The sequence below is a fragment of the Argopecten irradians genome, unplaced genomic scaffold (assembly GCF_041381155.1).
Source record: "Argopecten irradians isolate NY unplaced genomic scaffold, Ai_NY scaffold_0464, whole genome shotgun sequence".
Classification (NCBI taxonomy): Eukaryota; Metazoa; Mollusca; class Bivalvia; order Pectinida; family Pectinidae; genus Argopecten; species Argopecten irradians.
This window is the reverse complement of record NW_027187931.1, coordinates 1-55,835: the sequence shown is the minus strand read 5'-3', so window position 1 is coordinate 55,835 and position 55,835 is coordinate 1. Positions and strand designations below refer to the sequence as shown.

Below are 55,835 nucleotides of genomic sequence, written 5' to 3'. Positions count from 1 at the left end.
CCTGAGGAACCAGATCCGTGCCCTGTCAGACATTGAACTGAACATCAGTAACTGTCGCTCACCTAGTAAGAAGCGTCGTTTAGATGCCAGTCAGATTTCCACTCCAGTCGCTGTTTCCATGACGAGGAATGGAAAACCTTACCGACCACATTCATTGGACCTATCCGATGTAAATCATGAGGTACTCTTATATTTTCTGTTATTAATTTTAATGTGATCTCAATTTGGTGGCTTTGAGACCCAAAAACAATGTGGTAAAGTGTGATTTACCGTCAATTAGTCCCAAGTTCTAGTGGTTACAAAACACACTTCAACTATGGTGTCAAGATCACGGGAAGATTGGAATGATTGATGGTAAATTGTATTTTACCCATGTTGTTTTGGGATCTCTTAACTCCCGTATCAGACAACATGTGTTACGTTGCAGGGCCATAGATAATAAAAAAACAGGGTATTGGTGTTGAAAATTCAGATTTCATTTGGGGATGTAACTCAAATTACAAAGACCAGTATTCATACCCCCTGCAACGAAGTTAAATTACTGGAATCAGGTTGTCTGTTTGTCCGTCGTCTGTAGACAAATTTGGGCGACGATCTCCTCTAAAACTACGCGACAGAAGTTGATAAAATTGGGTACACAGAACCCTGACATAAAGTGGAGTTGAGTTAACTATATAGGGTTTTGCAATGTCTTCTATTAATGGAGTTATTACTAAATTTGTGAAGCGAGGGGTATTAGTCGTCCACTCTGGCGACAGTCCTAGTTCTTTTTGAAATATCATCTACATAGTATTTAAACCAAAATTTACAACCATTTCTATATCCTGGCTTTGCGTAATCATTCTGTCTTTATAACACAGGACGGTGGATCTCCTTACTCTGACCTGTTTCCATCCTCAACTGATTTAGACGATTGTGACGATGATAGGACTGATGATATCATGGAGGAAGATGTTGATAGAGATCACACAGCCGATCATATAGAGGAGAACACGTTTATGCAGATGACAATGGACGACCTTGGAGAAGTCGACGCTACTATTGACTCGTTTTGTAAGGCCCCTAGTAGAAAGGACAGCGCATCTACTGTATCTCAGGACGTCTACTACCCTAGTAGTTATCATACAGACCCTAAACCATCACATTCCCGTCATTCACTACAAAGGTAAGTTTACCTCTATGTATACGATAAACATTCTTGATTAAGAAGTCATTGAACGTCAATTTTCTACAGAGGTAAGCTTCATTCTTTGTATAACGCTCTATGTTAAACATTCTTGATTTAGAAGTCATTGAACGTCAATTTTCTAGAGGTAAGCTTCATTCTTTGTATAACGCTCTATGTTAAACATTCTTGATTAAGAAGTCATTGAACGTCAATTTTCTAGAGGTAAGCTTCATTCTTTGTATAACGCTCTATGTTAAACATTCTTGATTTAGAAGTCATTGAACGTCAATTTTCTAGAGGTAAGCTTCATTCTTTGTATAACGCTCTATGTTAAACATTCTTGATTAAGAAGTCATTGAACGTCAATTTTCTAGAGGTAAGCTTCATTCTTTGTATAACGCTCTATGTCAAACATTCTTGATTAAGAAGTCATTGAACGTCAATTTTCTACAGAGGTAAGCTTCATTCTTTGTATAACGCTCTATGTTAAACATTCTTGATTAAGAAGTCATTGAACGTCAATTTTCTAGAGGTAAGCTTCATTCTTTGTATAAAGCTCTATGTTAAACATTCTTGATTAAGAAGTCATTGAACGTCAATTTTCTACAGAGGTAAGCTTCATTCTTTGTATAAAGCTCTATGTTAAACATTCTTGATTTAGAAGTCATTGAACGTCAATTTTCTAGAGGTAAGCTTCATTCTTTGTATAAAGCTCTATGTTAAACATTCTTGATTAAGAAGTCATTGAACGTCAATTTTCTAGAGACAAGCTTCATTCTTTGTATAAAGCTCTATGTTAAACATTTTAATATACAATTTTATAAGTCAATGAAGGCCAATTCTCCATAATATATAATATTCAATGGTTGCCGCCATCACTCTGACTGCTTCTTGTTGAAACTGGAAAAGGTACTTTGACTTAATTTATAGTCAAATCCGTCTCCTTGATGCCCCACCATGAAATTGGGTGGACATATCTATATATATCTATAGACGATATTGTATTGTCAATGTCTATCCCATCCCATCCTGCTTTGATATATGGACACAGGGGCATCGAACAGTTTTAATTTGTTCCTTCATTATTACACCCATGTGGAACAGGTGCCAGACTCTGACCAAGGTTGCTGGTTTTTCTCCTGGTACTCTGGTTTTCATCCACATCCTAAACTTGCCACTGTCTGTTTGCTATTTGTATTATTATAGCATATATATATATTAGTTTATTTGTTCCTTTTATGTAACTTAAATATTTCTTTATTTAGGTTGGCATCTGGAAGTCGGAAAATCAAGAAGAGGTGCGGAGAGGCTTTGAGTTCTGCATACAACAGGATACAGGAGACAAAATCCAATTGTTCTATACAGTAATGTGATTATAGTTACACAGGAGACAATGTGATAATGTGTTATCATATATACAGGATACAGGAGACATAATCCAATTGTTCTATACAGTGATGTGTTCATAGTACACAAGAAACATTGTAATAATGTGTTATATATACAGGATACAGGAGACAAAATCCAATGAATTCGGTAGATTACAGGATACATATTCTGAGTGTTGATGCAAGAGACAACAGGAGTTTGATTAAAATGTTCTATAACCATGGCAACTCTACAGATGGATCTATAATGGAATATTTTATAACAAAATAGAACTTAACTAGACAATTTGGATAAAAACATTTTCAAACAATAGATAGCTAAATTCTTATACACTGTATTCCGATATTATTGAGATTCAGTTTTTACATATATTTCCCTGAGAACAAGTTTAGAATGTTAACAATCTGATTCAGTCCTAACTCTTATCATATCTTGATGAGGCCGGGTATTCTAATTGTGCGACATACATTCCAGCCAATATTGGGTGTAACATACTTTTATCACGAGTCAAACTGTTACATGTGTTAATATATCATTATACTCATCCACGATTCTCGTTCTATCCATCCCTTGACTATTTCGTAGTAATACTGGAGACCGTTCAGGAGAAAACAACTGACCAATCACAGGCCTGCAGAGACTTCCTTTGAAGATTACAGAGAGAGTGACGCCTAACTTCAAAGCCACACAATCAAGCACAGTGTATTGTTATTCGATTCTTTTGATGTACATCAAAGAACCACATTTCCTGTGTGTTCTCTAGCCTTCAGTTTTACTATGAGATAGTCCAGGGGTTGATATAATGACGGTGACAGAAACCTCTGGAGTATCAAGGATATATTATGCACTGATAATTACTGGATATATTTAATCATAAAGGGTATTAGTTCATAGACACAAATTGCAATCATAGAGGTATACAAAGAATATCATCTCTCAACACTCAATATTAAATACTATATGTATTTGCATGTAGCAGAGTTATCTGCTCTTGTGGGTAAGTATCTTTTTTGACGTCATTAGTTTGTGAGTGAATGTCATATTGTTTTCTCAGAAGCTGATGAGGTTACGCTTACAAACACATGACGTCACAATCAATACCTACCCACAGGGACAGATAACTCTGTAATATCCAAATACAGGATATTGGGAATTAATTATGATAAGTTGTGCTGTTTTCATCAAGAAAAGTATATTATTTTTTTTTGCTCAATAGAAATGTTTTATTCCTGTGTTTCACCACAAGGATTTTTTTAGACAGATACGGTTTAAGTTTTATGTTTGAAATACTTAAATCATAGGTTTAATAGTCCTGAGAACTTATATCTATTCAGGATATCTTTTATAAATCTATAATAAATTCACAGAAATATGTTTCATAATAACTAGAAAATATGTGCAGGAATATAATCCCTACCTTGTAAAATTTATACTTGATTACATTATCCCATCTATATTGTTTACCAACATATTTTTACATGATTATAATTGAATTTCGTGTACCAAGAATCGTAAGGAACTGCGAAAAATTATCGCTGTGAAATTGTAATATCCCCTTAATGACTGCTTAGCTTTGACTTTCTTCAGTCTGAAAATCACTATAAATTTTTTGCTAGGCAATAAAATGGGAAATTAATTATAAGTAGTTACCAGAAAATAAGATGTTTTACAGTATCAACTGGCACATTTACTTAAATAACTAGTTTGTGTACAATGAGAAATTTTTTATGATGTTGTAGTACATGTTATTTTAATTTGACTTCATAAGCAAAGGTTGTGTGTATTATAGACCGGTGTGTATGAACAATCGCATTCATAGTTCGCCAACTGGGCAGAAAAAAATAATAATTGTAAAATATTTTATATGTATAGATTGTATTACATGCCATTCCTTTCCTAAACCGGTTGATAGCATAAACAACCATTTAATATTTGGTTGTTTACATCGTTGTCTTTTATTTTTATACTTAACATTTTCTAAGATATTATCAGTTGTATTTCATCCCATAGGTAGTTTTACCCTCTGTCTTTCATATAACATTGTATGTGGAAATATTTAGTTTTATTTATACTGACCATTGTATTGTATTTACCGATCGTGTTGTAAGATATGTGTACAGTGTATTATATGTAGATTTGTAAATACTTTATTCACTGACTGATTTGGGGCCAAATAAAGACCCTTCTTCCCTGGGAAATTTTGCTCTATTTTCCCATTTTCATTTTAATATTTAAAAAAAAATGAAGAAGATAAAATGTTCTATTTTATCAATTCAAAAGTGTATCATACAGCTTATTCTTACAGTTGATATTTAGCAGGTCGGGGTTGGGGGTGTTCAATTAGAATAGCAAATCACACAAGTACTGGACAAAACTTTTGATTCGAACACCAAAGATGATGACATTTAATAAGCTATGTATTGTTGTTTTTCATCAAGGCAAAGTAGCTGAAAATTTGAAAGAAGCATTCTTCACATGATTTTATTGTTATAAATATGAAATTAACTTATGAGAATATTCCAGTTTTGATGCCTAAAAAATCTCTGAAAGACGCATTGAAATGTAATCATGTGTATTAGACTTACCTACTTATCTTACTGTATGTTTATGTGACCACCATACTATAATATGTTAAACAATCTATTTGCTCAAGTTTGTTTTACTGTATTTAAGTGATAATTATAAAAAAACCTAATTATGTATGTAATGATAATCAAATCTGTCGCACAATCACATAATTTTCATCTAACGTAAAAAAAACATTATCTTTTATTTCTTGTCATATCTTATCAAAAATTACATCACTGATAATTAACATCATTCATTAATATTTCCTTTTTAAAAGAATTCATATTACCATTAATCTACTTTTATCATTTCTCAGTTTTCCGATATTTTTTTGCTTTTAATCAACAATTAAAACAAGCAGATCTAGAAAAACTTTTAAACCAGAATTAAATAAAGTAACTCTTTTATTAATATTCTTGTTTTAATGCATTTCATTTTGTTCTTTAAAATGTTTTAAAAGATATTTTGCTGACTGGAATTTTCCTGAAGTTTTACTTCCAAATCCAAATTTTTGTTTTACCAAATTCATAAATGGACCACAAACAAAATGGTTTATTAAAAAAGGGTAGTGATACCTCACATTACAAATAACTGCATTTGAGAGAAAAATTTCTATTTGTGTACTTGTATGTATTTTGTTTAATGTCAGATGATGTCAACCCTTTGGGATGTACATTTGTATATAAATTACGCAATACAGACATAATTTAGTTTAAATATATGACTTAAATTGTAGGAAATTCTGAACTTGAAATCATGTGTACTTAGATGAAGACAGATTGAGGATATAAGTACAAATTATGATATTAATTATTGTTTGTGTATGTATAAAGGACAATGTCAAATTCTTGATTGTATGTCCGACAGACACCTGTTTTGTAATTTTGTATAAACATAGTTGTATACAAATGAATGTATAATTATGAAATTTACCCGAGAATACATTAAATGTATGTGAAATAACTGAGTTTTTTGTATTCATCTTTCAACTAAGTGGTGCTGATATATCAGGGATTGTATATATTCTACCAGGTTAATTTAACACTTTATTAACCTCAACAAAGGTCAATACATATACATCATATTATCAATATAGTTTGGGTTTATGAAATCATAGGCAAGAAATGGAAGGTCATTCTTCATAGACACGAAGACACCAATGACAGTGAGTAATATAAAAATTATCTAAAAAATACACTGGTAGAAAAGGTTCTGGAGGAGATTTGTCAAACTAAATATAGATTGGTTTCAGTCAAGGATTGATTGGTCAATTTTGTTTCTTGCACTGGCTGATGAAGAAAGTTTATCTTCTGCAAATGTCTTTCCCAATTTAGTTGTCTGTATTTCTAAAAAAATATGGATGATTGTCTAGACAATGTAAATAACCAGACTGTAAACTGATGGTAGTTGTTTATTTTACGGAAACTCCGGAAGGTATACAAATCGCTCTATATAACCTTAAATATTCTTCTCATTTTCTAATAGAAATGGCAAAAGATATGTGATGTGCACGTAAATTACAAGAACGATATGGCTATAGAACGCCACCCTGGAGAACACAACTTATATTTGAATAAAGAGTGGTTATTGTTTTTTTATATTTTTACCTACATGATAACATCAGCTATACCTTAACATCACGATACGAACTTACTGCAGTCCCCCAAAATACATGTACGTACGCACTTCACACTCGTAGCACGTGCTGCACACGGGATTGTCTGTCCTTCAATGACCCTGGCTATTAAAATCAACCAAATTTCAGTTAGTTTGCGTGAATCCCCGATATCACTTTTACTTGATGTAAAACTACCGTTTCCTACAGGGATATGTGTTTTATGTCAATTTGGATCTAGACGTTTTCGGGGTCTAGGAAACAAATAGGTAATCGTATTCTACATAGTACCATACACGAATAGTAAAATGGGCACTCTGGTTGGTACATTTAGCAATAAACTATAACTAATTCTCAGATCCATGTGGCATTCTTTGCCACGTAATATTATATAATCTATAAAGTACTGGTTTACGGTAAATGAACAGTACGGGTCTCCGGAAACTCTGGTTTTCCTCGAGGACAAAGTCATGATACATCATTATATTAGGTGATCATAGCTGTACATTCAAGCGCCGAACAGGATGTAAATTCAAAACACAACTCAATTCTCAATAGCAATATATTTTAATGAATTCTCCTAAATGCATATCAATGATCAATATATTGATCATGTCATAATAGAAAATATCATCGAAATAACGCTATCGTAACTTATCTTGAAAACAACACAGAAAATAACACAGTCCAGTACCAAGACATTCTTCTCTACATGGCGATCACTCGGTAGCGACGTCAAATAGTTCAGAAGGAAGTACGGAAAGTCGAAGGTGAGAGACGAAAGCAGAGCAGAACAAACAGGTTGCATAGATAGAATCGCCACCTCTGTCCCATCCTCTTGCATTCTTCTCCTCGGCAAGTGCAATGAATCTGAAATGAATATTTCAATCTTAGAACAACGTATATCAAGTAATGTAATGACGTTCATTTTTTCCGCCATCTGCTTCAGCATGAAAATGAAATGTTTAAACAACCTTTACATTAGTCTAATAAGCACGGGTGCCCTGGGGGTAGGGTACTAATATAAGAGTTCCAAAGAAGGAGATTCACTTTAATAATGGGGAAAATACGTGTATCTCTATTTGTAATAACTGTAAATCTACAAACCTAGTAAGGCAGTGGGTACCAGGCGTTGATTTGACGCTGAACACAAAGCGGGAACAGAGCCAAATGTTCCTCCTCGAAATAGTCGCGGAACTTTCTTGTCCAATATAATTCATCGCGGGGGAGCTCCTTTGTCAAGTCTACTGACAGCTCAAGCCCTTGGCTGAACATCTTCATAGCATGGGCACGCTTTTCGAAATCCACCACATTCCACACACGTGGTTCGAAGCGCTTCCATGAAGCTCGCTTTGCCTGGCATGGATCAGTGCCACAGAAGCGGCAGAGTGAGCGACCTGTGAAAATGATAACGTATGATTGAAACATGTCATGGGATTTGTTAACTGGTATCTGCAGTTAAAATATAATAGAGAAAGCGAATCTTTCCTTTTTTGTACGATGACCGAACGTTGTAGAGAAAAATGATGAGGAATAGGAATACTACTTACGAGCTCTCCATTCCCTGAACATGGAACGGACTGTTCTCCATCTTTGCTTGGTGCGCTTTCCAATCAGTGGTGCATAGACATATGCGTAAACAATCATCAGAGAAACAATTCCACGTAGCATGGTATAAAACACCTCATTTCCGATCGTCTGAAATAAATAAAACAATTTTGAACATATCTCCAGGGTTGCATACTATGCTAATATTTCGACTGTTGCACGATCGAAGCATATGTGCGCGTGTGACTACAGATCATATCTTCATTGAACAATACGTCGAGGTTAAACTTCATTTTGATTAAATACTGTACTCACCAACAGCAGATAGCCATGCGTTGGACAGGCTTTCGGAAAGTCTCTGGCGGTGAGATAATTTAAGATTATTTTTGTATATCCTGGTTCGGGCTCCACGCTGCACAAAAAAAGCAAAAATATTTAAGTAAATAGAATGGCACAATAAAGAATACAATGAATAATTCGAAGTACACATTCGAGATGAACATGGCTTAGTAATGTGACAAAACAAAACCATAGAAAATGCACAAACTTACCATGTAATGCCTCGATAAGCGACAGGGCCTTGCTGCACGACGCAAATGATTACCAAGAAAATCAAGAAAACTTTGATATCCATTTTGGTAATCCAAGTATTACAATAACAAGGAGCTACTCGCAGAGAGACTCATCATCTCCGCCATGGCCTAATTGCTAAGCAGCTAAGCAACACACATTTGACGTCACAACTAGTCTTTCGTCATCACCACTATGACGTCATACTATTGTAGAGAAGCAACCATGTGCATTCGCTGGTCAATATGGGGCAAATTCTGTATCACGACCGCGAAATAAAGTTGTGTAAATTTATTAAGGACGATGTCAGCATTGTATCGATACCTGTAGTCTATGTACATATATATCCTTTAGTGGCGTAAATAATCAAGCGAAAAATATCCGTTGTATAGTGCATGTACACGTCTAGAATTGGGAGATTCTTCTGTAAAGTAGCAACGTTTACACCTGTTACTGTTATTTGAGGTTGTATTGAATATTTTTGTATAGAAATAAACACCGTTGTTGATGTTGACGGTGGCAGATTATGTCTTATTCTAACATAATGAAGTGAAATAATTATCAATTATGGACATTTATTGAGGTTCCACCTGGGCGGTATAAATCCATATAGGCCGAATAAAACTTCTTTCGTTTTTATATTAGATATGGGGTTTCTTTAACAAATGTCAAAATGATTATCTGATGTACATGTTAATTACAAGAAATCGGTGTGGCTATAGGACGTCACCCTGGAGAACACTCAGTTATATATAATATTTGCATATTTCTGCATTAAGTACTAAGGTCACCACAGATATAAATTTGAATCTACTATCTATCATCACCGTCAACCAATTAGGAAAAAAACTGACAAAATTAACCTTTTAATTAATAAGGGTCGTTCTGGCAGACTTTTTCCATTAGTTAATAAAAAAGTTAGTTACTGTACTGTTCCTGCTAAGCGCTCAGAATAAAGGGAGAGTGACGACCCAGTGGGGTGTAATTGTTCAGTGTCTCTGGTGGTTTGTTTCAGTTAGACAACAGTATAAAACCGGCAAACGTTCCATTATTACAAAGATCCGCAATGCGAACATACTGCAGTCTTCCATATAGTATTTTATTTTGCTGAATTTCATAAATTTATTGTACTCGGCAATCTAAGTGAGGCTACTATGGCCTCAGACCACAATTACATTCACTATATGCACCAAAGAGAGAAAAAAATGAGGCAAATTGAATATATTTGAAATTTAGGGGGAAAAAAAAGTGATTTAAATAAAATTGAATTTAGGTATTAATTCTGAAGCTTAGTTGAGTAAGAAAGTGTCCAACAACATGCTTGTTTTCGAGATATTCTCACCTACATGTCACAAATACACAAACCTATAATATGATAGGGAAATCCGGAACCCGAAGAAAATCACTACTCAAGCCTCATAACACAATGTGTCCTACCGCACAATAAAGCTCCAAAAAATGGGTTAAAACTAAATTATCCCGGTAGTACAGATATTAAAATAAAAACATATGTATAAAGTATACACATAACTGCAATAGCTAAAGCCAGAACAAAAGTTTTGTAATATCCCTAAAAATTAATAATGCACTACATTCGTCTACAACGACCGGGAAGTATTCTTGTTATCTGGGGGTCATTTCACACAGGGATATGAGAATCGGTTACAATTCATATCAATTCGCGCCTAGACGTTTTCGGGGTCTAGATAAAAAAAAATCGGTAAAATCGTATAAATAATGGTACTATACACGAATAGTAAAATGGTCACTCTGATGAGTAATTGATATAAACTGTAACTAATTCTCAAATGCCAATGATATTAGTGTCCACATATATAATATATGAAGTACTAGCTAACGGTAACTGACCAGCACCGATCTCTGTAAACTCTGTATTTCCTGAACGACAAAGTCATGATACATCATTATATTAGGTGTCATAGCTGTAAACACACATTGTAAAACGTGCAACACAAATTATTTCATGCAAGCGCCGAATAGGACGTGAATTCAAAACACAACTCGATTCTCAATAGCAACATATTTTAATGAATTCTCTTAAATGCATATCAAATGATCAATATTGACCATGTCATAAAATGGAAAATATCATCGAAATAACGCTATCGGAACTTATCTTGTAAACAACACAGAAAACAACACAGTCCAGTACCAAGACATTCTTCTCTACATGGCGATCACTCGGTAGCGACGTCAAATAGTTCAGAATGAAGTACGGAAAGTTGAAGGTGAGAGACGAAAGCAGAGCGGAACGAACAGGTTGCAAGGATGGAATCGCCACCTCTGTCCCATCCTCTTGCATTCTTCTCCTCGGCAAGTGCAATGAATCTGAAATGAATATTTCAATCTTAGAACAACGTATATCAAGTAATGTAATGACGTTCATTTATTCCGCCATCTGCTTCAGCATGAAAATGAAATGTTTAAACAACCTTTACATTAGTCTAATAAGCACGGGTGCCCTGGGGGTAGGGTACTAATATAAGAGTTCCAAAGAAGGAGATTCACTTTAATAATGGGGAAAATACGTGTATCTCTATTTGTAATAACTGTAAATTTACAAACCTAGTAAGGCAGTGGGTACCAGGCGTTGATTTGACGCTGAACACAAAGCGGGAACAGAGCCAAATGTTCCTCCTCGAAATAGTCGCGGTACTTCCTTGCCCAATATAATTCATCGCGGGGGAGCTCCTTTGTCAAGTCTACTGACAGCTCAAGCCCTTGGCTGAACATCTTCATAGCATGGGCACGCTTTTCGAAATCCACTACATTCCACACACGTGGTTCGAAGCGCTTCCATGAAGCTCGCTTTGCTTGGCATGGATCAGTGCCACAGAAGCGGCAGAGTGAGCGACCTGTGAAAATGATAACGTATGATTGAAAAATGTCATGGGATTTGTTAACTGGTATCTGCAGTTAAAATATAATAGAGAAAGCGAATCTTTCCTTTTTTGTACGATGACCGAACGCTGTAGAGAAAAATGATGAGGAATATGAATACTACTTACGAGCTCTCCATTCCCTGAACATGGAACGGACTGTTCTCCATCTTTGCTTGGTGCGCTTTCCAATCAGTGGTGCATAGACATATGCGTAAACAATCATCAGAGAAACAATTCCACGTAGCATGGTATAAAACACCTCATTTCCGATCGTCTGAAATAAATAAAACGATTATTGAATATGGCTCCAGGGTTGCATACTATGCTAATATTTCGACTGTTGCACGATCGAAGCATATATGCGCGTGTGACTACAGATCATATTTTCATTGAACAATACGTCGAGGTTAAACTTCATTTTGATTAAATACTGTACTCACCAACAGCAGATAGCCATGCGTTGGACAGGCTTTCGGAAAGTCTCTGGCGGTGAGATAATTTAAGATTATTTTTGTATATCCTGGTTCGGGCTCCACGCTGCACAAAAAAAAGCAAAAGTATTTAAGTAAATAGAATGGCACAATAAAGAATACAATGAATAATTCGAAGTACACATTCGAGATGAACATGGCTTAGTAATGTGACAAAACAAAACCATAGAAAATGCACAAACTTACCATGTAATGCCTCGATAAGCGACAGGGCCTTGCTGCACGACGCAAATGATTACCAAGAAAATCAAGAAAACTTTGATATCCATTTTGGTAATCCAAGTATTACAATAACAAGGAGCTACTCGCAGAGAGACTCATCATCTCCGCCATGGCCTAATTGCTAAGCAGCTAAGCAACACACATTTGACGTAACAACTAGTCTTTCGTCATCACCACTATGACGTCATACTATTGTAGAGAAGCAACCATGTGCATTCGCTGGTCAATATGGGGCAAATTCTGTATCACGACCGCGAAATAAAGTTGTGTAAATTTATTAAGGACGATGTCAGCATTGTATCGATACCTGTAGTCTATGTACATATATATCCTTTAGTGGCGTAAATAATCAAGCGAAAAATATCCGTTGTATAGTGCATGTACACGTCTAGAATTGGGAGATTCTTCTGTAAAGTAGCAACGTTTACACCTGTTACTGTTATTTGAGGTTGTATTGAATATTTTTGTATAGAAATAAACACCGTTGTTGATGTTGACGGTGGCAGATTATGTCTTATTCTAACATAATGAAGTGAAATAATTATCAATTATGGACATTTATTGAGGTTCCACCTGGGCGGTATAAATCCATATAGGCCGAATCAAACTTCTTTCGTTTTTATATTAGATATGGGGTTTCTTTAACAAATGTCAAAAATGATTATCTGATGTACATGTTAATTACAAGAAATCGGTGTGGCTATAGGACGTCACCCTGGAGAACACTCAGTTATATATAATATTTGCATATTTCTGCATTAAGTACTAAGGTCACCACAGATATAAATTTGAATCTACTATCTATCATCACCGTCAACCAATTAGGAAAAAAACTGACAAAATTAACCTTTTAATTAATAAGGGTCGTTCTGGCAGACTTTTTCCATTAGTTAATAAAAAAGTTAGTTACTGTTCCTGCTAAGCGCTCAGAATAAAGGGAGAGTGACGACCCAGTGGGGTGTAATTGTTCAGTGTCTCTGGTGGTTTGTTTCAGTTAGACAACAGTATAAAACCGGCAAACGTTCCATTATTACAAAGATCCGCAATGCGAACATACTGCAGTCTTCCATATAGTATTTTATTTTGCTGAATTTCATAAATTTATTGTACTCGGCAATCTAAGTGAGGCTACTATGGCCTCAGACCACAATTACATTCACTATATGTACATTCACAGCTATAAGATGGGACGGTCTCCCATGTACGGTGTGTGCGTGTATGGTGTGCGAGGTGGAGTGTACTGGGAGACTGCGGTATGTCCGTGTTGTGTCTTCTTGTATATTGGAACTGTTGCCCTTTTTATAGTGCTATAACACTGAAGCATGCCGCCGAAGACACCAAGCAACACACTCCACCCGGTCACATTATACTGACAACGGGCGAACCAGTCGTCCCACTCCCTGTATGCTGAACGCAAAGCAGGAGCAGAAACTACCACTTTTATAGAATATGTACCAAAGAGAGAAAAAAAAATGAAAATTGAATATATTTGAAATTTAGGGGAAAAAAAGTGATTTAAATAAAATTGAATTTAGGTATTAATTCTGAAGCTTAGTTGAGTAAGAAAGTGTCCAACAACATGCTTGTTTTCGAGATATTCTCACCTACATGTCACAAATACACAAACCTATAATATGATAGGGAAATCCGGAACCCGAAGAAAATCACTACTCAAATCTCATAACACAATGTGTCCTACCGCACAATAAAGCTCCAAAAATGGGTTAAAACTAAATTATCCCGGTAGTACAGATATTAAAATAAAAACATATGTATAAAGTATACACATAACTGCAATAGCTAAAGCCAGAACAAAAGTTTTGTAATATCCCTAAAAATTAATAATGCACTACATTCGTCTACAACGACCGGGAAGTATTCTTGTTATCTGGGGGTCATTTCACACAGGGATATGAGAATCGGTTACAATTCATATCAATTCGCGCCTAGACGTTTTCGGGGTCTAGATAAAAAAAAATCGGTAAAATCGTATAAATAATGGTACTATACACGAATAGTAAAATGGTCACTCTGATGAGTAATTGATATAAACTGTAACTAATTCTCAAATGCCAATGATATTAGTGTCCACATATATAATATATGAAGTACTAGCTAACGGTAACTGACCAACACCGATCTCTGTAAACTCGGTATTTCCTGAACGACAAAGTCATGATACATCATTATATTAGGTGTCATAGCTGTAAACACACATTGTAAAACGTGCAACACAAATTATTTCATGCAAGCGCCGAATAGGACGTAAATTCAAAACACAACTCGATTCTCAATAGCAACATATTTTAATGAATTCTCTTAAATGCATATCAATGATCAATATTGACCATGTCATAAAATGGAAAATATCATCGAAATAACGCTATCGGAACTTATCTTGTAAACAACACAGAAAACAACACAGTCCAGTACCAAGACATTCTTCTCTACATGGCGATCACTCGGTAGCGACGTCAAATAGTTCAGAATGAAGTACGGAAAGTTGAAGGTGAGAGACGAAAGCAGAGCGGAACGAACAGGTTGCAAGGATGGAATCGCCACCTCTGTCCCATCCTCTTGCATTCTTCTCCTCGGCAAGTGCAATGAATCTGAAATGAATATTTCAATCTTAGAACAACGTATATCAAGTAATGTAATGACGTTCATTTATTCCGCCATCTGCTTCAGCATGAAAATGAAATGTTTAAACAACCTTTACATTAGTCTAATAAGCACGGGTGCCCTGGGGGTAGGGTACTAATATAAGAGTTCCAAAGAAGGAGATTCACTTTAATAATGGGGAAAATACGTGTATCTCTATTTGTAATAACTGTAAATTTACAAACCTAGTAAGGCAGTGGGTACCAGGCGTTGATTTGACGCTGAACACAAAGCGGGAACAGAGCCAAATGTTCCTCCTCGAAATAGTCGCGGTACTTCCTTGCCCAATATAATTCATCGCGGGGGAGCTCCTTTGTCAAGTCTACTGACAGCTCAAGCCCTTGGCTGAACATCTTCATAGCATGGGCACGCTTTTCGAAATCCACTACATTCCACACACGTGGTTCGAAGCGCTTCCATGAAGCTCGCTTTGCTTGGCATGGATCAGTGCCACAGAAGCGGCAGAGTGAGCGACCTGTGAAAATGATAACGTATGATTGAAAAATGTCATGGGATTTGTTAACTGGTATCTGCAGTTAAAATATAATAGAGAAAGCGAATCTTTCCTTTTTTGTACGATGACCGAACGCTGTAGAGAAAAATGATGAGGAATATGAATACTACTTACGAGCTCTCCATTCCCTGAACATGGAACGGACTGTTCTCCATCTTTGCTTGGTGCGCTTTCCAATCAGTGGTGCATAGACATATGCGTAAACAATCATCAGAGAAACAATTCCACGTAGCATGGTATAAAACACCTCATTTCCGATCGTCTGAAATAAATAAAACGATTATTGAATATGGCTCCAGGGTTGCATACTATGCTAATATTTCGACTGTTGCACGATCGAAGCATATATGCGCGTGTGACTACAGATCATATTTTCATTGAACAATACGTCGAGGTTAAACTTCATTTTGATTAAATACTGTACTCACCAACAGCAGATAGCCATGCGTTGGACAGGCTTTCGGAAAGTCTCTGGCGGTGAGATAATTTAAGATTATTTTTGTATATCCTGGTTCGGGCTCCACGCTGCACAAAAAAAAGCAAAAGTATTTAAGTAAATAGAATGGCACAATAAAGAATACAATGAATAATTCGAAGTACACATTCGAGATGAACATGGCTTAGTAATGTGACAAAACAAAACCATAGAAAATGCACAAACTTACCATGTAATGCCTCGATAAGCGACAGGGCCTTGCTGCACGACGCAAATGATTACCAAGAAAATCAAGAAAACTTTGATATCCATTTTGGTAATCCAAGTATTACAATAACAAGGAGCTACTCGCAGAGAGACTCATCATCTCCGCCATGGCCTAATTGCTAAGCAGCTAAGCAACACACATTTGACGTAACAACTAGTCTTTCGTCATCACCACTATGACGTCATACTATTGTAGAGAAGCAACCATGTGCATTCGCTGGTCAATATGGGGCAAATTCTGTATCACGACCGCGAAATAAAGTTGTGTAAATTTATTAAGGACGATGTCAGCATTGTATCGTTACCTGTAGTCTATGTACATATATATCCTTTAGTGGCGTAAATAATCAAGCGAAAAATATCCGTTGTATAGTGCATGTACACGTCTAGAATTGGGAGATTCTTCTGTAAAGTAGCAACGTTTACACCTGTTACTGTTATTTGAGGTTGTATTGAATATTTTTGTATAGAAATAAACACCGTTGTTGATGTTGACGGTGGCAGATTATGTCTTATTCTAACATAATGAAGTGAAATAATTATCAATTATGGACATTTTATTGAGGTTCCACCTGGGCGGTATATAATCCATATAGGCCGAATCAAACTTCTTTCGTTTTTATATTAGATATGGGGTTTCTTTAACAAATGTCAAAATGATTATCTGATGTACATGTTAATTACAAGAAATCGGTGTGGCTATAGGACGTCACCCTGGAGAACACTCAGTTATATATAATATTTGCATATTTCTGCATTAAGTACTAAGGTCACCACAGATATAAATTTGAATCTACTATCTATCATCACCGTCAACCAATTAGGAAAAAAACTGACAAAATTAACCTTTTAATTAATAAGGGTCGTTCTGGCAGACTTTTTCCATTAGTTAATAAAAAAGTTAGTTACTGTTCCTGCTAAGCGCTCAGATTAAAGGGAGAGTGACGACCCCAGTGGGGTGTAATTGTTCAGTGTCTCTGGTGGTTTGTTTCAGTTAGACAACAGTAAAACCGGCAAACGTTCCATTATTACAAAGATCCGCAATGCGAAACATACTGCAGTCTTCCATATAGTATTTTATTTTGCTGAATTTCATAAAATTTAATGGTTACTCGGCAATATAAGTGAGGCTACTATGGCCTCAGACCACAATTTACATTCACTATATGTACCAAAGTTTGTGTTTGTTTGTTTGTTTGATTAATTAACTCGTCCTATTAACACACTATGGTCATGTAAGGACGGTCTCCCATGTATGCGGTGTGTTGCGTGTATGTTGTGCGAGGTGAGTGTACTGGGAGACTGCGGTATGTCCGTGTTGTGTCCCTTCTTGTATATTGGAACTGTTGCCCTTTTTATAGTGCTATAACACTGAAGCATGCCGCCGAAGACACCAAGCAACACACTCCACCCGGTCACATCTATACTGACAACGGGCGAACCAGTCGTCCCACTCCCTGTATGCTGAACGCAAAGCAGGAGCAGAAACTACCACTTTTATAGAATATGTACCAAAGAGAGAAAAAAAAATGAAAATTGAATATATTTGAAATTTAGGGAAAAAAAGTGATTTAAATAAAATTGAATTTAGGTATTAATTCTGAAGCTTAGTTGAGTAAGAAAGTGTCCAACAACATGCTTGTTTTCGAGATATTCTCACCTACATGTCACAAATACACAAACCTATAATATGATAGGGAAATCCGGAACCCGAAGAAAATCACTACTCAAATCTCATAACACAATGTGTCCTACCGCACAATAAAGCTCCAAAAATGGGTTAAAACTAAATTATCCCGGTAGTACAGATATTAAAATAAAAACATATGTATAAAGTATACACATAAACTGCAATAGCTAAAGCCAGAACAAAAGTTTTGTAATATCCCTAAAATTAATAATGCACTACATTCGTCTACAACGACCGGGAAGTATTCTTGTTATCTGGGGGTCATTTCACACAGGGATATGAGAATCGGTTACAATTCATATCAATTCGCGCCTAGACGTTTTCGGGGTCTAGATAAAAAAAAATCGGTAAAAATCGTATAAATAATGGTACTATACACGAATAGTAAAATGGTCACTCTGATGAGTAATTGATATAAACTGTAACTAATTCTCAAATGCCAATGATATTAGTGTCCACATATATAATATATGAAGTACTAGCTAACGGTAACTGACCAACACCGATCTCTGTAAACTCGGTATTTCCTGAACGACAAAGTCATGATACATCATTATATTAGGTGTCATAGCTGTAAACACACATTGTAAAACGTGCAACACAAATTATTTCATGCAAGCGCCGAATAGGACGTAAATTCAAAACACAACTCGATTCTCAATAGCAACATATTTTAATGAATTCTCTTAAATGCATATCAATGATCAATATTGACCATATCATAAAATGGAAAATATCATCGAAATAACGCTATCGGAACTTATCTTGTAAACAACACAGAAAACAACACAGTCCAGTACCAAGACATTCTTCTCTAAATGGCGATCACTCGGTAGCGACGTCAAATAGTTCAGAATGAAGTACGGAAAGTTGAAGATGAGAGACGAAAGCAGAGCGGAACGAACAGGTTGCAAGGATGGAATCGCCACCTCTGTCCCATCCTCTTGCATTCTTCTCCTCGGCAAGTGCAATGAATCTGAAATGATTATCTTCATTACTCTAGGATCACGTTTATCATTGTAATTTAATGACGTTCATTTATTCCGCCATACATGCTTCAGCAATGAAAAATGAATGTTTTAGACAATCCCTTACATCTAGTTCGTATAAGCACGGAGATGCCCTGTGGGGTAGGGGTGACTAATAAAAGTGTTTCCAAAGAATGGAGATTCACATTAATAATGGGGAAAATACGTGTATCACTTAGTTTTGTTAATAACATGTAATTTAACAAACCTAGTAAAGGCAGATTGGTACAAGGCGTTGATTTAGACGCTGAAACACCAAAGCGGAACCAGAGCCACATGTTCCTCACTCGAAATTGTCGCCTGGAACTTTCCTTTGCCCAATATAATTCCATCGCGGGGGAGCTCCGTAGTCAAGTCTACTGACAGCATCATGCCCTTGGAATTTGAACATCTTCATAGCATGGGCACGCTTTTCGAAATCCACTACATTCCACACACGTGGTTCGAAGCGCTTCCATGAAGCTCGCTTTGCTTGGCATGGATCAGTGCCACAGAAGCGGCAGAGTGAGCGACCTGTGAAAATGATAACGTATGATTGAAACATGTCATGGGATTTGTTAAATGGTATCTGCAGTTAAAAATATAATAGAGAAAGCGAATCTTTCCTTTTTTGTACGATGACCGAACGCTGTAGAGAAAAATGATGAGGAATATTAATACTACTTACGAGCTCTCCATTCCCTGAACATGGAACGGACTGTTCTCCATCTTTGCTTGGTGCGCTTTCCAATCAGTGGTGCATAGACATATGCGTAAACAATCATCAGAGAAACAATTCCACGTAGCATGGTATAAAAACACCTCATTTCCGATCGTCTGAAATAAATAAAACGATTATTGAATATGGCTCCAGGGTTGCATACTATGCTAATATTTCGACTGTTGCCACGATCGAAGCATATATGCGCGTGTGACTACAGATCATATTTTCATTGAACAATACGTCGAGGTTAAACTTCATTTTGATTAAATACTGTACTCACCAACAGCAGATAGCCATGCGTTGGACAGGCTTTCGGAAAGTCTCTGGCGGTGAGATAATTTAAGATTATTTTTGTATATCCTGGTTCGGGCTCCACGCTGCACAAAAAAAAGCAAAAGTATTTAAGTAAATAGAATGGCACAATAAAGAATACAATGAATAATTCGAAGTACACATTCGAGATGAACATGGCTTAGTAATGTGACAAAACAAAACCATAGAAAATGCACAAACTTACCATGTAATGCCTCGATAAGCGACAGGGCCTTGCTGCACGACGCAAATGATTACCAAGAAAATCAAGAAAACTTTGATATCCATTTTGGTTAATCCAATGTATTACAATAACAAGGTGCAACTCGCATGAGAGAACTCATCATCTCGCATGGCTCTAATTGCTAACCAGCTAAGCAAACAAACATTTTGGACGTAACAACTAGTCTTTCGTCATCACCACTATGACGACATACTATGAGGTAGAGGAAGCAACCATGTGCATTCGCTGTTCATTATGGGGGCAAAATCTGTAGCACGACACGCGAATTAAAGTGTGTTACATTCTATTGATGGACGTTGTCAGATTGTATCGATACCTGTAGTCTTTGTACAATTTATATCCTTTAGTGCTCCGTAAATTAATCAAGCGAAAATAAATATTCCGGTTGTATAGGTGCATGTACACGTCTTGAATTGAGGTGAATTTTCTATCTGTACTGGTAGTCAACGTTTTCACCTTGATACTGTTATTTGAGGTTGTATTGAATATTTTTGTATAGAAATAAACACCGTTGTTGATGTTGACGGTGGCAGATTATGTCTTATTCTAACATAATGAAGTGAAATAATTATCAATTATGGACATTTATTGAGGTTCCACCTGGGCGGTATAAATCCATATAGGCCGAATCAAACTTCTTTCGTTTTTTATATTAGATATGGGGTTTCTTTAACAAATGTCAAAATGATTATCTGATGTACATGTTAATTACAAGAAATCGGTGTGGGTTGGCTATAGGACGTCACCCTGGAGAACACTCAGTTATATATAATATTTGCATATTTCTGCATTAAGTACTAAGGTCACCACAGATATAAATTTGAATCTACTATCTATCATCACCGTCAACCAATTAGGAAAAAAACTGACAAAATTAACCTTTTAATTAATAAGGGTCGTTCTGGCAGACTTTTTCCATTAGTTAATAAAAAAGTTAGTTACTGTTCCTGCTAAGCGCTCAGAATAAAGGGAGAGTGACGACCCAGTGGGGTGTAATTGTTCAGTGTCTCTGGTGGTTTGTTTCATCAGTTAGACAACAGTATAAAAAGATCCGCATGCGAAATACTGCAGTTCCATATTATTACAAAGATCCGCAATGCGAACATGGCCTGCACATCTTCCATATAGTATTTTATTTTGCTGAATTTCATTAAATTTATTGTACGGTGTGTTGCGGTATGTTGTGCAATCTAGAGCGGTATGAGTGTTGTGTCTTTGTATATTGGAACTGTTGCCCTACTATGGCCTCAGACCTGACAAGGCGATTACATTCACTATATATATGTACCAAAGAGAGAAAAAAAAATGAAAATTAAATATATTTGAAATTTAGGGGAAAAAAAGTGATTTAAATAAAATTGAATTTAGGTATTAATTCTGAAGCGTAGTTGAGTAAGAAAGTGTCCAACAACATGCTTGTTTTCGAGATATTCTCACCTACATGTCACAAATACACAAACCTATAATATGATAGGGAAATCCGGAACCCGAAGAAAATCACTACTCAAGCCTCATAACACAATGTGTCCTACCGCACAATAAAGCTCCAAAAATGGGTTAAAACTAAATTATCCCGGTAGTACAGATATTAAAATAAAAACATATGTATAAAGTATACACATAACTGCAATAGCTAAAGCCAGAACAAAAGTTTTGTAATATCCCTAAAAATTAATAATGCACTACATTCGTCTACAACGACCGGGAAGTATTCTTGTTATCTGGGGGTCATTTCACACAGGGATATGAGAATCGGTTACAATTCATATCAATTCGCGCCTAGACGTTTTCGGGGTCTAGATAAAAAAAATCGGTAAAATCGTATAAATAATGGTACTATACACGAATAGTAAAATGGTCACTCTGATGAGTAATTGATATAAACTGTAACTAATTCTCAAATGCCAATGATATTAGTGTCCACATATATAATATATGAAGTACTAGCTAACGGTAACTGACCAGCACCGATCTCTGTAAACTCGTATTTCCTGAACGACAAAGTCATGATACATCATTATATTAGGTGTCATAGCTGTAAACACACATTGTAAAACGTGCAACACAAATTATTTCATGCAAGCGCCGAATAGGACGTAAATTCAAAACACAACTCGATTCTCAATAGCAACATATTTTAATGAATTCTCTTAAATGCATATCAATGATCAATATTGACCATGTCATAAAATGGAAAATATCATCGAAATAACGCTATCGGAACTTATCTTGTAAACAACACAGAAAACAACACAGTCCAGTACCAAGACATTCTTCTCTACATGGCGATCACTCGGTAGCGACGTCAAATAGTTCAGAATGAAGTACGGAAAGTTGAAGATGAGAGACGAAAGCAGAGCGGAAACGAACAGGTTGCAAGGATGGAATCGCCACCTCTGTCCCATCCTCTTGCATTCTTCTCCTCGGCAAGTGCAATGAATCTGAAATGAATATTTCAATCTTAGAACAACGTATATCAAGTAATGTAATGACGTTCATTTATTCCGCCATCTGCTTCAGCATGAAAATGAAATGTTTAAACAACCTTTACATTAGTCTAATAAGCACGGGTGCCCTGGGGGTAGGGTACTAATATAAGAGTTCCAAAGAAGGAGATTCACTTTAATAATGGGGAAAATACGTGTATCTCTATTTGTAATAACTGTAAATTTACAAACCTAGTAAGGCAGTGGGTACCAGGCGTTGATTTGACGCTGAACACAAAGCGGGAACAGAGCCAAATGTTCCTCCTCGAAATAGTCGCGGTACTTCCTTGCCCAATATAATTCATCGCGGGGGAGCTCCTTTGTCAAGTCTACTGACAGCTCAAGCCCTTGGCTGAACATCTTCATAGCATGGGCACGCTTTTCGAAATCCACTACATTCCACACACGTGGTTCGAAGCGCTTCCATGAAGCTCGCTTTGCTTGGCATGGATCAGTGCCACAGAAGCGGCAGAGTGTGAGCGACCTGTGAAAATGATAACGTATGATTGAAAACATGTCATGGGATTTGTTAACTGGTATCTGCAGTTAAAATATAATAGAGAAAGCGAATCTTTCCTTTTTTGTACGATGACCGAACGCTGTAGAGAAAAATTGATGAGGAATTTGAATACTACTTACGAGCTCTCCATTCCCTGAACATGGGAACGGACTGTTCTCCATCTTTGCTTGGTGCGCTTTCCAATCAGTGGTGCATAGACATATGCGTAAACAATCATCAGAGAAACAATTCCACGTAGCATGGTATAAAACACCTCATTTCCGATCGTCTGAAATAAATAAAACGATTATTGAATATGGCTCCAGGGTTGCATACTATGCTAATATTTCGACTGTTGCACGATCGAAGCATATATGCGCGCGTGTGACTACAGATCATATTTTCATTGAACAATACGTCGAGGTTAAACTTCATTTTGATTAAATACTGTACTCACCAACAGCAGATAGCCATGCGTTGGACAGGCTTTCGGAAAGTCTCTGGCGGTGAGATAATTTAAGATTATTTTTGTATATCCTGGTTCGGGCTCCACGCTGCACAAAAAAAAAGCAAAAGTATTTAAGTAAATAGAATGGCACAATAAAGAATACAATGAATAATTCGAAGTACACATTCGAGATGAACATGGCTTAGTAATGTGACAAAACAAAACCATAGAAAATGCACAAACTTACCATGTAATGCCTCGATAAGCGACAGGGCCTTGCTGCACGACGCAAATGATTACCAAGAAAATCAAGAAAACTTTGATATCCATTTTGGTAATCCAAGTATTACAATTAAACAAGGAGCTACTCGCAGAGAGACTCATCATCTCCGCGGCATGGCCTAATTGCTAAGCAGCTAAGCAAACACACATTTGACGTAACAACTAGTCTTTCGTCATCACCCACTATGACGTTCATACTATTGTAGAGAAGCAACCATGTGCATTCGCTGGTCAATATGGGGCAAATTCTGTATAACGACCGCGAAATAAAGTTGTGTAAATTTATTAAGGACGATGTCAGCATTGTATCGATACCTGTAGTCTATGTACATATATATCCTTTAGTGGCGTAAATAATCAAGCGAAAAACTATCCGTGTGTATAGTGCATGTACAAAACGTCTAGAATTGGGAGATTCTTCTGTAAAGTAGCAACGCTTTACACCTGTTACTGTTATTTGAGGTTGTATTGAATATTTTTTGTATAGAAATCAAACACCGTTGTTGATGTTGCGACGGTGGCAGATTATGTCTTATTCTAACATAATGAAGTGAAATAATTATCAATTCATGGACAATTATTGCGAGGGTTCCACCCTGGGCGAGTATAAAATACTCCATAGAGACCGAATCAAACTTCTTTCGTTTTTTTTATATTATGCATATGAGGTAGTATTCTCTTCTTCAACAAATGAGCTAACAAAAACAGTTATATATCCTAGTTTGTACAAATGTTAATTACCAAGAAATATCGGTTACAGTAGGCTATGAGACGTTCACACCCTCGAGTCAGGAACAATCAGTTTATTATATACTATAATCAGTTAATGCTATATACTCTCTGCCATCTAGATAATAACGTCACCACCAGATAATAAATTATGAATACTACTATCTATACATCACCGACACATATCCAATTAGGGAAAAAAAACTGACAAAAATTATACACTTTTGTACAATTTAAATAAGGGGTACGACTCAACTGGCAGACTTTTTTCCATCTCAGTTCTAAATCATCAAAAGTTTAAAGCAAACTAGGAGTTCACTGCTAAGGTAAGCGCTCAGAATAAAGGGAGAGTGACGACCCACGTGGTGGTAGTAATTGTTTCAGAGTGTTCTGTACTGGTGGTGATTGGTTTCTTCAGTTTGACTAACTAGTATAAAAAACGTAGACTTGCTCAACGTTTCTCAATTATTAATTAATTACCAAAGCTACCGGCATATGCGACAACATAACTGACTCAGTCTCCAATATATAGTAATATAACTTCATAGGCTGAAATTTTACAAAAATTTATTGTAACCTCTCGAGCACACTAAAGTATGGGTTACTTAAAGTAAGGCCGGTACTAGACAGCACAATTCATCAACTTCACTCAACAATGTAACCAACTTAGAAAGAACATATCAATGAATGAAACTTTTTAGATATATTTGAAAATTTAGGGGGGGAAAATGCTGATCACTTAAATCTTAAATTGAAATTTAGAGTATTCTGATTCTGCAATCGTTGTCTATGAGTACAGAAAAAGCTGTTCACAAACATGCTTCAATGTTTTCGAGATATTCTCACCTACATGTCACCAAAATACACAAACCTATAATATGATAGGGAAATCCGGAACGAAGGAAAATCACTAATAAAGCCTTCAGAACCAATGTGTCCACCGCACACAATAAAGCTCTCCAATACATGGCAGTTAAAATAAATTATCCCGGTAGTTACAGATACTTAAAATAAAAACATATGTATAAAGTATTACACATAACTGCATTTGCTAATCAACCAGAACAAAAGTTTTGTAATTATCCCAGTAAAAATTAATTATGCACTACATTCGTCTACAACCGACAGGGATGTATTCTTGATATCGGGGGGGCATTTCAACCCATTTTTTTGTACGTATGACCGATCGCTGATAGAGAATCAATGATGGAGGAATATGAATACTAACTTACGAAGCATGCCATTTCCTCTGAAACATGGAACGGACTGTTCTCCATCTTTGCATGGTGGCGCTGCTTTCCAATCCAGTGGTGCATTGACATATGCGTAAACAATCATTCAGAGGAAACAATTACAAGTAGCATGGGTATAAAACACCTCATTTCGATCGGTATGAAATAAATAAAACGATATTGATATGGCTTACAAGGGTTGCATACTTGCTAATATTTCGACTGTTGCACGATCGAAGAGATATGCGCGTGTGACTACAGATCATATTTTCATTGAACAATACGTTGAGGTTAAACCTTCATTTTGATTAAATACTGTACTCACCAACAGCAGATAAGCCATGGTTGGACAGGCTTTCGGAAAGTCTCTGGCGGTGAGATAATTTAAGATTATTTTTGTATATCCTGGTTCGGGCTCCACGCTGCACAGAAAAAAAGCAAAAGTATTTAAGTAAATAGAATGGCACAAATAAAGAATACAATGAATAATTTCGAAGTACATCATTCGAGATGAACATGGCTTAGTAATGTGACAAACAAAAACCATAGAAAATGCACAAAATTACCATGTAATGCCTCGATAAGCGACAGGGCCTTGCTGCACGAACGCAAATGATTACAAGAGAAAATCAAGAAAAGTTTGATATCCATTTTGGTAATACAAGTATCTACAATAACAAGGAGCTACTCGCAGGAGAGACTCATCATCTCCGCCATGGCCTAATTGCTAAGCAGCTAAGCAACACACATTTGACGTCACAACTAGTCTTTCGTCATCACCACTATGACGTCTTACTATTGTAGAGAAGCAACCATGTGCATTCGCTGGTCAATATGGGGCAAATCTGTATCACGACCGCGAAATAAAGTTGTGTAAATTTATTAAGGACGATGTCAGCATTGTATCGATACCTGTAGTCTTTGTACATATATATCCTTTAGTGGCGTAAACTAATCAAGCGAAAATATCCGTTGTTATAGGTGCCATGTACACGTCTAGAATTGGGAGATTCTTTGTAAGTAGCAACGTTTACACATGTTACTGTTATTTGAGGTTGTATTGAATATTTTTGTATAGAAATAAACAACCCGTTTGTTGATGTTGACGGTGGCAGATTATGTCTCATATTTCTAACATAATGAAGTGAAATAATTATCAATTATGGACATTTATTGAGGTTCCACCTGGGCGGTATAAATCCATATAGGCCGAATCAAACTTCTTTCGTTTTTATATTAGATATGGGGTTTCTTTAACAAATGTCAAAATGATTATCTGATGTACATGTTAATTACAAGAAATCGGTGTGGCTATAGGACGTCACCCTGGAGAACACTCAGTTATATATAATATTTGCATATTTCTGCATTAAGTACTAAGGTCACCACAGATATAAATTTGAATCTACTATCTATCATCACCGTCAACCAATTAGGAAAAAAAACTGACAAAATTAACCTTTTAATTAATAAGGGTCGTTCTGGCAGACTTTTTCCATTAGTTAATAAAAAAGTTAGTTACTGTTCCTGCTAAGCGCTCAGAATAAAGGGAGAGTGACGACCCAGTGGGGTGTAATTGTTCAGTGTCTCTGGTGGTTTGTTTCAGTTAGACAACAGTATAAAACCGGCAAACGTTCCATTATTACAAAGATCCGCAATGCGAACATACTGCAGTCTTCCATATAGTATTTTATTTTGCTGAATTTCATAAATTTATTGTACTCGGCAATCTAAGTGAGGCTACTATGGCCTCAGACCACAATTACATTCACTATATGTACCAAAGAGAGAAAAAAATGAAAATTAAATATATTTGAAATTTAGGGGGGAAAAAGTGATTTAAATAAAATTGAATTTAGGTATTAATTCTGAAGCGTAGTTGAGTAAGAAAGTGTCCAACAACATGCTTGTTTTCGAGATATTCTCACCTACATGTCACAAATACACAAACCTATAATATGATAGGGAAATCCGGAACCCGAAGAAAATCACTACTCAAGCCTCATAACACAATGTGTCCTACCGCACAATAAAGCTCCAAAAATGGGTTAAAACTAAATTATCCCGGTAGTACAGATATTAAAATAAAAACATATGTATAAAGTATACACATAACTGCAATAGCTAAAGCCAGAACAAAAGTTTTGTAATATCCCTAAAAATTAATAATGCACTACATTCGTCTACAACGACCGGGAAGTATTCTTGTTATCTGGGGGTCATTTCACACAGGGATATGAGAATCGGTTACAATTCATATCAATTCGCGCCTAGACGTTTTCGGGGTCTAGATAAAAAAAATCGGTAAAATCGTATAAATAATGGTACTATACACGAATAGTAAAATGGTCACTCTGATGAGTAATTGATATAAACTGTAACTAATTCTCAAATGCCAATGATATTAGTGTCCACATATATAATATATGAAGTACTAGCTAACGGTAACTGACCAGCACCGATCTCTGTAAACTCTGTATTTCCTGAACGACAAAGTCATGATACATCATTATATTAGGTGTCATAGCTGTAAACACACATTGTAAAACGTGCAACACAAATTATTTCATGCAAGCGCCGAATAGGACGTAAATTCAAAACACAACTCGATTCTCAATAGCAACATATTTTAATGAATTCTCTTAAATGCATATCAATGATCAATATTGACCATGTCATAAAATGGAAAATATCATCGAAATAACGCTATCGGAACTTATCTTGTAAACAACACAGAAAACAACACAGTCCAGTACCAAGACATTCTTCTCTACATGGCGATCACTCGGTAGCGACGTCAAATAGTTCAGAATGAAGTACGGAAAGTTGAAGATGAGAGACGAAAGCAGAGCGGAACGAACAGGTTGCAAGGATGGAATCGCCACCTCTGTCCCATCCTCTTGCATTCTTCTCCTCGGCAAGTGCAATGAATCTGAAATGAATATTTCAATCTTAGAACAACGTATATCAAGTAATGTAATGACGTTCATTTATTCCGCCATCTGCTTCAGCATGAAAATGAAATGTTTAAACAACCTTTACATTAGTCTAATAAGCACGGGTGCCCTGGGGGTAGGGTACTAATATAAGAGTTCCAAAGAAGGAGATTCACTTTAATAATGGGGAAAATACGTGTATCTCTATTTGTAATAACTGTAAATTTACAAACCTAGTAAGGCAGTGGGTACCAGGCGTTGATTTGACGCTGAACACAAAGCGGGAACAGAGCCAAATGTTCCTCCTCGAAATAGTCGCGGTACTTCCTTGCCCAATATAATTCATCGCGGGGGAGCTCCTTTGTCAAGTCTACTGACAGCTCAAGCCCTTGGCTGAACATCTTCATAGCATGGGCACGCTTTTCGAAATCCACTACATTCCACACACGTGGTTCGAAGCGCTTCCATGAAGCTCGCTTTGCTTGGCATGGATCAGTGCCACAGAAGCGGCAGAGTGAGCGACCTGTGAAAATGATAACGTATGATTGAAACATGTCATGGGATTTGTTAACTGGTATCTGCAGTTAAAATATAATAGAGAAAGCGAATCTTTCCTTTTTTGTACGATGACCGAACGCTGTAGAGAAAAATGATGAGGAATATGAATACTACTTACGAGCTCTCCATTCCCTGAACATGGAACGGACTGTTCTCCATCTTTGCTTGGTGCGCTTTCCAATCAGTGGTGCATAGACATATGCGTAAACAATCATCAGAGAAACAATTCCACGTAGCATGGTATAAAACACCTCATTTCCGATCGTCTGAAATAAATAAAACGATTATTGAATATGGCTCCAGGGTTGCATACTATGCTAATATTTCGACTGTTGCACGATCGAAGCATATATGCGCGTGTGACTACAGATCATATTTTCATTGAACAATACGTCGAGGTTAAACTTCATTTTGATTAAATACTGTACTCACCAACAGCAGATAGCCATGCGTTGGACAGGCTTTCGGAAAGTCTCTGGCGGTGAGATAATTTAAGATTATTTTTGTATATCCTGGTTCGGGCTCCACGCTGCACAAAAAAAAGCAAAAGTATTTAAGTAAATAGAATGGCACAATAAAGAATACAATGAATAATTCGAAGTACACATTCGAGATGAACATGGCTTAGTAATGTGACAAAACAAAACCATAGAAAATGCACAAACTTACCATGTAATGCCTCGATAAGCGACAGGGCCTTGCTGCACGACGCAAATGATTACCAAGAAAATCAAGAAAATTTGATATCCATTTTGGTAATCCAAGTATTACAATAACAAGGAGCTACTCGCAGAGAGACTCATCATCTCCGCCATGGCCTAATTGCTAAGCAGCTAAGCAACACACATTTGACGTCACAACTAGTCTTTCGTCATCACCACTATGACGTCATACTATTGTAGAGAAGCAACCATGTGCATTCGCTGGTCAATATGGGGCAAATTCTGTATCACGACCGCGAAATAAAGTTGTGTAAATTTATTAAGGACGATGTCAGCATTGTATCGATACCTGTAGTCTATGTACATATATATCCTTTAGTGGCGTAAATAATCAAGCGAAAAATATCCGTTGTATAGTGCATGTACACGTCTAGAATTGGGAGATTCTTCTGTAAAGTAGCAACGTTTACACCTGTTACTGTTATTTGAGGTTGTATTGAATATTTTTGTATAGAAATAAACACCGTTGTTGATGTTGACGGTGGCAGATTATGTCTTATTCTAACATAATGAAGTGAAATAATTATCAATTATGGACATTTATTGAGGTTCCACCTGGGCGGTATAAATCCATATAGGCCGAATCAAACTTCTTTCGTTTTTATATTAGATATGGAGTTTCTTTAACAAATGTCAAAATGATTATCTGATGTACATGTTAATTACAAGAAATCGGTGTGGCTATAGGACGTCACCCTGGAGAACACTCAGTTATATATAATATTTGCATATTTCTGCATTAAGTACTAAGGTCACCACAGATATAAATTTGAATCTACTATCTATCATCACCGTCAACCAATTAGGAAAAAAACTGACAAAATTAACCTTTTAATAATAAGGGTCGTTCTGGCAGACTTTTTCCATTAGTTAATAAAAAAGTTAGTTACTGTTCCTGCTAAGCGCTCAGAATAAAGGGAGAGTGACGACCCAGTGGGGTGTAATTGTTCAGTGTCTCTGGTGGTTTGTTTCAGTTAGACAACAGTATAAAACCGGCAAACGTTCCATTATTACAAAGATCCGCAATGCGAACATACTGCAGTCTTCCATATAGTTTTTTTTTTTTGCTGAATTTCATAAATTTATTGTACTCGGCAATCTAAGTGAGGCTACTATGGCCTCAGACCACAATTACATTCACTATATGTACCAAAGAGAGAAAAAAATGAAAATTAAATATATTTGAAATTTAGGGGGGAAAAAGTGATTTAAATAAAATTGAATTTAGGTATTAATTCTGAAGCGTAGTTGAGTAAGAAAGTGTCCAACAACATGCTTGTTTTCGAGATATTCTCACCTACATGTCACAAATACACAAACCTATAATATGATAGGGAAATCCGGAACCCGAAGAAAATCACTACTCAAGCCTCATAACACAATGTGTCCTACCGCACAATAAAGCTCCAAAAATGGGTTAAAACTAAATTATCCCGGTAGTACAGATATTAAAATAAAAACATATGTATAAAGTATACACATAACTGCAATAGCTAAAGCCAGAACAAAAGTTTTGTAATATCCCTAAAAATTAATAATGCACTACATTCGTCTACAACGACCGGGAAGTATTCTTGTTATCTGGGGGTCATTTCACACAGGGATATGAGAATCGGTTACAATTCATATCAATTCGCGCCTAGACGTTTTCGGGGTCTAGATAAAAAAAAATCGGTAAAATCGTATAAATAATGGTACTATACACGAATAGTAAAATGGTCACTCTGATGAGTAATTGATATAAACTGTAACTAATTCTCAAATGCCAATGATATTAGTGTCCACATATATAATATATGAAGTACTAGCTAACGGTAACTGACCAGCACCGATCTCTGTAAACTCTGTATTTCCTGAACGACAAAGTCATGATACATCATTATATTAGGTGTCATAGCTGTAAACACACATTGTAAAACGTGCAACACAAATTATTTCATGCAAGCGCCGAATAGGACGTAAATTCAAAACACAACTCGATTCTCAATAGCAACATATTTTAATGAATTCTCTTAAATGCATATCAATGATCAATATTGACCATGTCATAAAATGGAAAATATCATCGAAATAACGCTATCGGAACTTATCTTGTAAACAACACAGAAAACAACACAGTCCAGTACCAAGACATTCTTCTCTACATGGCGATCACTCGGTAGCGACGTCAAATAGTTCAGAATGAAGTACGGAAAGTTGAAGATGAGAGACGAAAGCAGAGCGGAACGAACAGGTTGCAAGGATGGAATCGCCACCTCTGTCCCATCCTCTTGCATTCTTCTCCTCGGCAAGTGCAATGAATCTGAAATGAATATTTCAATCTTAGAACAACGTATATCAAGTAATGTAATGACGTTCATTTATTCCGCCATCTGCTTCAGCATGAAAATGAAATGTTCAAACAACCTTTACATTAGTCTAATAAGCACGGGTGCCCTGGGGTAGGGTACTAATATAAGAGTTCCAAAGAAGGAGATTCACTTTAATAATGGGGAAAATACGTGTATCTCTATTTGTAATAACTGTAAATTTACAAACCTAGTAAGGCAGTGGGTACCAGGCGTTGATTTGACGCTGAACACAAAGCGGGAACAGAGCCCAAATGTTCCTCCTCGAAATAGTCGCGGTACTTCCTTGCCCAATATAATTCATCGCGGGGGAGCTCCTTTGTCAAGTCTACTGACAGCTCAAGCCCTTGGCTGAACATCTTCATAGCATGGGCACGCTTTTCGAAATCCACTACATTCCACACACGTGGTTCGAAGCGCTTCCATGAAGCTCGCTTTGCTTGGCATGGATCAGTGCCACAGAAGCGGCAGAGTGAGCGACCTGTGAAAATGATAACGTATGATTGAAACATGTCATGGGATTTGTTAACTGGTATCTGCAGTTAAAATATAATAGAGAAAGCGAATCTTTCCTTTTTGTACGATGACCGAACGCTGTAGAGAAAAATGATGAGGAATATGAATACTACTTACGAGCTCTCCATTCCCTGAACATGGAACGGACTGTTCTCCATCTTTGCTTGGTGCGCTTTCCAATCAGTGGTGCATAGACATATGCGTAAACAATCATCAGAGAAACAATTCCACGTAGCATGGTATAAAACACCTCATTTCCGATCGTCTGAAATAAATAAAACGATTATTGAATATGGCTCCAGGGTTGCATACTATGCTAATATTTCGACTGTTGCACGATCGAAGCATATATGCGCATGTGACTACAGATCATATTTTCATTGAACAATACGTCGAGGTTAAACTTCATTTTGATTAAATACTGTACTCACCAACAGCAGATAGCCATGCGTTGGACAGGCTTTCGGAAAGTCTCTGGCGGTGAGATAATTTAAGATTATTTTTGTATATCCTGGTTCGGGCTCCACGCTGCACAAAAAAAAGCAAAAGTATTTAAGTAAATAGAATGGCACAATAAAGAATACAATGAATAATTCGAAGTACACATTCGAGATGAACATGGCTTAGTAATGTGACAAAACAAAACCATAGAAAATGCACAAACTTACCATGTAATGCCTCGATAAGCGACAGGGCCTTGCTGCACGACGCAAATGATTACCAAGAAAATCAAGAAAAGTTTGATATCCATTTTGGTAATCCAAGTATTACAATAACAAGGAGCTACTCGCAGAGAGACTCATCATCTCCGCCATGGCCTAATTGCTAAGCAGCTAAGCAACACACATTTGACGTCACAACTAGTCTTTCGTCATCACCACTATGACGTCATACTATTGTAGAGAAGCAACCATGTGCATTCGCTGGTCAATATGGGGCAAATTCTGTATCACGACCGCGAAATAAAATTGTGTAAATTTATTAAGGACGATGTCAGCATTGTATCGATACCTGTAGTCTATGTACATATATATCCTTTAGTGGCGTAAATAATCAAGCGAAAAATATCCGTTGTATAGTGCATGTACACGTCTAGAATAGGGAGATTCTTCTGTAAAGTAGCAACGTTTACACCTGTTACTGTTATTTGAGGTTGTATTGAATATTTTTGTATAGAAATAAACACCGTTGTTGATGTTGACGGTGGCAGATTATGTCTTATTCTAACATAATGAAGTGAAATAATTATCAATTATGGACATTTATTGAGGTTCCACCTGGGCGGTATAAATCCATATAGGCCGAATCAAACTTCTTTCGTTTTTATATTAGATATGGGGTTTCTTTAACAAATGTCAAAATGATTATCTGATGTACATGTTAATTACAAGAAATCGGTGTGGCTATAGGACGTCACCCTGGAGAACACTCAGTTATATATAATATTTGCATATTTCTGCATTAAGTACTAAGGTCACCACAGATATAAATTTGAATCTACTATCTATCATCACCGTCAACCAATTAGGAAAAAAACTGACAAAATTAACCTTTTAATTAATAAGGGTCGTTCTGGCAGACTTTTTCCATTAGTTTAATAAAAAAGTTAGTTACTGTTCCTGCTAAGCGCTCAGAATAAAGGGAGAGTGACGACCCAGTGGGGTGTAATTGTTCAGTGTCTCTGGTGGTTTGTTTCAGTTAGACAACAGTATAAAACCGGCAAACGTTCCATTATTACAAAGATCCGCAATGCGAACATACTGCAGTCTTCCATATAGTATTTTATTTTGCTGAATTTCATAAATTTATTGTACTCGGCAATCTAAGTGAGGCTACTATGGCCTCAGACCACAATTACATTCACTATATGTACCAAAGAGAGAAAAAAAATGAAAATTAAATATATTTGAAATTTAGGGGGAAAAAAAAGTGATTTAAATAAAATTGAATTTAGGTATTAATTCTGAAGCGTAGTTGAGTAAGAAAGTGTCCAACAACATGCTTGTTTTCGAGATATTCTCACCTACATGTCACAAATACACAAACCTATAATATGATAGGGAAATCCGGAACCCGAAGAAAATCACTACTCAAGCCTCATAACACAATGTGTCCTACCGCACAATAAAGCTCCAAAAATGGGTTAAAACTAAATTATCCCGGTAGTACAGATATTAAAATAAAAACATATGTATAAAGTATACACATAACTGCAATAGCTAAAGCCAGAACAAAAGTTTTGTAATATCCCTAAAAATTAATAATGCACTACATTCGTCTACAACGACCGGGAAGTATTCTTGTTATCTGGGGTCATTTCACACAGGGATATGAGAATCGGTTACAATTCATATCAATTCGCGCCTAGACGTTTTCGGGGTCTAGATAAAAAAAAATCGGTAAAATCGTATAAATAATGGTACTATACACGAATAGTAAAATGGTCACTCTGATGAGTAATTGATATAAACTGTAACTAATTCTCAAATGCCAATGATATTAGTGTCCACATATATAATATATGAAGTACTAGCTAACGGTAACTGACCAGCACCGATCTCTGTAAACTCTGTATTTCCTGAACGACAAAGTCATGATACATCATTATATTAGGTGTCATAGCTGTAAACACACATTGTAAAACGTGCAACACAAATTATTTCATGCAAGCGCCGAATAGGACGTAAATTCAAAACACAACTCGATTCTCAATAGCAACATATTTTAATGAATTCTCTTAAATGCATATCAATGATCAATATTGACCATGTCATAAAATGGAAAATATCATCGAAATAACGCTATCGGAACTTATCTTGTAAACAACACAGAAAACAACACAGTCCAGTACCAAGACATTCTTCTCTACATGGCGATCACTCGGTAGCGACGTCAAATAGTTCAGAATGAAGTACGGAAAGTTGAAGATGAGAGACGAAAGCAGAGCGGAACGAACAGGTTGCAAGGATGGAATCGCCACCTCTGTCCCATCCTCTTGCATTCTTCTCCTCGGCAAGTGCAATGAATCTGAAATGAATATTTCAATCTTAGAACAACGTATATCAAGTAATGTAATGACGTTCATTTATTCCGCCATCTGCTTCAGCATGAAAATGAAATGTTTAAACAACCTTTACATTAGTCTAATAAGCACGGGTGCCCTGGGGTAGGGTACTAATATAAGAGTTCCAAAGAAGGAGATTCACTTTAATAATGGGGAAAATACGTGTATCTCTATTTGTAATAACTGTAAATTTACAAACCTAGTAAGGCAGTGGGTACCAGGCGTTGATTTGACGCTGAACACAAAGCGGGAACAGAGCCAAATGTTCCTCCTCGAAATAGTCGCGGTACTTCCTTGCCCAATATAATTCATCGCGGGGGAGCTCCTTTGTCAAGTCTACTGACAGCTCAAGCCCTTGGCTGAACATCTTCATAGCATGGGCACGCTTTTCGAAATCCACTACATTCCACACACGTGGTTCGAAGCGCTTCCATGAAGCTCGCTTTGCTTGGCATGGATCAGTGCCACAGAAGCGGCAGAGTGAGCGACCTGTGAAAATGATAACGTATGATTGAAACATGTCATGGGATTTGTTAACTGGTATCTGCAGTTAAAATATAATAGAGAAAGCGAATCTTTCCTTTTTTGTACGATGACCGAACGCTGTAGAGAAAAAATGATGAGGAATATGAATACTACTTACGAGCTCTCCATTCCCTGAACATGGAACGGACTGTTCTCCATCTTTGCTTGGTGCGCTTTCCAATCAGTGGTGCATAGACATATGCGTAAACAATCATCAGAGAAACAATTCCACGTAGCATGGTATAAAACACCTCATTTCCGATCGTCTGAAATAAATAAAACGATTATTGAATATGGCTCCAGGGTTGCATACTATGCTAATATTTCGACTGTTGCACGATCGAAGCATATATGCGCGTGTGACTACAGATCATATTTTCATTGAACAATACGTCGAGGTTAAACTTCATTTTGATTAAATACTGTACTCACCAACAGCAGATAGCCATGCGTTGGACAGGCTTTCGGAAAGTCTCTGGCGGTGAGATAATTTAAGATTATTTTTGTATATCCTGGTTCGGGCTCCACGCTGCACAAAAAAAGCAAAAGTATTTAAGTAAATAGAATGGCACAATAAAGAATACAATGAATAATTCGAAGTACACATTCGAGATGAACATGGCTTAGTAATGTGACAAAACAAAACCATAGAAAATGCACAAACTTACCATGTAATGCCTCGATAAGCGACAGGGCCTTGCTGCACGACGCAAATGATTACCAAGAAAATCAAGAAAAGTTTGATATCCATTTTGGTAATCCAAGTATTACAATAACAAGGAGCTACTCGCAGAGAGACTCATCATCTCCGCCATGGCCTAATTGCTAAGCAGCTAAGCAACACACATTTGACGTCACAACTAGTCTTTCGTCATCACCACTATGACGTCATACTATTGTAGAGAAGCAACCATGTGCATTCGCTGGTCAATATGGGGCAAATTCTGTATCACGACCGCGAAATAAAGTTGTATAAATTTATTAAGGACGATGTCAGCATTGTATCGATACCTGTATAGTCTATGTACATATATATCCTTTAGTGGCGTAAATAATTCAAGCGAAAAATATCCGTTGTATAGTGCATGTACACGTCTAGAATTGGGAGATTCTTCTGTAAAGTAGCAACGTTTACACCTGTTACTGTTATTTGAGGTTGTATTGAATATTTTTGTATAGAAATAAACACCGTTGTTGATGTTGACGGTGGCAGATTATGTCTTATTCTAACATAATGAAGTGAAATAATTATCAATTATGGACATTTATTGAGGTTCCACCTGGGCGGTATAAATCCATATAGGCCGAATCAAACTTCTTTCGTTTTTTTATATTAGATATGGGGTTTCTTTAACAAATGTCAAAATGATTATCTGATGTACATGTTAATTACAAGAAATCGGTGTGGCTATAGGACGTCACCCTGGAGAACACTCAGTTATATATATATATTTGCATATTTCTGCATTAAGTACTAAGGTCACCACAGATATAAATTTGAATCTACTATCTATCATCACCGTCAACCAATTAGGAAAAAAACTGACAAAATTAACCTTTTAATTAATAAGGGTCGTTCTGGCAAGACTTTTTCCATTAGTTAATAAAAAAGTTACTGTTCCTGCTAAGCGCTCAGAATAAAGGGAGAGTGACGACCCAGTGGGGTGTAATTGTTCAGTGTCTCTGGTGGTTTGTTTCAGTTAGACAACAGTATAAAACCGGCAAACGTTCCATTATTACAAAGATCCGCAATGCGAACATACTGCAGTCTTCCATATAGTATTTTATTTTGCTGAATTTCATAAATTTATTGTACTCGGCAATCTAAGTGAGGCTACTATGGCCTCAGACCACAATTACATTCACTATATGTACCAAAGAGAGAAAAAAATGAAAATTAAATATATTTGAAATTTAGGGGAAAAAAAGTGATTTAAATAAAATTGAATTTAGGTATTAATTCTGAAGCGTAGTTGAGTAAGAAAGTGTCCAACAACATGCTTGTTTTCGAGATATTCTCACCTACATGTCACAAATACACAAACCTATAATATGATAGGGAAATCCGGAACCCGAAGAAAATCACTACTCAAGCCTCATAACACAATGTGTCCTACCGCACAATAAAGCTCCAAAAATGGGTTAAAAACTAAATTATCCCGGTAGTACAGATATTAAAATAAAAACATATGTATAAAGTATACACATAACTGCAATAGCTAAAGCCAGAACAAAAGTTTTGTAATATCCCTAAAAATTAATAATGCACTACATTCGTCTACAACGACCGGGAAGTATTCTTGTTATCTGGGGGTCATTTCACACAGGGATATGAGAATCGGTTACAATTCATATCAATTCGCGCCTAGACGTTTTCGGGGTCTAGATAAAAAAAAAAGTTTTGTAATATCCCTAAAAAAAAATTTTCACGAATAGTAAAATGGTCACTCTGATGAGTAATTGATATAAACTGTAACTAATTCTCAAATGCCAATGATATTAGTGTCCACATATATAATATATGAAGTACTAGCTAACGGTAACTGACCAGCACCGATCTCTGTAAACTCTGTATTTCCTGAACGACAAAGTCATGATACATCATTATATTAGGTGTCATAGCTGTAAACACACATTGTAAAACGTGCAACACAAATTATTTCATGCAAGCGCCGAATAGGACGTAAATTCAAAAACACAACTCGATTCTCAATAGCAACATATTTTAATGAAATTCTCTTAAATGCATATCAATGATCAATATTGACCATGTCATAAAATGGAAAATATCATCGAAATAACGCTATCGGAACTTATCTTGTAAACAACACAGAAAACAACACAGTCCAGTACCAAGACATTTCTTCTCTACATGGCGATCACTCGGTAGCGACGTCAAATAGTTCAGAATGAAGTACGGAAAGTTGAAGATGAGAGACGAAAGCAGAGCGGAACGAACAGGTTGCAAGGATGGAATCGCCACCTCTGTCCCATCCTCTTGCATTCTTCTCCTCGGCAAGTGCAATGAATCTGAAATGAATATTTCAATCTTAGAACAACGTATATCAAGTAATGTAATGACGTTCATTTATTCCGCCATCTGCTTCAGCATGAAAATGAAATGTTTAAACAACCTTTACATTAGTCTAATAAGCACGGGTGCCCTGGGGGTAGGGTACTAATATAAGAGTTCCAAAGAAGGAGATTCACTTTAATAATGGGGAAAATACGTGTATCTCTATTTGTAATAACTGTAAATTTACAAACCTAGTAAGGCAGTGGGTACCAGGCGTTGATTTGACGCTGAACACAAAGCGGGAACAGAGCCAAATGTTCCTCCTCGAAATAGTCGCGGTACTTCCTTGCCCAATATAATTCATCGCGGGGGAGCTCCTTTGTCAAGTCTACTGACAGCTCAAGCCCTTGGCTGAACATCTTCATAGCATGGGCACGCTTTTCGAAATCCACTACATTCCACACACGTGGTTCGAAGCGCTTCCATGAAGCTCGCTTTGCTTGGCATGGATCAGTGCCACAGAAGCGGCAGAGTGAGCGACCTGTGAAAATGATAACGTATGATTGAAACATGTCATGGGATTTGTTAACTGGTATCTGCAGTTAAAATATAATAGAGAAAGCGAATCTTTCCTTTTTTGTACGATGACCGAACGCTGTAGAGAAAAATGATGAGGAATATGAATACTACTTACGAGCTCTCCATTCCCTGAACATGGAACGGACTGTTCTCCATCTTTGCTTGGTGCGCTTTCCAATCAGTGGTGCATAGACATATGCGTAAACAATCATCAGAGAAACAATTCCACGTAGCATGGTATAAAACACCTCATTTCCGATCGTCTGAAATAAATAAAACGATTATTGAATATGGCTCCAGGGTTGCATACTATGCTAATATTTCGACTGTTGCACGATCGAAGCATATATGCGCGTGTGACTACAGATCATATTTTCATTGAACAATACGTCGAGGTTAAACTTCATTTTGATTAAATACTGTACTCACCAACAGCAGATAGCCATGCGTTGGACAGGCTTTCGGAAAGTCTCTGGCGGTGAGATAATTTAAGATTATTTTTGTATATCCTGGTTCGGGCTCCACGCTGCACAAAAAAAAGCAAAAGTATTTAAGTAAATAGAATGGCACAATAAAGAATACAATGAATAATTCGAAGTACACATTCGAGATGAACATGGCTTAGTAATGTGACAAAACAAAACCATAGAAAATGCACAAACTTACCATGTAATGCCTCGATAAGCGACAGGGCCTTGCTGCACGACGCAAATGATTACCAAGAAAATCAAGAAAACTTTGATATCCATTTTGGTAATCCAAGTATTACAATAACAAGGAGCTACTCGCAGAGAGACTCATCATCTCCGCCATGGCCTAATTGCTAAGCAGCTAAGCAACACACATTTGACGTCACAACTAGTCTTTTCGTCATCACCACTATGACGTCATACTATTGTAGAGAAGCAACCATGTGCATTCGCTGGTCAATATGGGGCAAATTCTGTATCACGACCGCGAAATAAAGTTGTGTAAATTTATTAAGGACGATGTCAGCATTGTATCGATACCTGTAGTCTATGTACATATATATCCTTTAGTGGCGTAAATAATCAAGCGAAAAATATCCGTTGTATAGTGCATGTACACGTCTAGAATTGGGAGATTCTTCTGTAAAGTAGCAACGTTTACACCTGTTACTGTTATTTGAGGTTGTATTGAATATTTTTGTATAGAAATAAACACCGTTGTTGATGTTGACGGTGGCAGATTATGTCTTATTCTAACATAATGAAGTGAAATAATTATCAATTATGGACATTTATTGAGGTTCCACCTGGGCGGTATAAATCCATATAGGCCGAATCAAACTTCTTTCGTTTTTATATTAGATATGGGGTTTCTTTAACAAATGTCAAAATGATTATCTGATGTACATGTTAATTACAAGAAATCGGTGTGGCTATAGGACGTCACCCTGGAGAACACTCAGTTATATATAATATTTGCATATTTCTGCATTAAGTACTAAGGTCACCACAGATATAAATTTGAATCTACTATCTATCATCACCGTCAACCAATTAGGAAAAAAACTGACAAAATTAACCTTTTTAATTAATAAGGGTCGTTCTGGCAGACTTTTTTCCATTAGTTAATAAAAAAGTTAGTTACTGTTCCTGCTAAGCGCTCAGAATAAAGGGAGAGTGACGACCCAGTGGGGTGTAATTGTTCAGTGTCTCTGGTGGTTTGTTTCAGTTAGACAACAGTATAAAACCGGCAAACGTTCCATTATTACAAAGATCCGCAATGCGAACATACTGCAGTCTTCCATATAGTATTTTGATTTTGCTGAATTTCATAAATTTATTGTACTCGGCAATCTAAGTGAGGCTACTATGGCCTCAGACCACAATTACATTCACTATATGTACCAAAGAGAGAAAAAAAATGAAAATTAAATATATTTGAAATTTTAGGGGGAAAAAAAGTGATTTAAATAAAATTGAATTTAGGTATTAATTCTGAAGCGTAGTTGAGTAAGAAAGTGTCCAACAACATGCTTGTTTTCGAGATATTCTCACCTACATGTCACAAATACACTCAACCTATAATATGATAGGGAAATCCGGAACCCGAAGAAAATCACTACTCAAGCCTCATAACACAATGTGTCCTAACCGCACAATAAAGCTCCAAAAATGGGTTAAAACTAAATTATCCCGGTAGTACAGATATTAAAATAAAAACATATGTATAAAGTATACACATAACTGCAATAGCTAAAGCCAGAACAAAAGTTTTGTAATATCCCTAAAAATTAATAATGCACTACATTCGTCTACAACGACCGGGAAGTATTCTTGTTATCTGGGGGTCATTTCACACAGGGAGAATCGGTTACAATTCATATCAATTCGCGCCTAGACGTTTTCGGGGTCTAGATAAAAAAAATCGGTAAAATCGTATAAATAATGGTACTATACACGAATAGTAAAATGGTCACTCTGATGAGTAATTGATATAAACTGTAACTAATTCTCAAATGCCAATGATATTAGTGTCCACATATATAATATATGAAGTACTAGCTAACGGTAACTGACCAGCACCGATCTCTGTAAACTCTGTATTTCCTGAACGACAAAGTCATGATACATCATTATATTAGGTGTCATAGCTGTAAACACACATTGTAAAACGTGCAACACAAATTATTTCATGCAAGCGCCGAATAGGACGTAAATTCAAAACACAACTCGATTCTCAATAGCAACATATTTTAATGAATTCTCTTAAATGCATATCAATGATCAATATTGACCATGTCATAAAATGGAAAATATCATCGAAATAACGCTATCGGAACTTATCTTGTAAACAACACAGAAAACAACACAGTCCAGTACCAAGACATTCTTCTCTACATGGCGATCACTCGGTAGCGACGTCAAATAGTTCAGAATGAAGTACGGAAAGTTGAAGATGAGAGACGAAAGCAGAGCGGAACGAACAGGTTGCAAGGATGGAATCGCCACCTCTGTCCCATCCTCTTGCATTCTTCTCCTCGGCAAGTGCAATGAATCTGAAATGAATATTTCAATCTTAGAACAACGTATATCAAGTAATGTAATGACGTTCATTTATTCCGCCATCTGCTTCAGCATGAAAATGAAATGTTTAAACAACCTTTACATTAGTCTAATAAGCACGGGTGCCCTGGGGGTAGGGTACTAATATAAGAGTTCCAAAGAAGGAGATTCACTTTAATAATGGGGAAAATACGTGTATCTCTATTTGTAATAACTGTAAATTTACAAACCTAGTAAGGCAGTGGGTACCAGGCGTTGATTTGACGCTGAACACAAAGCGGGAACAGAGCCAAATGTTCCTCCTCGAAAATAGTCGCGGTACTTCCTTGCCCAATATAATTCATCGCGGGGGAGCTCCTTTGTCAAGTCTACTGACAGCTCAAGCCCTTGGCTGAACATCTTCATAGCATGGGCACGCTTTTCGAAATCCACTACATTCCACACACGTGGTTCGAAGCGCTTCCATGAAGCTCGCTTTGCTTGGCATGGATCAGTGCCACAGAAGCGGCAGAGTGAGCGACCTGTGAAAATGATAACGTATGATTGAAACATGTCATGGGATTTGTTAACTGGTATCTGCAGTTAAAATATAATAGAGAAAGCGAATCTTTCCTTTTTTGTACGATGACCGAACGCTGTAGAGAAAAATGATGAGGAATATGAATACTACTTACGAGCTCTCCATTCCCTGAACATGGAACGGACTGTTCTCCATCTTTGCTTGGTGCGCTTTCCAATCAGTGGTGCATAGACATATGCGTAAACAATCATCAGAGAAACAATTCCACGTAGCATGGTATAAAACACCTCATTTCCGATCGTCTGAAATAAATAAAACGATTATTGAATATGGCTCCAGGGTTGCATACTATGCTAATATTTCGACTGTTGCACGATCGAAGCATATATGCGCGTGTGACTACAGATCATATTTTTCATTGAACAATACGTCGAGGTTAAACTTCATTTTGATTAAATACTGTACTCACCAACAGCAGATAGCCATGCGTTGGACAGGCTTTCGGAAAGTCTCTGGCGGTGAGATAATTTAAGATTATTTTTGTATATCCTGGTTCGGGCTCCACGCTGCACAAAAAAAAACAAAAGTATTTAAGTAAATAGAATGGCACAATAAAGAATACAATGAATAATTCGAAGTACACATTCGAGATGAACATGGCTTAGTAATGTGACAAAACAAAACCATAGAAAATGCACAAACTTACCATGTAATGCCTCGATAAGCGACAGGGCCTTGCTGCACGACGCAAATGATTACCAAGAAAATCAAGAAAAGTTTGATATCCATTTTGGTAATCCAAGTATTACAATAACAAGGAGCTACTCGCAGAGAGACTCATCATCTCCGCCATGGCCTAATTGCTAAGCAGCTAAGCAACACACATTTGACGTCACAACTAGTCTTTCGTCATCACCACTATGACGTCATACTATTGTAGAGAAGCAACCATGTGCATTCGCTGGTCAATATGGGGCAAATTCTGTATCACGACCGCGAAATAAAGTTGTGTAAATTTATTAAGGACGATGTCAGCATTGTATCGATACCTGTAGTCTATGTACATATATATCCTTTAGTGGCGTAAATAATCAAGCGAAAAATATCCGTTGTATAGTGCATGTACACGTCTAGAATTGGGAGATTCTTCTGTAAAGTAGCAACGTTTACACCTGTTACTGTTATTTGAGGTTGTATTGAATATTTTTGTATAGAAATAAACACCGTTGTTGATGTTGACGGTGGCAGATTATGTCTTATTCTAACATAATGAAGTGAAATAATTATCAATTATGGACATTTATTGAGGTTCCACCTGGGCGGTATAAATCCATATAGGCCGAATCAAACTTCTTTCGTTTTTATATTAGATATGGGGTTTCTTTAACAAATGTCAAAATGATTATCTGATGTACATGTTAATTACAAGAAATCGGTGTGGCTATAGGACGTCACCCTGGAGAACACTCAGTTATATATAATATTTGCATATTTCTGCATTAAGTACTAAGGTCACCACAGATATAAATTTGAATCTACTATCTATCATCACCGTCAACCAATTAGGAAAAAAACTGACAAAATTAACCTTTTAATTAATAAGGGTCGTTCTGGCAGACTTTTTCCATTAGTTAATAAAAAAGTTAGTTACTGTTCCTGCTAAGCGCTCAGAATAAAGGGAGAGTGACGACCCAGTGGGGTGTAATTGTTCAGTGTCTCTGGTGGTTTGTTTCAGTTAGACAACAGTATAAAACCGGCAAACGTTCCATTATTACAAAGATCCGCAATGCGAACATACTGCAGTCTTCCATATAGTATTTTATTTTGCTGAATTTCATAAATTTATTGTACTCGGCAATCTAAGTGAGGCTACTATGGCCTCAGACCACAATTACATTCACTATATGTACCAAAGAGAGAAAAAAAATGAAAATTAAATATATTTGAAATTTAGGGGGGAAAAAGTGATTTAAATAAAATTGAATTTAGGTATTAATTCTGAAGCGTAGTTGAGTAAGAAAGTGTCCAACAACATGCTTGTTTTCGAGATATTCTCACCTACATGTCACAAATACACAAACCTATAATATGATAGGGAAATCCGGAACCCGAAGAAAATCACTACTCAAGCCTCATAACACAATGTGTCCTACCGCACAATAAAGCTCCAAAAATGGGTTAAAACTAAATTATCCCCGGTAGTACAGATATTAAAATAAAAACATATGTATAAAGTATACACATAACTGCAATAGCTAAAGCCAGAACAAAAGTTTTGTAATATCCCTAAAAATTAATAATGCACTACATTCGTCTACAACGACCGGGAAGTATTCTTGTTATCTGGGGTCATTTCACACAGGGATATGAGAATCGGTTACAATTCATATCAATTCGCGCCTAGACGTTTTCGGGGTCTAGATAAAAAAAATCGGTAAAATCGTATAAATAATGGTACTATACACGAATAGTAAAATGGTCACTCTGATGAGTAATTGATATAAACTGTAACTAATTCTCAAATGCCAATGATATTAGTGTCCACATATATAATATATGAAGTACTAGCTAACGGTAACTGACCAGCACCGATCTCTGTAAACTCTGTATTTCCTGAACGACAAAGTCATGATACATCATTATATTAGGTGTCATAGCTGTAAACACACATTGTAAAACGTGCAACACAAATTATTTCATGCAAGCGCCGAATAGGACGTAAATTCAAAACACAACTCGATTCTCAATAGCAACATATTTTAATGAATTCTCTTAAATGCATATCAATGATCAATATTGACCATGTCATAAAATGGAAAATATCATCGAAATAACGCTATCGGAACTTATCTTGTAAACAACACAGAAAACAACACAGTCCAGTACCAAGACATTCTTCTCTACATGGCGATCACTCGGTAGCGACGTCAAATAGTTCAGAATGAAGTAGGAAAGTTGAAGATGAGAGACGAAAGCAGAGCGGAACGAACAGGTTGCAAGGATGGAATCGCCACCTCTGTCCCATCCTCTTGCATTCTTCTCCTCGGCAAGTGCAATGAATCTGAAATGAATATTTCAATCTTAGAACAACGTATATCAAGTAATGTAATGACGTTCATTTATTCCGCCATCTGCTTCAGCATGAAAATGAAATGTTTAAACAACCTTTACATTAGTCTAATAAGCACGGGTGCCCTGGGGGTAGGGTACTAATATAAGAGTTCCAAAGAAGGAGATTCACTTTAATAATGGGGAAAATACGTGTATCTCTATTTGTAATAACTGTAAATTTACAAACCTAGTAAGGCAGTGGGTACCAGGCGTTGATTTGACGCTGAACACAAAGCGGGAACAGAGCCAAATGTTCCTCCTCGAAATAGTCGCGGTACTTCCTTGCCCAATATAATTCATCGCGGGGGAGCTCCTTTGTCAAGTCTACTGACAGCTCAAGCCCTTGGCTGAACATCTTCATAGCATGGGCACGCTTTTCGAAATCCACTACATTCCACACACGTGGTTCGAAGCGCTTCCATGAAGCTCGCTTTGCTTGGCATGGATCAGTGCCACAGAAGCGGCAGAGTGAGCGACCTGTGAAAATGATAACGTATGATTGAAACATGTCATGGGATTTGTTAACTGGTATCTGCAGTTAAAATATAATAGAGAAAGCGAATCTTTCCTTTTTTGTACGATGACCGAACGCTGTAGAGAAAAATGATGAGGAATATGAATACTACTTACGAGCTCTCCATTCCCTGAACATGGAACGGACTGTTCTCCATCTTTGCTTGGTGCGCTTTCCAATCAGTGGTGCATAGACATATGCGTAAACAATCATCAGAGAAACAATTCCACGTAGCATGGTATAAAACACCTCATTTCCGATCGTCTGAAATAAATAAAACGATTATTGAATATGGCTCCAGGGTTGCATACTATGCTAATATTTCGGCTGTTGCACGATCGAAGCATATATGCGCGTGTGACTACAGATCATATTTTCATTGAACAATACGTCGAGGTTAAACTTAATTTGATTAAATACTGTACTCACCAACAGCAGATAGCCATGCGTTGGACAGGCTTTCAGAAAGTCTTTGGCGGTGAGATAATTTAAGATTATTTTTGTATATCCTGGTTCGGGCTCCACGCTGCACAAAAAAAAAGCAAAAGTATTTAAGTAAATAGAATGGCACAATAAAAAAATACAATGAATAATTCGAAGTACACATTCGAGATGAACATGGCTTAGTAATGTGACAAAACAAAACCATAGAAAATGCACAAACTTACCATGTAATGCCTCGATAAGCGACAGGGCCTTGCTGCACGACGCAAATGATTACCAAGAAAATCAAGAAAAGTTTGATATCCATTTTGGTAATCCAAGTATTACAATAACAAGGAGCTACTCGCAGAGAGACTCATCATCTCCGCCATGGCCTAATTGCTAAGCAGCTAAGCAACACACATTTGACGTCACAACTAGTCTTTCGTCATCACCACTATGACGTCATACTATTGTAGAGAAGCAACCATGTGCATTCGCTGGTCAATATGGGGCAAATTCTGTATCACGACCGCGAAATAAAGTTGTGTAAATTTATTAAGGACGATGTCAGCATTGTATCGATACCTGTAGTCTATGTACATATATATCCTTTAGTGGCGTAAATAATCAAGCGAAAAATATCCGTTGTATAGTGCATGCACACGTCTAGAATTTGGAGATTCTTCTGTAAAGTAGCAACGTTTACACCTGTTACTGTTATTTGAGGTTGTATTGAATATTTTTGTATAGAAATAAACACCGTTGTTGATGTTGACGGTGGCAGATTATGTCTTATTCTAACATAATGAAGTGAAATAATTATCAATTATGGACATTTATTGAGGTTCCACCTGGGCGGTATAAATCCATATAGGCCGAATCAAACTTCTTTCGTTTTTATATTAGATATGGAGTTTCTTTAACAAATGTCAAAATGATTATCTGATGTACATGTTAATTACAAGAAATCGGTGTGGCTATAGGACGTCACCCTGGAGAACACTCAGTTATATATAATATTTGCATATTTCTGCATTAAGTACTAAGGTCACCACAGATATAAATTTGAATCTACTATCTATCATCACCGTCAACCAATTAGGAAAAAAACTGACAAAATTAACCTTTTAATTAATAAGGGTCGTTCTGGCAGACTTTTTCCATTAGTTAATAAAAAAGTTAGTTACTGTTCCTGCTAAGCGCTCAGAATAAAGGGAGAGTGACGACCCAGTGGGGTGTAATTGTTCAGTGTCTCTGGTGGTTTGTTTCAGTTAGACAACAGTATAAAACCGGCAAACGTTCCATTATTACAAAGATCCGCAATGCGAACATACTGCAGTCTTCCATATAGTATTTTATTTTGCTGAATTTCATAAATTTATTGTACTCGGCAATCTAAGTGAGGCTACTATGGCCTCAGACCACAATTACATTCACTATATGTACCAAAGAGAGAGAAAAAAATGAAAATTAAATATATTTGAAATTTAGGGGGGAAAAAAAGTGATTTAAATAAAATTGAATTTAGGTATTAATTCTGAAGCGTAGTTGAGTAAGAAAGTGTCCAACAACATGCTTGTTTTCGAGATATTCTCACCTACATGTCACAAATACACAAACCTATAATATGATAGGGAAATCCGGAACCCGAAGAAAATCACTACTCAAGCCTCATAACACAATGTGTCCTACCGCACAATAAAGCTCCAAAAATGGGTTAAAACTAAATTATCCCGGTAGTACAGATATTAAAAAAAAACATATGTATAAAAGTATACACATAACTGCAATAGCTAAAGCCAGAACAAAAGTTTTGTAATATCCCTAAAAATTAATAATGCACTACATTCGTCTACAACGACCGGGAAGTATTCTTGTTATCTGGGGGTCATTTCACACAGGGATATGAGAATCGGTTACAATTCATATCAATTCGCGCCTAGACGTTTTCGGGGTCTAGATAAAAAAAATCGGTAAAATCGTATAAATAATGGTACTATACACGAATAGTAAAATGGTCACTCTGATGAGTAATTGATATAAACTGTAACTAATTCTCAAATGCCAATGATATTAGTGTCCACATATATAATATATGAAGTACTAGCTAACGGTAACTGACCAGCACCGATCTCTGTAAACTCTGTATTTCCTGAACGACAAAGTCATGATACATCATTATATTAGGTGTCATAGCTGTAAACACACATTGTAAAACGTGCAACACAAATTATTTCATGCAAGCGCCGAATAGGACGTAAATTCAAAACACAACTCGATTCTCAATAGCAACATATTTTAATGAATTCTCTTAAATGCATATCAATGATCAATATTGACCATGTCATAATAAATGGAAAATATCATCGAAATAACGCTATCGGAACTTATCTTGTAAACAACACAGAAAACAACACAGTCCAGTACCAAGACATTCTTCTCTACATGGCGATCACTCGGTAGCGACGTCAAATAGTTCAGAATGAAGTACGGAAAGTTGAAGATGAGAGACGAAAGCAGAGCGGAACGAACAGGTTGCAAGGATGGAATCGCCACCTCTGTCCCATCCTCTTGCATTCTTCTCCTCGGCAAGTGCAATGAATCTGAAATGAATATTTCAATCTTAGAACAACGTATATCAAATAATGTAATGACGTTCATTTATTCCGCCATCTGCTTCAGCATGAAAATGAAATGTTTTAAACAACCTTTACATTAGTCTAATAAGCACGGGTGCCCTGGGGGTAGGGTACTAATATAAGAGTTCCAAAGAAGGAGATTCACTTTAATAATGGGGAAAATACGTGTATCTCTATTTGTAATAACTGTAAATTTACAAACCTAGTAAGGCAGTGGGTACTAGGCGTTGATTTGACGCTGAACACAAAGCGGGAACAGAGCCAAATGTTCCTCCTCGAAATAGTCGCGGTACTTCCTTGCCCAATATAATTCATCGCGGGGGAGCTCCTTTGTCAAGTCTACTGACAGCTCAAGCCCTTGGCTGAACATCTTCATAGCATGGGCACGCTTTTCGAAATCCACTACATTCCACACACGTGGTTCGAAGCGCTTCCATGAAGCTCGCTTTGCTTGGCATGGATCAGTGCCACAGAAGCGGCAGAGTGAGCGACCTGTGAAAATGATAACGTATGATTGAAACATGTCATGGGATTTGTTAACTGGTATCTGCAGTTAAAATATAATAGAGAAAGCGAATCTTTCCTTTTTTGTACGATGACCGAACGCTGTAGTAGAGAAAAATGATGAGGAATATGAATACTACTTACGAGCTCTCCATTCCCTGAACATGGAACGGACTGTTCTCCATCTTTGCTTGGTGCGCTTTCCAATCAGTGGTGCATAGACATATGCGTAAACAATCATCAGAGAAACAATTCCACGTAGCATGGTATAAAACACCTCATTTCCGATCGTCTGAAATAAATAAAACGATTATTGAATATGGCTCCAGGGTTGCATACTATGCTAATATTTCGACTGTTGCACGATCGAAGCATATATGCGCGTGTGACTACAGATCATATTTTCATTGAACAATACGTCGAGGTTAAACTTAATTTTGATTAAATACTGTACTCACCAACAGCAGATAGCCATGCGTTGGACAGGCTTTCGGAAAGTCTCTGGCGGTGAGATAATTTAAGATTATTTTTGTATATCCTGGTTCGGGCTCCACGCTGCACAAAAAAAAGCAAAAGTATTTAAGTAAATAGAATGGCACAATAAAGAATACAATGAATAATTCGAAGTACACATTCGAGATGAACATGGCTTAGTAATGTGACAAAACAAAACCATAGAAAATGCAAAAACTTACCATGTAATGCCTCGATAAGCGACAGCGCCTTGCTGCACGACGCAAATGATTACCAAGAAAATCAAGAAAAACTTTGATATCCATTTTGGTAATCCAAGTATTACAATAACAAGGAGCTACTCGCAGAGAGACTCATCATCTCCGCCATGGCCTAATTGCTAAGCAGCTAAGCAACACACATTTGACGTCACAACTAGTCTTTCGTCATCACCACTATGACGTCATACTATTGTAGAGAAGCAACCATGTGCATTCGCTGGTCAATATGGGGCAAATTCTGTATCACGACCGCGAAATAAAGTTGTGTAAATTTATTAAGGACGATGTCAGCATTGTATCGATACCTGTAGTCTATGTACATATATATCCTTTAGTGGCGTAAATAATCAAGCGAAAAATATCCGTTGTATAGTGCATGTACACGTCTAGAATTGGGAGATTCTTCTGTAAAGTAAGCAACGTTTACACCTGTTACTGTTATTTGAGGTTGTATTGAATATTTTTGTATAGAAATAAACACCGTTGTTGATGTTGACGGTGGCAGATTATGTCTTATTCTAACATAATGAAGTGAAATAATTATCAATTATGGACATTTATTGAGGTTCCACCTGGGCGTATAAATCCATATAGGCCGAATCAAACTTCTTTCGTTTTTATATTAGATATGGGGTTTCTTTAACAAATGTCAAAATGATTATCTGATGTACATGTTAATTACAAGAAATCGGTGTGTGGCTATAGGACGTCACCCTGGAGAACACTCAGTTATATATATAATATTTGCATATTTCTGCATTAAGTACTAAGGTCACCACAGATATAAATTTGAATCTACTATCTATCATCACCGTCAACCAATTAGGAAAAAAAACTGACAAAATTAAACCTTTTAATTAATAAGGGTCGTTCTGGCAGACTTTTTTCCATTAGTTAATAAAAAAAGTTAGTTACTGTTCCTGCTAAGCGCTCAGAATAAAGGGAGAGTGACGACCCCAGTGGGGTGTAATTGTTCAGTGTCTCTGGTGGTTTGTTTCAGTTAGACAACAGTATAAAACCGGCAAACGTTCCATTATTACAAAGATCCGCAATGCGAACATACTGCAGTCTTCCATATAGTATTTTATTTTGCTGAATTTCATAAATTTATTGTACTCGGCAATCTAAGTGAGGCTACTATGGCCTCAGACCACAATTACATTCACTATATGTACCAAAGAGAGAAAAAATGAAAATTAAATATATTTTGAAATTTTAGGGGGAAAAAAAAGTGATTTAAAATAAAATTGAATTTAGGTATTAATTCTGAAGCGTAGTTGAGTAAGAAAGTGTCCAACAACATGCTTGTTTTCGAGATATTTCTCACCTACATGTCACAAATACACAAACCTATAATATGATAGGGAAATCCGGAACCCGAAGAAAAATCACTACTCAATGCCTCATAACACAATGTGTCCTACCGCACAATAAAGCTCCAAAAATGGGTTAAAACTAAATTATCCCGTAGTACAGATATTAAAATAAAAACATATGTATAAAGTATACACATAACTGCAATAGCTAAAAGCCAGGGAACAAAAGTTTTGTAATATCCCTAAAAATTAATAATGCACTACATTCGTCTACAACGACCGGGAAGTATTCTTGTTATCTGGGGGTCATTTCACACAGGGATATGAGAATCGGTTACATTCATATCAATTCGCGCCTAGACGTTTTCGGGGTCTAGATAAAAAAAAATCGGTAAAATCGTATAAATAATGGTACTATACACGAATAGTAAAATGGTCACTCTGATGAGTAATTGATATAAACTGTAACTAATTCTCAAATGCCAATGATATTAGTGTCCACATATATAATATATGAAGTACTAGCTAACGGTAACTGACCAGCACCGATCTCTGTAAACTCTGTATTTCCTGAACGACAAAGTCATGATACATCATTATATTAGGTGTCATAGCTGTAAACACACATTGTAAAACGTGCAACACAAATTATTTCATGCAAGCGCCGAATAGGACGTAAATTCAAAACACAACTCGATTCTCAATAGCAAACATATTTTAATGAATTCTCTTAAAGTGCATATCAATATGATCAATATTGACCATGTCATAAAAGTGGAAAATATCATCGAAATAACGCTATCGGAACTTATCTTGTAAACAACACAGAAAACAACACAGTCCAGTACCAAGACATTCTTCTCTACATGGCGATCACTCGGTAGCGACGTCAAATAGTTCAGAATGAAGTACGGAAAGTTGAAGATGAGAGACGAAAGCAGAGCGGAACGAAAACAGGTTGCAAGGATGGAAATCGCCACCTCTGTCCCATCCTCTTGCATTCTTCTCCTCGGGCAAGTGCAATGAATCTGAAATGAATATTTTCAATCTTAGAACAACGTATTATCAAGTAATGTAATGACGTTCATTTATTCCGCCATCTGCTTTCAGCATGAAAATGAAATGTTTAAACAACCTTTACATTAGTCTAATAAGCACGGGTGCCCTGGGGGTAGGGTACTAATATAAGAGTTCCAAAGAAGGAGATTCCACTTTAATAATGGGGAAAATACGTGTATCTCTATTTGTAATAACTGTAAATTTACAAACCTAGTAAGGCAGTGGGTACCAGGCGTTGATTTGACGCTGAACACAAAGCGGGAACAAAGCCAAATGTTCCTCCCTCGAAATAGTCGGCATATATTTATTGCGGTACTTCCTTGCCCAATAAATTCATCGCGGGGGAGCTCTTTTGTCAAGTTCTACTGACAAGCTCAAGCCCTTGGCTGAACATCTTCATAGGGCATGGGCATCACGCTTTTCGAAATCCACTACATTCCACACACGTGGTTCGAAGCGCTTATGTCCATGAAGCTCGCTTTGTTTGGCATGGATCAGTGCCACAGTAAGCGGCAGAGTGAGCGACCTGTGAAAATGATAAACGTATGATTGAAACATGTCATGGGATTTGTTAACTGGTATCTGCAGTTAAAAAAAAAAAAAATATAATAGAGAAAGCGAATCTTTCCTTTTTTGTACGATGACCGAACGCTGTAGAGAAAAATGATGAGGAATATGAATACTACTTACGAGCTCTCCATTCCCTGAACATGGAACGGACTGTTCTCCATCTTTGCTTGGTGCGCTTTCCAATCAGTGGTGCATAGACATATGCGTAAACAATCAATCAGAGAAACAATTCCCATCGTAGCATGGTATAAAACACCCTCATTTCCCGATCGTCTGAAATAAATAAAACGATTATTGAATAGTGGCTCCAGGTTGCATACTATGCTAATATTTTCGACTGTTGCACGATCGAAGCAACATATGCGCGTGTGACTACAGATCATATTTTCATTGAACAATACGTCGAGGTTAAACTTCATTTTGATTAAATACTGTACTCACCAACAGCAGATAGCCATGCGTTGGACAGGCTTTCGGAAAGTCTCTGGCGGTGAGATAATTTAAGAATTATTTTTGTATATCCTGGTTCGGGCTCCACGCTGCACAAAAAAAAGCAAAAGTATTTAAGTAAATAGAATGGCACAATAAAGAATACAATGAATAATTCGAAGTTACACATTCGAGATGAACATGGCTTAGTAATGTGACAAAACAAAACCATAGAAAATGCACAAAACCATGTAATGCCTCGATACCAATGTAATGCCTCGATAAGTCGACAGGGCCTTGCTGCACAGTCCGTTCCATGTTCAGGGGATGGAGAGCTCGTAAAGTAGTATTCATATTCCTCATCATTTTTCTCTACAGCGTTCGGTCATCGTACAAAAAAGGAAAGATTCGCTTTCTCTATTATATAGTGTTTTAACTGCAGATACTGTTAACAAATCCCATGACATTATCATTTTCAATCATACGTTATCATTTTCACAGGTCGCTCACTCTGCCGCTTCTGTGGCACTGATCCATGCCAAGCAAAGCGAGCTTCATGGAAGCGCTTTAACCACGTGTGTGGAATGTAGTGGATTTCGAAAAGCGTGCCCATGCTATGAAGATTTGATGTTCAGCCAAGGGCTTGAGCTGTCAGTAGACAATTGACAAAGGAGCTCCCCCGCGATGAAATTATATTGGGCAAGGAAGTACC

At 36.8% G+C, this 55,835-nt stretch overlaps 4 protein-coding genes and 3 pseudogenes across 4 annotated transcripts; 1 reads left to right on the top strand and 6 right to left on the bottom strand.

Moving 5' to 3' along the window:
- The first annotated feature begins 6 nt into the window (after positions 1-6).
- Positions 7-2,691, top strand: LOC138312776 (uncharacterized). Its single transcript, XM_069253536.1, has 3 exons — positions 7-181; positions 861-1,165; positions 2,434-2,691. The coding sequence occupies exons 1-3, from the start codon at positions 119-121 to the stop codon at positions 2,534-2,536; spliced, it is 471 nt and encodes a 156-aa protein (XP_069109637.1). The 5' UTR covers positions 7-118; the 3' UTR covers positions 2,537-2,691.
- Positions 2,692-15,320: 12,629 nt separating this feature from the next.
- Positions 15,321-16,397, bottom strand: LOC138312778 (uncharacterized). Its single transcript, XM_069253537.1, has 4 exons — positions 16,315-16,397; positions 16,078-16,174; positions 15,764-15,911; positions 15,321-15,610 (listed from the first exon to the last, which is right to left on the bottom strand). Exons 1-4 carry the CDS (start codon positions 16,395-16,397, stop codon positions 15,321-15,323), a joined length of 618 nt encoding a protein of 205 aa, XP_069109638.1.
- Positions 16,398-23,007: 6,610 nt separating this feature from the next.
- On the bottom strand, positions 23,008-24,092 carry LOC138312777 (uncharacterized; annotated as a pseudogene).
- An 8,667-nt stretch (positions 24,093-32,759) lies between these two features.
- Positions 32,760-33,836, bottom strand: LOC138312774 (uncharacterized; annotated as a pseudogene).
- Positions 33,837-36,348: 2,512 nt separating this feature from the next.
- Positions 36,349-37,425, bottom strand: LOC138312773 (uncharacterized). Its single transcript, XM_069253533.1, has 4 exons — positions 37,343-37,425; positions 37,107-37,203; positions 36,793-36,940; positions 36,349-36,638 (listed from the first exon to the last, which is right to left on the bottom strand). Exons 1-4 carry the CDS (start codon positions 37,423-37,425, stop codon positions 36,349-36,351), a joined length of 618 nt encoding a protein of 205 aa, XP_069109634.1.
- A 2,516-nt stretch (positions 37,426-39,941) lies between these two features.
- On the bottom strand, positions 39,942-41,018 carry LOC138312775 (uncharacterized). The gene is made up of 4 exons (XM_069253534.1): positions 40,936-41,018; positions 40,699-40,795; positions 40,385-40,532; positions 39,942-40,231 (listed from the first exon to the last, which is right to left on the bottom strand). The coding sequence occupies exons 1-4, from the start codon at positions 41,016-41,018 to the stop codon at positions 39,942-39,944; spliced, it is 618 nt and encodes a 205-aa protein (XP_069109635.1).
- A 2,513-nt stretch (positions 41,019-43,531) lies between these two features.
- On the bottom strand, positions 43,532-44,610 carry LOC138312771 (uncharacterized; annotated as a pseudogene).
- Positions 44,611-55,835: the final 11,225 nt, after the last annotated feature.

What these genes read in the sequence shown, in the direction of transcription:
- LOC138312776 (XM_069253536.1), top strand. Translation starts at nt 119, where the DNA reads ATGACGAGGAATGGAAAACCTTACCGACCACATTCATTGGACCTATCC. An exon ending in TATCCGATGTAAATCATGAG is followed by an intron (nt 182 to 860) that starts GTACTCTTATAT and finishes TTTATAACACAG; the next exon opens with GACGGTGGATCTCCTTACTC. An exon ending in TCCCGTCATTCACTACAAAG is followed by an intron (nt 1,166 to 2,433) that starts GTAAGTTTACCT and finishes TTCTTTATTTAG; the next exon opens with GTTGGCATCTGGAAGTCGGA.
- LOC138312778 (XM_069253537.1), bottom strand. Translation starts at nt 16,397, where the DNA reads ATGGATATCAAAGTTTTCTTGATTTTCTTGGTAATCATTTGCGTCGTG. An exon ending in GCTTATCGAGGCATTACATG is followed by an intron (nt 16,175 to 16,314) that starts GTAAGTTTGTGC and finishes TTTTTTGTGCAG; the next exon opens with CGTGGAGCCCGAACCAGGAT. An exon ending in GTTCAGGGAATGGAGAGCTC is followed by an intron (nt 15,611 to 15,763) that starts GTAAGTAGTATT and finishes TCATTTTCACAG; the next exon opens with GTCGCTCACTCTGCCGCTTC.
- LOC138312773 (XM_069253533.1), bottom strand. Translation starts at nt 37,425, where the DNA reads ATGGATATCAAACTTTTCTTGATTTTCTTGGTAATCATTTGCGTCGTG. An exon ending in CGCATGGCTATCTGCTGTTG is followed by an intron (nt 36,941 to 37,106) that starts GTGAGTACAGTA and finishes TATTTATTTCAG; the next exon opens with ACGATCGGAAATGAGGTGTT. An exon ending in GTTCAGGGAATGGAGAGCTC is followed by an intron (nt 36,639 to 36,792) that starts GTAAGTAGTATT and finishes TCATTTTCACAG; the next exon opens with GTCGCTCACTCTGCCGCTTC.
- LOC138312775 (XM_069253534.1), bottom strand. Translation starts at nt 41,018, where the DNA reads ATGGATATCAAAGTTTTCTTGATTTTCTTGGTAATCATTTGCGTCGTG. An exon ending in GCTTATCGAGGCATTACATG is followed by an intron (nt 40,796 to 40,935) that starts GTAAGTTTGTGC and finishes TTTTTTGTGCAG; the next exon opens with CGTGGAGCCCGAACCAGGAT. An exon ending in CGCATGGCTATCTGCTGTTG is followed by an intron (nt 40,533 to 40,698) that starts GTGAGTACAGTA and finishes TATTTATTTCAG; the next exon opens with ACGATCGGAAATGAGGTGTT.